At 40.8% G+C, this 72089-nt stretch overlaps 2 protein-coding genes and 1 long non-coding RNA gene across 5 annotated transcripts; 2 read left to right on the forward strand and 1 right to left on the reverse strand.

The window, feature by feature from the left end:
- Positions 1-9173: 9173 nt before the first annotated feature.
- LOC147538058 (uncharacterized) lies at positions 9174-15917 on the reverse strand. The gene is made up of 2 exons (XR_015224970.1): positions 15277-15917; positions 9174-9413 (listed from the first exon to the last, which is right to left on the reverse strand). It is a non-coding gene; the product is annotated as an uncharacterized LOC147538058 (long non-coding RNA).
- Positions 15461-22450, forward strand: LOC147538059 (uncharacterized). Its single transcript, XM_086639457.1, has 2 exons — positions 15461-20978; positions 22135-22450. The coding sequence occupies exon 1, from the start codon at positions 16914-16916 to the stop codon at positions 18468-18470; it is 1557 nt and encodes a 518-aa protein (XP_086495583.1). The 5' UTR covers positions 15461-16913; the 3' UTR covers positions 18471-20978; positions 22135-22450.
- Positions 22451-31766: 9316 nt separating this feature from the next.
- LOC147538060 (alpha/beta-Hydrolases superfamily protein) lies at positions 31767-45553 on the forward strand. Of its 3 annotated transcripts, none has more exons than XM_086642182.1 (3): positions 31767-32381; positions 32521-32975; positions 33693-34440. In XM_086642182.1, the coding sequence occupies exons 1-2, from the start codon at positions 32011-32013 to the stop codon at positions 32948-32950; spliced, it is 801 nt and encodes a 266-aa protein (XP_086498308.1). In that variant the 5' UTR covers positions 31767-32010; the 3' UTR covers positions 32951-32975; positions 33693-34440. The 3 variants fall into 3 exon arrangements, with proteins under 3 accessions (XP_086498308.1, XP_086498310.1, XP_086498309.1); XM_086642184.1 differs by lacking the exon at positions 33693-34440 and adding an exon at positions 45277-45553 and having other exon boundaries at positions 31776-32381; XM_086642183.1 differs by having other exon boundaries at positions 31776-32381; positions 33880-34440.
- The last annotated feature ends 26536 nt before the right edge of the window (positions 45554-72089 follow it).

A 72089-nucleotide genomic window follows, 5' to 3' on the forward strand; every position in this document is an offset into this window, starting at 1 on the left:
CGAGGACGCGTCTGGAAGACGCGTCCCAGACTGCTGGTGGACGCGTCTTCCAGACGCGTCCAGCTACTCTCGGTCGCGTCTTCCAGGCGCGACCAGTAGCTTAACGTCTGGGACGCGTCCATAAGACGCGAACAGACGCGTCTAGTAGCAACCACCAGACGCGTCTTGGAGACGCGTCTGGGGTCCTGGGTTTCTCGGACTAGGTCCGAGACACCGAGACACGTAATGCTGGTCCAGTCCAGCACCAGACACGTCTAGGACGCGTCTGGTGCATGGACTAGCGTCCTGGCTCCGGCCAGGACGAGACCAGGCCTTGATAGGCCTCGGCCAGGACGAGACCAGGCCTTGATAGGCCTCGGCCAGGACATGCCGGCCCTATGGGCCGTGCCGTGTCCGGACCTCGTCCGAGCCCTTTTGTGGGAGTTTTTGCTAAATTTTCTTCCAATTCCAACCAAATAATTCGAAAGTTAATCCGGGCCATCGGCAAAAGCCAAAACGGATTTCTCTTTAAATTGATTTATGAAATCATTAAGAATCGAACCAAGTTTTTTCCGAAATTGACCTGGGCTTTCTCGAGCCCAAAACAGAGTTTTTCTTAAAGTTGATTTTAGAAATCATAAAATATAAAACGAGAACGCACCATTAGTCGAATTCTTCGAATTTAGACTTAAAGGTTCGTAATGTGACATGGGATGTCGACAAAAGTATCTCCCGGATTATCATGCATACTACCTTTAGAAATTCGAAGTACACCACCTTCACCCACAAATTTGTAACCTTTATCATCCACAGTTCCAAAGAGATTAGATTCCTCCTGAAATCTAGAACATGTCTGATGTCTTTTATACTCCTCACAACACCATCGTGCATCTTGATCTGAATAGTACCAATTCCAACCACCTTACAAGGAGCGTCGTTTCCCATTAACACCTTACCGCCATTAATGACTGTGTAAGTGGAGAACCATTCCTTATGAAGACATACATGGAATGTACAACCAGTATCCAAAATCCACCAATCTTCAGCGAAACAGGCATTGATTGCCAGAACCATAGCTTCGTCACAATCTTCATTGATTGCTAAGACACTACCATCATCTTCTTCGATGACTGCTGCCTCTGCTGGCTTCTTTCCAAGCTCATGACAATTCCTTTTGAAGTGCCCCTCCTTCTTACAGTTAAAGCATCTGTACTTCTTTGGTTTTGATTTAAACCGTGAACGACCCTTCCTATCGACCACATGTTGCGACCTTCCCTGATGATGCATAAAATGTCCAGACGTTGACCAATGTCTGAAGAGTCAAAGATCAGAGCAGAAGTCTCTTGGAACAGCTCGGCTTAAGGCAGCAGGACAGCTAAAACCCCTGATGGTCTACCACACATTCCCCTAACTGGGAGGTCGACCAGAAGAAACCAGTTCTGCACAAAACGCCCTTGGCATTGACAGATCAGCCCTGGGATCTCTTAAGGAATAAGGGGGTCTCTACGTAGGTTCGGCCCATATCTTACGCCCAAAACTGGGGAGATATCAGCGCGGCGCAACCTAATGACTTAATTCTGGACTTTCCAAAAAGATCTCAGTCGGCCACATATCTTGAAGTGTTTAAGCCTGATTGGACTCCACGTATCTAAAGGAGGAAACTTTTCCTTTAGAATCTATGACTCCGGCAAGATATCAACGAAGTATCCTTGAACTTAGGAACTTTCACTTATCAAAAGATCCGGGATAGACTCGAAGAGAAACCCTAGATACGCAAAAGGGGAAACTTCTATTACGGTTTGACGGCCACCGCTTCACCACCGCCACTAATCATAGTCGGCCTAACTTTGCCTCTGAAAGGCCCCGCACATCGTCCTTCACAGGGCACGGTCTCTTCCAAACAGACACACACTTTTTCCCCAAAAAGTACGATCTCTTCATGCTAGAAGGATCACCCCAAAAATCAGAGTTATCTCAACTGGACCCCAAAAGGATCGATCAATATCCATTCTTTTACTGCGAAGAGCACCCTGATTGTCTTGAGTGTCGGAGGGGTTTCCGAACCCTCTGCAGATTTTCCCCCCGAGAACAGACGAACAGAAGCAAGGAGTAGGAGCAAGAAGCAAGAAGCGAGGATCTGGATCAAAGGAGCAGAGCAGAGCAGAACAGGAAATATAGACCATTCTTTCAACCCCTTCATAACTGTAAGACTCCCTTTAGAAATTTGAAGTACACCACCTTCACCATCGTGATTCTTGATCTTAAAAGTACCAATTCCAACCACCTTACAAGGAGCGTCGTTTCCCATTAACACCTTACCGCCATTAATGACTGTGTAAGTGGAGAACCATTTCTTATGAAGACATACATGGAATGTACAACCAGTATCCAAAAATCCACCAATCTTCGGCGAAACAGGCATTGATTTCCAGAACCGTAGCTTCGTCACAATCTCCAATGATTGCCAAGACACTACCATCATCTTCTTCGATGACTGCTGCCTTTGCTGGCTTCTTTCCAAGCTCAGGACAATTCCTTTTGAAGTACCCCTCCTTCTTACAGTTAAAGCATTTGTACTTCTTTGGTTTCGATTTAGACCGCGAACGGCCCTACCCATCGACCACATGTAGCGACCTTCCATGATGATGCATAAAATGTCCAGACATTGACCAATATCTGAAGAGTCAAAGATCAGACCAGAAGTCTCCTGGAACAGCTCGGCTTAAGGCGGCAGGACAGCTAAAACCCCTTATGGTCTACCACACATTCCCCTAACTGGGCGGTCGGCCAGAAGAAACCAGTTCTGCACAAAACGCCCTTGGCATGGACAGATCAGCCGTGGGATCTCTAAAGGAATAAGGGGGTCTCTACGTAGGTTCGGCTCGTATTTACGCCTACAACTGGGGAGATATCAGCGCTGTGCAACCTAATGACTTAATCCCGGACTTTCCAAAAAGATCTCAGTCGGCCACATATCTTGAAGTGTTTAAGCCCGATTGGACTCCACGTATCTAAAGGAGGAAACTTCTTCTTTAGAATCTATGACTCAGGCAAGATAACAACGAAGTATCCTTGAACTTAGGAACTTTCACTTATCAAAAGATCCGGAATAGACTCGAAGAGAAACCCTAGATACGCAAAAGAGGTAATTTCTATTACGGTTTGACGGCCACCGCTTCACCACCGCCACTAATCGAAGTCGGCCTAACTTCGCCTCTGAAAGGCCTCCCACATCGTCCTTCACAGGACACGGTCTCTTCCAAACAGACACACACTTTCTCCCCAAAAATTACGATCTCTTCATACTAGAAGGATCATCCCCAAAAACAGAGTTATCTCAACTCGCCCCCAAAGGGATCGATCAATATCCATTCTTTTACTACAAAGAGCACCCTGATTGTCTTGAGCGTCGGAGGGGTTTCCGAACCCTTTGCAGGTTTTCCCCCCGGGAACAGACGAACCGGAGCAAGGAGCAAGAAACAAGGAGCGAGGATCTGGATCAAAGGAGCAGAGCAGAACATGAAATCAGAGCTAAACAGAGGAATCTCTTTTCTCACGACAGAATTGTCCATCATAACGGAGGATGTCACGCATCAACTCCCTTTTCCATGCTGATTTAACCGAGAGCCAATTTTCGACATCAGCAACACTAAGTGCAAATGCAACCATATCTGTCATCCCATACCTTTACGGTGCCCGGATGTCTCTCCTTCCCCTGTTCCTCGCAACGCTGTAATGAACGAGCTCTGGTTCATCTTCCTCAGCTTGCTCATCTACCTGAGGTCGAACCTCTACCGGAGTGTCTATCTCAAACTCCACCTATTCTCCATGATCTTCCTGCTCCACCTGTTTACCAACACCCTCTCAAGCATCTACAGGCGTTACCTTCATAGTTACCATGGCTAACTTATCAAAAGTAACGTCTCTACTTATGATAAACTTCTTCGAGCTCGTTCAAATAGAGTTCTGTTCATAAGCTCCGCCACACCATTCTGCTGTGGTGTCTTTCTGACCGTATAGTGTCTCACAATCCCTTGGTCTACACAGAACCTATTAAACTCGTTTTTGTAAAATTCCATGCCATTGTCAGTCCTCAAGCGTTTGATCGATTTTCTAGACTGCTTCTCGATCAAGGTCTTCCACTGCTTGAACTTGACGAATGCCTCATCTTTGCGTTTCATTATGTAGACTCATACTTTCCTAGAAAAATCATCTATCAAGGTTAACATGTATCTACCCCCACCATGTGAGCTAACCCGAGATGGACCCCAAAGATCTGAATGGATGTAATCCAGAGTTCCTTTGGTATTATGAACCGATGTACTGAACTTTACCCGACATTGCTTTCGGAAGACAAAATGTTCACAAAATTCTAGTTTTCCAAGTTTCTGTCCATAGAGTAAACCTTGCTTGCTTAGTATGGCCATCCCCCTTTCACTCATATGCCCTAACCGCATATGCAATAGCTTGGTAGTCTCAACTTCCTTGTCTGATAATGATACCGCTACAGATCCGGTAACAGTGTTACCCTGTAGCAGATATAGACCATTCTTCTTCAACCCCTTCATAACTGTAAGACTCCCTTTAGAAATTTGAAGTACACGACCTTCACCAACAAATTTGCAACCATTATCATCCATAGTTTCCAACGAGATTAGATTCCTCTTGAAATCTGGAACATGTCTGATGTATTTTATACTCCTCACAACACCATCGTGATTCTTGATCTTAATAGTACCAATTCCAACTACCTTACAAGGAGCGTCGTTTCCCATTAACACCTTACCGCCATAAATGACTGTGTAAGTGAAGAACCATTCCTAATGAGGACATACATGGAATGTACAACCAGTATCCAAAATCCACCAATCTTCAGCGAAACAGGCATTGATTGCCAGAACCAGAGCTTCGTCACAATCTTCAATGATTGCCAAGACACTACCATCAACTTCTTCGATGACTGCTACCTCTGCTGGCTTCTTTCCAAGCTCAGGACACTTCCTTTTGAAGTGCCCCTCCTTCTTACAGTTAAAGCATCTGTACTTCTTTGGTTTCGATTTAGACCGTGAACGACCCTCTCCATCGACCACATGTTGCGACCTTCCCTGATGATGCATAAAATGTCCAGACGTTGACCCATATCTGAAGAGTCAAAGATCAGACCAGAAGTCTCTTGGAACAGCTCGGTTTAAGGCAGCAGGACAGCTAAAACCCCTGATGGTGTACCACACATTCCCCAAACTGGGAGGTCGGCCAGAAGAAGCCAGCTCTGCACAAAACGCCCTTGGCATGGACAGATCAGCCCTGGGATCTCTAAAGGAATAAGAGGGTCTCTACCTAGGTTCGGCCCATATCCTACGCCCAGAATTGGGGAGATATCAGCGCTGCGCAACCTAATGACTTAATCCCGGACTTTCCAGAAAGATCTCAGTCAGCCACATATCTTGAAGTGTTTAAGCCCGATTGGACTCCACGTATCTAAATGAGGAAACTTCTCCTTTAGAATCTATGACTCCGGCAAGATATCAAAGAAGTATCCTTGAACTTAGGAACTTTCACTTATCAAAGATCCGGGATAGACTCGAAGAGAAACCATAGATACGCAAAAGAGGTAACTTCTAATACGGTTTGATGGCCACCGCTTCACCACCGCCACTTATCATAGTCGGTCTAACTTCGCCTCTGAAAGGCCCCCCACATCGTCCTTCACAGGACACGGTCTCTTCCAAACCGACACACACTTTTTCCCCAAAAAATACGATCTCTTCATACTAGAAAGATCACCCCCAAAAACAGAGTTATCTCAACTCTCCCCCAAAAGGATCGATCAATATCCATTCTTTTACAGCAAAGAGCACCTTGATTGTCTTGAGCGTCGGAGGGGTTTTAGAACCCTATGCAAGTTTTCCCCCCGGGCACAGACGAACAGGAGCAAGGAGCAGGAACAAGAAATAAGGAGCGAGGATCTGGATCAAAGGAGCAGAGCAGAGCAGAGGAGAACAGGAAATCAGAGCTAAACAGAGGAATCTCTCCTCTTACGATAGAATATTCCACCATAAAGGAGGTTGTCACGCATCAACTCTCTTTTCAATGCTGATTTAACCGGGAGCCAATTTTCGACATCAGCAACACAAAGTGCAAATACAACCATATCTGTCATCCCATACCTTTCCGGTGCCCGGATGTCTCTCCTTCCCCTGTTCCTCGCAACGCTATAATGAACCAGCTTTGGTTCATCTTCCTTAGCTTGCTCATCTACCGGAGGCCGAACCTCTACCGGAGTGTCTATCTCAAACTCCACCTATTCTCCATGATCTTCTTGCTCCACCCATTTACCAACACCCTCTCAAGCATCTACAGGCGTTACCTTCTGAGTTACCATGGCTAACTCATCAAAAGTAACGTCTCTACTGATGAGAAACTTCTTTGTTCATACGTTCCGCCACACCATTCTGCTGTGGTGTCTTTCTGACCGTATGGTGTCTCAGAATCCCTTGGTCTACACAGAACCTATTAAACTCGTTTCCGCAAAATTCCATGCCATTGTCAGTCCTCAAGCGTTTGATCGATTTTCTAGACTGCTTCTCGATCAAGGTCTTCCACTGCTTGAACTTGATGAATGCCTCATCTTTGCGTTTCAGTATGTAGACTGATACTTTCCTGGAAAAATCATCTATCAAGGTTAACATGTATCTACCCCCACCATGTGAGCTAACCCGATAGGGACCCCAAAGATCTGAATGGATGTAATCCAGAGTTCCTTTGGTATTATGAAACGTTGTACTGAAGTTTACCCGACATTGCTTTCGGAAGACACAATGTTCACAAAATTCCTATTTTCCAACTTTCTGTCCATAGAGTAAACCCTGTTAGCTCAGTATGGCCATCCCCCTTTCACTCATATGCCCTATATGCATATGCCATAGCTTGGTAGTCTCAACTTCCTTGTCTGATGATGATACCGCTAGAGATCCGGTAACAGTGTTACCCAGTAGCAGATATAGACCATTCTTCTTCAACCCCTTCGTAACTATATGACTCCCTTTAGAAAATCGAAGTACACCACCTTCACCAACAAATTTGCATCCATTATCAGCCAGAATTCCCAAAGAGATTAGATTCCTCTTGAAATCTGGAACATGTCTGGTGTCTTTTATACTCTTCACAACACCATCGTGCATCTTGATCTGAATAGTACCAATTCCAACCACCTTACAAGGAGCGTCGTTTCCCATTAACACCTTACCGCCATTAATGACTGTGTAAGTGGAAAACCATTCCTTATGAGGACATACATGGATAGTACAACCAGTATCCAAAATCCACCAATCTTCAGCGAAACAGGCATTGATTGCCAGAACCATAGCTTCGTCACAATCTTCAATGATTGCCAAGACACTACCATCATCTTCTTCGATGACTGCTGCCTCTGCAAGCTTCTTTCCAAGCTCAGGACAATTCCTTTTGAAGTGCCCCTCCTTCTTACAGTTAAAGTATCTGTACTTCTTTGGTTTCGATTTAGACCGTGAACGGCCCTTCCCATCGACCACATGTTGCGACCTTCCCTGATGATGCATAAAATGTCCAGACATTGACCATTCTCTGAAGAGTCAAAGATCAGACCAGAAGTCTCTTGGAACAGCTCGGTTTAAGGCAGCAGGACAGCTAAAACCCCTGATGGTGTACCACACATTCCCCAAACTGGGAGGTCGGCCAGAAGAAACCAGCTCTGCACAAAACGCCCTTGGCATGGACAGATCAGCCCTGGGATCTCTAAAGGAATAAGAGGGTCTCTACGTAGGTTCGACCCATATCCTACGCCCAGAATTGGGGAGATATCAGCGCTGCGCAACCTAATAACTTAATCCCGGACTTTCCAGAAAGATCTCAGTCAGCCACATATCTTGAAGTGTTTAAGCCCGATTGGACTCCACGTATCTAAATGAGGAAACTTCTCCTTTAGAATCTATGACTCCGGCAAGATATCAAAGAAGTATCCTTGAACTTAGGAACTTTCACTTATCAAAGATCCGTGATAGACTCGAAGAGAAACCCTAGATACGCAAAAGAGGTAACTTATATTACGGTTTGGCGACCACCGCTTCACCACCGCCACTAATCATAGTCGGCCTAACTTCGCCTATAAAAGGCCCCCACATCATCCTTCACAGGACACAGTCTCTTCCAAACAGACGCACACTTTCTCCCAAAAAAATAAGATCTCTTCATACTAGAAGGATCACCCCAAAAACAGAGTTATCTCAACTCTCCCCCAAAAGGATCGATCAATATCCATTCTTTTACTCCAAATAGCACCCTGACTGTCTTGAGCGTCGGAGGGGTTTCCGAACCCTTTGCAGGTTTTCCCCCGAGGACGGACGAGTAGGAGCAAGAAACAAGGAGTAGGAGCAAGAAGAAAGGAACGAGGAGCTGGATCAAACAAGCGGAGCAGAGCAGAGCAAAGCAAAGATGAACAGGAAATCAGAGCTAAACATGGGAATATCTCCTCTCACAACTGAATATCCCATCATAACCGAGGTTGTCATGCATCAACTCCCTTTTCCATGTTGATTTAACCGGGAGCCAATTTTCGACATCAGCATTTGGCGCTAGAGAAGGGGATCTCTGATGTGACATGAAAATGTCACATTTGGAGAGCATAACTTAGACTAATTATTCCTTTTCGAGTGTTATCAATAATATTTTATGTGTTTTTCATGTTAGGTACCATATTTGGAATAAAGAACTTAATTCGGAATAAAAGGAGCGAATTATCACTATCATTTCATGTGTCAAAAATGAGAGAAAAAGACTTCAAGCAAATCAAATGACAAGTATAGTCAATGACGAGTCCGACGGTGAAAACGGTATTCAATTTGGAGTTCGGACGGGGAAGATATGAAAGAAAGAAGTCCGAGGGTATTCTAGTCCTTTGTGAGAATTTGAAGATGTAGAGACAAGGATAGAGGCACTCTCTTGGTTTCTAAATCAAAGCCCAAAACCAAGTCCAAGCCCAAGATATATTAAGAGAAGAAGAATTGTGTGGATATTTTATGGGCACCCATTTGTGGTCTAAAGACTTAGTCAAGTTTGACTAAGTCTAGGGTTTGACTCAAGTTAGAGAAAGGGGGGTCAAAAAAGACTATTCATCTTCTTCTTCAATCATCTTCTAGCTTGGGCAAGAGGCAAGAGAGAAAGAGGCAAGGGGGTTTGGTTCTTCATCACCAAGTTCTAGGGTTTCAAGGCAAGAGTTTGAAGAGAGGGAGCTTGAGAGAGAAGGAGAGGTGTCGGCCAAGTTGGCCGGCACCATAGCAAAGTCGCGGAACATGGAAGAAAGGCAGCACGGCCATGGAGAACGCACAAGGCTGCAGCTCCAGCACGCTCCACAGCAGCTCCAGCACGCTGGACAGCAGCAACACGACGACGAGCAGCAGCTGCTTGTCACGGAGTAAAGTTTCGGCCTATACTTTAACACCGTGCGGCACTTGTCTTAGCACAAGTCTAAGCCTTCTCCACTAAAATGCCTAAGTAACCTTGACTTATTAGGCAAGTTCTATCACTATGACTCCAAGAAAAGGAAGCTATCAAAGTATGCACAAACTTGAGAGAAGATGATCTTTGTTGATGAAACTTAAAGATTACAAGAAAGCTCTTGGGCACAACTCCCAAGTCACTTAATCTCTCTCTAACACTTCTTGAATCCTTGCTTGGATGCCTTACAAATGAGGGGTGATCCCCTATTTATACTAGTTCCTACATACAATGGACGGCTAGGATTTACCCACATGTAACACATCTAATGGTGATGGAAATCTCTAGATTACTTGGGCTCCAAGTATCTCTAGGAAATATCTCCTTGCCATCTCTAGAAAACTCCTTGGGTTGGGCCAAAGAGTGCAGAAAATGAGGCATCCAACTATGCACAAAGCTGCCTGGCCCATTCTTGATGTTTGGCTAAGTCTGGCTGCTGTTGTGAGCTTGAATAAGCTACTGTCCGGCCCAAATAGGCTGCTGCCTGGTGCTCCAAAATGGGTCAAAATGAGTGGGCTGTGACATTCTCCCCCACTTAAGCCGCGGACGTCCTCGTCGCGATATCCTCGTGGTACTTGCTGATAAGATCCTTGTGTTGCCACAGGGTGTCTTCATGCTCCCAACTTGCTTCACTATCTGGTAGCCCCTTCCATCGTACTAAGTACTCCTTGTAGATGCGCCCGGCTCTGGAAATCCGCCTATGTGACTCAATGCTTTCTACCTCTTTGTCAAATGAGGTAGTCATAGTGACAGGTGCTCTACTGCTTTGGCCTCTGGTTGCATCTTCTGGATCTGCATGATACGGCTTTAGGCAGCTCACATGAAAGACGGGATGGATTTTGAGATGTGCTGAAAGCTCCAACCTATAAGATGCCTTCCCGACTTTCTTAAGTATAGGGAATGGTCCCTCATACCTCCTGATCAGTCTATTGTGTACCTTCCTAAGGGACTTGAACTGATTTTGATTGAACTTGAGCATTACCAAGTCTCCATCCTGAAACTCCAAAGGACGCCTCTTTTGATCGGCCCATTTCTTCATCTTCTTGGCTGCCTTCTCTAAGTATGACCTGGCAACGTCGAGTTCCTCTTGCCATCCTTTGGCAACTTGATAAGCTGCCGGGCTAGCTCCTCCATACCCACCTGCAACAGTATGGGGAGTAAGTGGCTGCTGGCCTATAGTTAACTCGAAAGGACTATGCCCAGTAGATTCACTCCTCTGCAAGTTATAGCTAAACTGGGCGATGTCCAAGAGCTCCACCCAATTCCTTTGGTTAGCGGTCACAAAATGCCTCAAGTATAACTCCAACAATGCATTGACCCGTTCCGTCTGGCCATCGGTTTGAGGATGGAAGCTCGTAGAAAAGCTCAACTCCGACCCAAGTAGCCTGAATATCTCGGTCCAAAACTTCCCGGTGAACCTTGGGTCTCGGTCGCTTACTATGTTGGCTGGAACACCCCAATACTTCACGACATGCTTGACAAACAACCCTGCTGCCTGCTCTGCTGTGCAATCAACTGGGGCAGCTATGAAAATTGCATATTTTGTGAATCTGTCTACCACAACTAGAATGGAACCCAAACCATCAACTTTTGGTAAGGCAGATATGAAATCCAAGGAAACACTTGCCCACGGTTTTTCTGCAATAGGAAGTGGCTTTAAGAGTCCCGCCGCCTTCTTCTGTTCCACCTTATCTTGTTGACATATAAGGCAGGTTTTCACATATGCATCTATGTCGTCCCTCATCCTGGGCCAATAATATTTAAGCTCGAGCAAGGCCATGGTTCTCCTTTGGCCAGGGTGTCCAGCCCACTTGCTATCATGGCACTCCCTCATGAGTGCTCTCCTGAGATCACCAACCTTTGGCACATAAAGTTGGTTCCTCCGGGTGAAGAGAAGACCATTATACATCATGAATTTCTTGGTCTTCCTCTCTAAGGATGCCTGTATAAGTCCCTTAGCATGGGGATCTTGTTGAAGTCCCTCTCTAATCCGGTCCAAGATGGTAGAGTCCGGCTTACTAACCGCTGCATGGAACTCCATGGATGCAAGTTCGGCTTTCCGGCTTAGTGCATCAGCAACGTTGTTGGTGCGTCCGGGCTTGTACTCCATCTTTATATCAAACTCGGCCAAGAAATCCTGCCATCTGGCTTGCTTGGGACTTAGCTTCTTCTGAGTTAGGAAGTAGCTTGTTGCCACATTATCAGTATAGATGGTGAAGGAAGTCCCCAATAGATAGTGCCTCCAAGTCCTTAGACAATGCACTACGGCTGTCATTTCCTTCTCTTGCACCGTGTACCGCCTCTCTGTGTCATTAAGCTTCCGGCTTTCATAGGCAATGGGATGGCCTTCCCGCATAAGAACACCTCCTATGGCAAAGTCAGAAGCATCAGTATGTACCTCATATGGCAGCAAATGGTTTGGCAACTTAAGAACAGGCTCCTTTATTATTGCATGCTTGAGATCATCAAAGGCTGCTTGGCACTCGTCCGTCCATGACCAAGCATGGTTCTTCTTTAGAAGATCCGTCAAAGGGGCGGCCCTTTTTGAATACCCTTCAATGAATCTCCTGTAGTAGTTCACAAGGCCCAAGAAGGACCTAAGCTGAGTTACTTTGGTTGGTTCCTCCCAACCTTGGATTGCCTGCACCTTCTTGCCATCCATCCAAATCTGCCCATCCCCAATCCAATGTCCAAGAAAGGACACCTTGGTAGAAGCAAATGAGCACTTCTCCCTTTTGACAAAGAGAGAGTTTTCCCTTAAGACTCGGAAGACAGTTCGTAGGTGGTCGATGTGTTCCTCCATAGTCCGGCTATATATAACAATGTCATCGAGATATACTACTACGAACTTGTCTAAGTATGGGTGGAATACCTTGTTCATTAAAGTGCAAAATGTAGCTGGAGCATTTGTTAGACCAAAAGGCATCACAAGGAATTCATAAGCTCCGTACCTGGTGACGCACGTAGTCTTTGGTTCATCTCCTTCGGCTATCCTGACTTGATAGTATCCCGATCTCAAGTCAAGTTTGGAAAAGACCTTGGCGCCTCCCAGTTGATCGAACAGGTCTTCTACTCGTGGGATGGGATATTTATTCTTTACTGTCACCTTGTTTAAAGCCCTATAGTCTATGCAGAGACGAAGGCTTCCATCATGCTTCTTCTGAAACAGGACCGGTGCTCCATAAGGTGACTTCGACGGCTGAATGAACCCTGCATCTGAGAGCTCCTTGAGTTGCTTCCTTAACTCTGCCAACTCAGGTGGGGCCATTCTGTATGGTGCCAATGCAGGTGGTTTGGCCCCGGGTTCCAGCTTAATCTCATGATCCACCTCCCTCCTAGGTGGTAATTGCTTTGGTAACTCAGCGGGCATGACGTCCTTGTACTCTGCAAGGACAACATCAACCTCGAGTGGGACTAAGGCACCAGTCCCTTCATCTTCCTCCTTCAAGGTAGCCAGGAAGGTCTCTTCCCCTTTTGCAAGCCCCCTACTAAGTTGAATAGCAGAAAGAGTACCTTGCTTTGAGGCACTTCTAGTAGCTTGGACCATGCACGGACTCTTTTCATCGTTGATGCTCACCACATTGAGATATGGAATGACTGCAGCTCTGGCGGCTTCCATGAACTCTAGTCCCAACACGATTTTGAAGTCGTCCATCTCAGCTACCATGAAGTCCACTACGCCACCCCATGTGCCAATCTTCAGGGGTACGCTCCGTGCTATGCCGTGTACAGCCTTAGGTGGGGCATTCACTGACTTCATCTTACTCCAGTCTTCTTCGAACTTAAGTTCGAGCCTCTTTGCTTCTTCCGGCCTGATGAAATTGTCTGTGGCTCCGCAATCAACCATGGCTTTAGCCTCCTTCCCGTTCAATGCTATGCTCACGTACATGAGGGACCTTCTCTTCTTTGGCTTGGCAGCTTCTGTCCCCTTTAGAGCATTTAAGCTGAGTGCTCCCATCTGTGGCTCATCCTCTTCTTCCTCCTCGAGATGCTGTTCCGCCTCCTTTGTGAACATGGCATTCACTTTGGTCCGGTTTGGGCATTCGTATGCATAGTGATCCCCCGTGCAGATAAAGCATTTTCTAGGGCGATCTCCTCCGCTCTTCCATCGTGCCTTCCATTCTTTGGGACCTTTGTGATTCTCCTTGGGTGTATCTTTCCTTGACTCCTTCAGTGGTGGCCTCTCTCCCCCACTTTTGCTCAGACTACTCTTTGGTTTGAACTGCTCCGGCCTGCTATACGAGTAGTCTTCTAGCTTCTCCACCGTGCACAAGGCTGTGGGCAGATCTTCGACACCTCTTCTTCGTAGCTCGGTTGCTGCCCATGGCTTGAGGCCATGAAGGAAGTGGTACAGCCTATCCTTCTCGTGCATATCTGGGATATCAAGTATAAGGGTGTTAAATTGTTTCACATAATCAGTGATGGTACCTGTATGCTTGAGGGTCATGAGCTTATCTCTTGCTCGGAATTCTACGTTCTCCAGGAAGAACTGCGCCTTGAACTCCTTCTTGAAGTCCTCCCATGTATCGATCCGACATAGCCCTCTCTCGACTTCCACGGTTTTGCGTCGCCACCACAGCATTGCATCCTCCACGAGGTACATGGCTGCTGCATCCACCATAGCATCCTCGTCTTCAAGATGGAGGGCCTTGAAGTACCTCTCCATGTTCCATAGGAAGTTGTCAACTTCCTTGGCACTCCTTGCTCCACTAAAGCTCATAGGGTCTGGCACCTTGACCCTAGCTCCTCCTTGAGCCGAGCTACTCCCACTATTGGCCACGGCCTTCTCCATCAATAAGTATCGAGTCTTAAAGTCCTCGAACTCGGCAAGCATCTTCTCCGATGCTCTAAGCTTGCTGGCCATCTCCCTTTTCATCACATCCAATGTCGCCTCTACCGACTTCTCCATCCCATCGAAAGCATCTTGCTGGCGTGATAAGATGCCGGTAACATCATTAGCAAATTCCTCTTGCTTCTCTATACGTTCCAGCAGCATGTCTAGCTTCTCTTCAGCTGCAACCAACCTGGCCTCCATGGAAGCTTCCCGATCTCTTGACTTCTCTCGGGCAGCCCTCTTGGCTTTTGGACGTCCCTCCTGTGGAACATTCTCAATTTCACTCGACATAGTTCCGACGTGGCTCTGATACCAACTGTCACGGAGTAAAGTTTCGGCCTATACTTTAACACCGTGCGGCACTTGTCTTAGCACAAGTCTAAGCCTTCTCCACTAAAATGCCTAAGTAACCTTGACTTATTAGGCAAGTTCTATCACTATGACTCCAAGAAAAGGAAGCTATCAAAGTATGCACAAACTTGAGAGAAGATGGTCTTTGTTGATGAAACTTAAAGATTACAAGAAAGCTCTTGGGCACAACTCCCAAGTCACTCAATCTCTCTCTAACACTTCTTGAATCCTTGCTTGGATGCCTTACAAATGAGGGGTGATCCCCTATTTATACTAGTTCCTACATACAATGGACGGCTAGGATTTACCCACATGTAACACATCTAATGGTGATGGAAATCTCTAGATTACTTGGGCTCCAAGTATCTCTAGGAAATATCTCCTTGCCATCTCTAGAAAACTCCTTGGGTTGGGCCAAAGAGTGCACAAAATGAGGCATCCAACTATGCACAAAGCTGCCTGGCCCATTCTTGATGTTTGGCTAAGTCTGGCTGCTGTTGTGAGCTTGAATAAGCTACTGTCCGGCCCAAATAGGCTGCTGCCTGGTGCTCCAAAATGGGTCAAAATGAGTGGGCTGTGACATGCTGCAAGCGTCGAATCTCTCACGGGAGCAGCAGCAGGGCACGCCGGCACAGCAGCTCGGACGTGCACGGGACGCGTGCTGCTGCTCGGACCTGTTCGGGCCGAGACGTGGAGCTCGGATGTATCTATGGTTGGTCGGATTCCATGCTCATTTGGCCGGATTTGATGTTCTAGGGGTTTGGCCGGAATTTTACCTTTCTTTGACCGGATTTTTCGTGTTTTTCCGGCAACTTTCTTGACTCAAAACCATAAGGCTTTTACTCCCCATGTCTTGATCTATCTTCCCATGTAGTTTTATTTGATTTTGGGTTAGAAATTGGTAGAGAGAGAAAGCTAGGGTTTAGCTTTAATGGAGGTTTGTGATAAATGGAGAAGATGATGGTGGTCGCTATGGGGAACCCAGAAATTTGCTAAGGGGAGATCGGCTGCACCTTAAAGACTCATATTTTCCGACGATCTTAGCCTCGAACAACATCGAAAAAGGGGGATTCTCTCATCATCTTCTTTCCATATCTTATTTAATCACCATGTTTAACTAACTTTAGTGTGTCGATTATATGAGATGAAATGTGATGAATTCGTGACTATGTTTAATATGATTTGATGTTTTGATTATAAATTGATGTTCATTTATTTCGATTATCGTTTTGATCGTATTTTCATGTGTCTTGTCAAGCACTTCGCATAGTTAATAGACGAAACGAAGTATTCGATATCGATCGTAGTCTAAGTCATAATTTCATGTGTCTTGTCATGCACTTCACATAGTTAGGCGACTAGACGACACTTTCGATGATTCGGGATTAACCGATTTAGACGTTTATTTGACTAAGTATGATCTCCGGATATACGTAGTACTTAGAGACATCTACTTTAGGAGTCGAATATCGATTATACTTAGGAACATTAGATCGAACTACACGTAGTCGTAGGTTTATCATTATGGATTCCCGGACTTCGACACCTCTCTCGCTTATTTGTTGCCCGAATCGAGTCTTACCGTCTCCCGACTCTTGTTCCTCCGACTCTTCTCTCGAATCTCTCTCGCCCGTTTACTTTCTTCTTTAGTTTAGTTTTACTTGCTTTAATTGTTTTCTTCATTGCTTATTCAATCAAAACCCTCGTTTACCTTTGTTTTTCTCCTTTTAGTCTAAGTTAGCTTTTAATATCTAGACCGAGGGATAAGACCCTTCGATATCCAAATTGCCTTCCTATCCTTGGATCGATCCCGGCTTTGCCGGATTACTACTTGATACCTCCGCTTGGGTGTGTAACCTTTTCGGGTACATCAAGTTTTTGGCGCCGCTGCCGGGGATAGGTTTAGTAGTTAGGATAGCGTTTGTTGTTTTGTTCATTAGTCTTGTGTTAGTTGCTTTCTTAGACGTTTTCTCTTTATTTATTTTTGTAGTTTTTTATCTTCTTTTTAGGTACCGTTTTCGAGAAAAGAGCCAAAAGCGACATAAAGGCGAGGGAAAAGGAAGGAATCGAGAAGCCAAGGAAAAGGCGAACGAAAGGAGAGGAGCACTCGATAGTATCACATTCTATCTCTTCCTTTTTACTTGTGTGTGATTGTTAGTCTATAAGTGTTTGTCCCATTTTGCGATTGTGTGTTAGTATCCTTGAACATTGTGAGATCATGGCAAGTTGGTCATTTGATGAGAATGACCTTATGCGAACCCTTTCCAACACTAGTCGACCATCTACAAGTCATCAGGACTACACAAATTTACATAGGAATGTTCTGACTAGTGATAGGAGTAGGCGAGTTGAGCCTGACCGACCTAAGATAACCATGAGTGAATATCGACGGATGTATGGAATCGGTCAGACTCGTCATGAATATGGTTTTAGGGATTATGGGCATGAGGGTAATCAACCCCGTAAGAGTCTTCGAGACTATCGACAAGAATTTGGGATGACAACACCTTCATGTATGAATTTGTCATTTGATGATAACCGTAGTTCTATTAGTATTGATCGACCACGTCGAAGTCTTCGTGACTATCGACAAGCATATATGAACGGTTCACTTAGTGATGACAATTCCCGACTCGATGATTCCACTCAAAGAGTCGAGTCTATGTATATACATGAAGGTAGTGAAGAAAGGACCTTGGAGACCATTAACCCGGTTTGTGCTATTTGTGCGAGCTTAGACCATTTAACCGAGTATTGTCCCATGATCCGTGTTCCGCGAGAGTCTTCGTCTAGTTATACTCATGTGCCTTATTACAAGGAGATGTCTGAAGACACTCTCCAAGCAATTTTAGAGTACCAAACTAGATTTAATCGAGATATAACAGAGATCACGGAACGGCTTCTCAAAATTGTTGATAGACTTGAGTCAGAGCTTATCGTCGACGAGGAAGGGGTTTGCGCACCCCAAACTCAAGAGGAGACTATGAATGATGGTGAGGGTAATACACCTAACTCTAGTCTTAAGTTAAATGTCGAAGAAGCTCCTGATAGACCCTTAGAGCATGAATTGACCGATGACCCTTGTTGCTCACTCCCCGGACCATCGTCATCTCACCATGATCAGACCTCATTAGGTTTTAATGTTCAGGATGATAGCTCCAGGAACAATTTTGGGGATGACACTATTTTGAGCTTTTCGATTTTTAACACTTGTGAGGAGGCAGTCTTAGATGCCTTGTTAGAAAAGAATGGTGTTGTAACAAACTTTGAGGCTCCAGATGCCTTTAAGGATGTCGATAACATAGTAGTTGAAGAGAAAATGGATAGTTTGGCAGACCATTTACCTAAGGAAACCACGGACCTAGACTTGGTCCCTGAGCCGATTGCCTTACCTTTAGAGTCTGGTTCGACCTTCCACATGATCTTAGACTCGGTTGTTGACCCCTTTTGGGACGCTTCGGACGTCTTTCCTAGTATGTCTAGGGACTTAGTGGATGTTCTATCCACTAAGCTTGAGTTTGACTTTTTGCCTTCGACTGACCTTCCCTCACTTCGCCTATATGTCGATCCTTTTGACGACTTCTTAGTCGTCGCCCCTAGCATTCATGCTAACTTAGTGGACCGTGCATCCACTAAGTTTGGGGATGGCCTCTTTTCGGTTTTCGTCTCACGCGCACTTCTTTGGTTTAATATTTCTGTGAGACGATTACCATGTGTATATAGCTTTCTTTGGGTTGACCCCCAAATCTTCCGTCTTTTGCTATATGATCATTAGCCGATTAAGGTGGCATTTGATGTTTGTGGGTAGCATCTCTGGAAACCCTCCGCGAGACATAACTCGTGCTCTTGTGTGAATCAAAGGCTAATTGCATAGCTCGATGCAATCGTCTATACCCGCGTTAGTGGTAGACTTTATATGGTCATGTCTTCTTTTGTTCTTCATTCTCATTATATTTTTGGATATTTTAGGAGCATTTCTTATATGTTTTACTTCTAAGGCATGGTTTGTTCCAAGTTTGGGGATGGCGCGAGCTTGGCATCAACTTGGAACCTCTTTATACATGAGCCTTGGTAGTATCCATTTTTTTTATCTCCTTCGGTTATGGTAATATCTCTCCACTCTTCTCTTTAAATTGATGTGTCTCTTTATCTTTTGGTGAGTGTATGCTTAGAACATTGAGGACAATGTTAGTTTTAAGTTTGGGGATGCGGGATATGACCATAACCAATGCATGACCATGGGTTTCAAAGACAAAAGGGTTCAAATTAGCCAAATTTTGAAAATTTTTGAACATTTTGAGTAGATTTGCATGTGATTATAGTGATAGTTTTAAGAATGTTGATGGATATGTGTCGAGTTGATGAGTTTTGTGATTGCTAATGGTCTTTGCATGAAAGTCGAGTCCTTGAGTGTTTGTGTTATGCTATGGGAGTAACATCTTAGTGAAGAAGAAACATCTCTAAGAAACCTAGAGTAGTCATTAGTGGAGACTTAACCCATGTGAGAGCTCAAAGCCTAAATTGTCCTTCGAGTCTACTCTTCCGCGCTAACTCCGAGTAGAATGAAGAGCTACTCAACCTCGTAACTTATAAAAGAGCTCATTTGATCTCGTGTGCTCAACTTCCTTAGCCACTAGGAGTGACATTAGGATAGCGAACTAACCTTGCCCTTGCAGTCCATGAAACCCGATAAGAATGCCAACTAGAGGGAGGCGGATACTCCATCACCATCCATCATCTTATATCCCGAGAATGAAGACATGAGAAGAAAGAATGAAGAATGTCAAGAGCAAGTATGAAATGAAAAGTTGATTGCAAGAATAGAGTTATGTGTGTTGTATTTTGTTTTGGTTGATTGTATTTGTGTTATGAAAAAGAAAAAAAAAAAAAAAAAAAAAAAAAAAAAAGAATGAAAAAAAAAGGTGAAAAAAAAAGAAGAAAGAGAAATGAAATAAAGTGGTTTATGTGTATGTTTGAGCATGTTAGCTCTTTTGTGTGAGTGATGTGATTGTATATATGTGTGTTTGTGTTTGTGTTTATGTTCATGAATAAGTATTCGAAGCAAGAAACGAATGTGGAAGTGCTCAAGAGGTTCTATCATGAAGAGTTCGACATTCTCGGGAATCCTCCATCGTCATCCATCTCTAGTATCCGTTAACCTTTGGAAGGCATTCTTAGAGGGTAGAATGGGTGAGAAGGGCGAGTGAGCTTCCCCACTCTACTTAGTGGCTAATTCCTTTTCGAAGATCATTCGTTCCAAAATGTTGTCCTCACTCCTTTTTATGTGTTGAGTCCATGTTAGTGATCACACTCACACATACGAGCGAACCATTCTTGAGTGATTTCATATTTGGAGTGTATGTCCGTGAGGCCGAAGTCGAGGCGAAATGTACTAAACTTAGGAATCAAAGTTTTGTGACTTCGGAACATAGATGTTGCTCATTATGGTATGACACTAGCACTTTAGGGTAAGATCATTAGTGAAGGGGCCTTTAGCTTTTACAAGTACGTATTTACTTGATTCATTATGTGTTGACATGCTTAAACCCTTTACTATGTGAACTATGCTTATCTATGATTTGGATGTTGGACCCTTGTGTCTCATGAGACTCGATGTTTGTGGGTATCATCTATGGAAACCCTCACGAGACAAAACTCGTCCTCTAGGGGTAACCTAGAGGTTTAAAGGCTTGTTGCATACGCTAAATGCAACCGGGATGCCTTCGAAAGTGAGTTAGGCTTTTATTTTGTTTTATTTGCTCGAAGACTAGCAAAGTTTAAGTTTGGGGATCTTGATGTGACATGAAAATGTCACATTTGGAGAGCATAACTTAGACTAATTATTCCTTTTCGAGTGTTATCAATAATATTTTATGTGTTTTTCATGTTAGGTACCATATTTGGAATAAAGAACTTAATTCGGAATAAAAGGAGCGAATTATCACTATCATTTCATGTGTCGAAAATGAGAGAAAAAGACTTCAAGCAAATCAAATGACAAGTATAGTCAATGACGAGTCCGACGGTGAAAACGGTATTCAATTTGGAGTTCGGACGGGGAAGATATGAAAGAAAGAAGTCCGAGGGTATTCTAGTCCTTTGTGAGAATTTGAAGATGTAGAGACAAGGATAGAGGCACTCTATTGGTTTCTAAATCAAAGCCCAAAACCAAGTCCAAGCCCAAGATATATTAAGAGAAGAAGAATTATGTGGATATTTTATGGGCACCCATTTGTGGTCTAAAGACTTAGTCAAGTTTGACTAAGTCTAGGGTTTCACTCAAGTTAGAGAAAGGGGGGTCAAAAAAGACTATTCATCTTCTTCTTCAATCATCTTCTAGCTTGGGCAAGAGGCAAGAGAGAAAGAGGCAAGGGGGTTTGGTTCTTCATCACCAAGTTCTAGGGTTTCAAGGCAAGAGTTTGAAGAGAGGGAGCTTGAGAGAGAAGGAGAGGTGCCGGCCAAGTTGGCCGGCACCATAGCAAAGTCGCGGAACATGGAAGCAAGGCAGCACGGCCATGGAGAACGCACAAGGCTGCAGCTCCAGCATGCTCCACAGCAGCTCCAACACGCTGGACAGCAGCTCCAGCACGCTGGACAGCAGCAACACGACGACGAGCAGCAGCTGCTGCAAGCGTCGGATCTCTCACGGGAGCAGCAGCAGGGCACGCCGGCACAACAGCTAGGACGTGCACGGGACGCGTGCTGCTGCTCGGACCTGTTCGGGCCAAGACGTGGAGCTCGGATGTATCTATGGTTGGTCGGATTCCATGCTCATTTGGCCGGATTTGATACTCTAGGGGTTTGGCCGGAATTTTACCTTTCTTTGACCGGATTTTTCGTGTTTTTCCGGCAACTTTCTTGACTCAAAACCATAGGGCTTTTACTCCCCATGTCTTGATCTATCTTCCCATGTAGTTTGATTTGATTTTGGGTTAGAAATTGGTAGAGAGAGAAAGCTAGGGTTTAGCTTTAATGGAGGTTTGTGATAAATGGAGAAGATGATGGTGGTCGCTATGGGGAACCCAGAAATTTACTAAGGGGAGATCGGCTGCACCTTAAGGACTCATATTTTCCGACGATCTTAGCCTCGAACCACATCGAAAAAGGGGGATTCTCTCATCATCTTCTTTCCATATCTTATTTAATCACCATGTTTAACTAACTTTAGTGTGTCGATTATATGAGATGAAATGTGATGAATTCGTGACTATGTTTAATATGATTTGATGTTTTGATTATAAATTGATGTTCATTTATTTCGATTATCGTTTTGATCGTATTTTCATGTGTCTTGTCAAGCACTTCGCATAGTTAATAGACGAAACGAAGTATTCGATATCGATCGTAGTCTAAGTCATAATTTCATGTGTCTTGTCATGCACTTCACATTGTTAGGCGACTAGACGACACTTTCGATGACTCGGGATTAACCGATTTAGACGTTTGTTTGACTAAGTATGATCTCCGGATATACGTAGTACTTAGAGACATCTACTTTAGGAGTCGAATATCGATTATACTTAGGAACATTAGATCGAACTACACGTAGTCGTAGGTTTATCATTATGGATTTCTGGACTTCGACACCTCTCTCGCTTATTTGTTGCCCGAATCGAGTCTTACCGTCTCCCGACTCTTGTTCCTCCGACTCTTTTCTCGAATCTCTCTCGCCCGTTTACTTTCTTGTTTAGTTTAGTTTTACTTGCTTTAATTGTTTTCTTCATTGCTTATTCAATCAAAACCCTCGTTTACCTTTGTTTTTCTCCTTTTAGTCTAAGTTAGCTTTTAATATCTAGACCGAGGGATAAGACCCTTCGATATCCAAATTGCCTTCCTATCCTTGGATCGATCCCGGCTTTGCCGGATTACTACTTGATACCTCCGCTTGGGTGTGTAACCTTTTCGGGTGCATCAATCTCTCCAGCAAATCATCAGAATCGGTAACCCGAACCTCATTCAAGTATCTTTTCAGAACTAATCCTTTTCCTAAAACAAACATGCTAGCTTCCAACCGAACGCCCAATGGAGATCGGGAAAGGTTTCTCAACGTCATGATGCTTACGGCTGCCCTCGAACGACTCAAGGCCGAAAGAAGACAACAAGAGGAGAAAATAGCAAGGCTTCAAAGGGACTTGAGCATCGCAGCATCAACGCTCAAATCCTTTCTCACGGTGAAATCCAGAGGAATGGACGGACCAATGGGCCCACGAATCCCGGGATTAGGAACATATTCGGGGGCAGAAGACTCGCGGGAATTTCTCAATACATACGCCGCAACAATGAGCCTCCAATACGACCGACACGAATGACTGGTGTGCATACTTTGCCACCGTATTGCGAGGACCGGCTAAAGAATGGTATCAGTCTCTAACACCGGAGTCCATAAAAAAATTTGCGGAGCTCACCCATAAATCCCTCGATACTTTTGGAGAGCCCCCCGATAAGGAAAAGACTGACTTAAACCAGGGAGGTCAGATTGGCAGTCAAACAACACGAGAGCCGACAATCGCCGCAAGAGCAATCAAGCGCTTGTTAGCGCTGGCAAAAGAGCTTAGCGATATATCTCAAACTCTAGCAAAAGAGTTTGTGGAAGCAGAAACGGAGTCCGAATCCGAGGACGAGGAGAGTGTCAATGTCTAGCCGGCGGGCCAACTCGCTGAGAGGATAGGAGCAACAAACGACGACGGAAAAATTCAGAGATTATGATGATAATAGATGAGGTTACGCCTCGGCTAATATTCATTAATGATAACCTAAGAGGAGTAATAATGCCTCACGAGGACCCCCTAGTAATAACAGCGCTGGTTGCTAATAGGAAAATAGGGCGTATCCTAATCGACACTGGAAACTCCAGAGAGATCATAAGCCGGACGTGCCTCCAGAAACTCCAGGTGAAAGCACATCACACCGAGATTTATGATCATTACTTAACAGGTTTCGGCGAAGATCAAGTACAAGCTAGGGGGAAGGTTACTTTGCCCATACTCATCGGAGAAGGAGCGAGCAGCTGATCACTAATGATAGAGTTCGTGATGATCGACGAGCGACACGCGTACAACATTATTCTAAGAAGGAACTTCTTGAAAGAGTCACGGGCTGTGGTCTCACTAAACCACTTAACCTTAAAGTTCCCGATTCCAGGAACAGACCTAGTGGGAACAGTGAAAGGAGATCAAGCGGCCGTCGGGGAATGCTACGCATGCAGTTTCAGCTCGGCATTGTAGACGATCAGCAGCGGTTCCCTCTCCCACCATCACTATGGGGGTCGCCAACCTTAACTGCACAAAGAACATGCAGGACTAGCATCGTCAAGGTTAATATCACCCAAATTATCCCAGTATAATTAATTACTATTTCAGCCATTAGGCAAGAAAAAATAGCACTACTAAGCTATCTATTTTACCTATATATATATTTTAGCCCTTAGGCAGAAAAAGCAGTATTGGTAGGCTACATATTTTACCTATATATATATATATATATATATATATATATACTATTTTAGCCCTTAGGCCAAAAAAGAAGCGCTACTCTTTATATATTTTATCTAATAAAATAGTTTTTTTTAGTAAAAGATGCCATGAAAGGAGGAGTCCTATTTAAAACTCATCTCGCTCTGAATCGAGCAGGTAGCCCTGATAGCGAAAGCCACGACCAAGGGACCTAAAGGCAGCCTTGGTAGGTGAGAGCAGCGACCAAGGGCCCTAACTTAAACAACCCTGCTAGCGAAAGCCACGACTAGGGACAGGACAGCCTTTGTAGCTACGGCAACGACTGAGGGCCCTAAGGAGCAGTCCTAGTCAAACTAAACTTGGCTCGAGTAAAAATGACCCTTCACCAAGGTCCCAAGGAGAAGTCTTAGTTACACTGATCAGCTCATGCTGGCAAAGGAGGTAGCTCCGGTAGCTACGGCTGCGATACGAGGCCTCACAAGGAGAAGTCCTAGCTAAACTTAACTCTTTACTCGAGTGAAACGTGGTCCCTGAGGATCACCAAGGAGAATTCTTAGTTAAAACTACCGCCCCGATGAAGGTGACCGGGGGTATAAGGAGAAGTCCTTGCGAAACTATTCATGCTTAATGAGGAAGACAACCCTGGTAGGTAAGGCAACGACCAGGGGCACGGGAGGAGTCCCGAAAAAAACTAGTCGAGCTCAAGCCGACGAAACCAGCTCTGATAGCGAAAGCCACGATCAGAGGTCTAAGGAGAAGTCTTAGCGAAATTAGTCGAGCTCAAGCCGACGAAACTAGCTCTGGTAGCTAAAGTCACGACCAGAGGTCCAAAGAGAAGTCATAGCGAAACTAGCCGAGCTCAAACTGGCGATATCAGCTCTGATAGCGAAAGCCGCAATCAGAGGTCTAAGGGGCAGTCCTGGTTAAACCAGTTCTGCAAGTCCATCCCCGATAAAGGCAACCAGAAACAAAGCTGAAAGTTGTGTGATTATTCAAAATCCTTCTTAAACAGGGCTAACTCGGGTTCTATTTTGCAGAAGGAAATAGTAAGCTTAGGGCATGCTTGACTAAGTCTAAAAATATTTCTTTTTCAGGAACGATCATGTGGAGCATGCTTCGTAAGCCTAGGAAATTGCATTAGTAAGTTAGGATGGACTAACCATATCCTATTTGGGAGATTCTTATATGTGCAGCCACAGGGTATAAAAGCAAATCAAAATCATTAAGATCGAATCAAAAGTCACTGTAGCAGGACCACCATCCGAACAGTAGAAGAAAAATACTCAGAAAATAAGGGGAAAACAAGGACAGTTATGATTCATCGCTAGAGCGAAGGAGATCGGGACGACCATCAGGACCAGAGCGACTATTAGGATTAAAGCGACCATCAGGACCAGGGACGGAGAAAGTAGACTCCCCATCAAAATCATCACCCACATTGACCACGGAGTTAGTAACCTCCTGGTCCCACTCATCCTCGTTGAAAGGAAAGTGTTCCTCCAACCCTCGGTCAGCAACAACAACATCAACGGACAGAGCAACTCGTTCTCGATCAAGGTGGCGCAGGGGAGTCGTTTCTTTAGGAACGTAAAAGCGACGAGTTGCATCCTAGGAAACAGGAACCGTAGTTTTACGTTGCCGTCTCATGATAGCCGAGAACTCATCTCCCTCCCTAAAAGTTGCCACCGCCCTTCGACGGGTCATGTCGGTCATCTCGAAGATATTCTTGTAGGAAGCTTGAAGAACAGCCTTATCTCTATCCCTCTGCTGAATCAAAGTAGCCTCTTTCTCCTGAAAAGCTTGAAGCCTCTCTTCCAGACTGGCGACACGAGCATCAGATTGAGAGGACCGAAGTTCAGCGCTGGCCTTGGGTTGCTCTGCCTCCAGTTTCCATAAATCTCGTTCAGCAGAGGCGATCTTTACGTCGTTAGCTAAGATCTCAGCTTCAGCCTTGTAAGACAAGGCATCCTTCTCAGCCTTCGTTAGCTGAGATTCTAGGTGCTCAATCGAGGACAACTGAGATGCGACATTACAACTGGCCTGATAATTCTGAAAAGGATAAAGGAACACGCAAAATTGACAAAAAAAGGGTAAAGAAGAAAAGAAGGCAGAAAAGTAGTGTCAGAAGTACCTCGCTCTGAAAATAGGAATAAAGACTATCGATCAAGGAGGCCGAAGAATGGATGCTCGCCCTAGTCTTGGAAGCGATAGCACCACGACTAATCAAAAGAGGAACCGAAGGAGAAGAACTGGCATCCACTAGAGGAGAAACTTGACCGACGGATTCTCGAATAACAATACCGGTTGCACTCCCTTTGACTATTGTTTTAGCACGAGACTTTTCAACGCCAGAAGAAGACGGCATATCATCAGCCCTACTACGTTTCCCCAAGAAAGCTGAAAAGGAAAGAGGAAAGCAAGAAAATCAAATGTATAAAAGGAGAAAAGAAAAAAGACATCTTCAACCAGGACTTACTAGGCACAGAAGGGAGTTTCTTTTGCTGATAAAGAACCTGCAGATCGGCAACGTTCTCAGGAACAAGACCATCTTTGTCTCTTACTAAAGCATTTAAAGCCAATAGACACCTTGTGTCTCCTTCATCAGGAACAAGAGTTGGACGAGTATAGGTAGGATCAGGCGAACTAAAGTCACAAGGGAGGGATGAACAAAAGAAAAACTTATCCTTGTAAACCTTCGGAATGTTCGGAGTAAAGAAAAATGGACCAACACGAGAAGAAAAATAATGCCAGCATTTGTCACTGGATTTGAGGGAGAAAGTCTTGTCAAAAGCAAACAAACTCGCCTTCTCACCAAGATGAAGACAAAGGAAGTAGAATGCCATGATGGTCATAACGACGTTGGGATTCATCTGGAAGAGTCGCAATCCATAGTAGTTCCCAAATCAACAAGAAAAACAGGGAAAGGAACCACCAACCCAAGATTGAAGAAAACCTCGTATACGCCAACACGACAATCATCGTAAAGATAGATCTTGTCCTCAGACGAAGCCAAGAGAAGTTTCACGGAAGCATGAATCACGTGATCCTTTCGAAGAGTATCAAGATCACCTTGAGTCATCTGACTCGAGAAGCGTTGTTGACCGGCGAAATCCGCAGCAGGAGAAGAAGTTGTCATTTTCTTGAAGAGGATTGGAAAGATTATGACTCAAGAGAAGGAGCACTAACCATATGGAGAAAGAAGAAGGAAAAAATATGAACCAAACCCGAAGGTTTAAATAAACACAGCTCGAGGCTGCAAAACTAACGCGCGCTGAGCCGTTAAGATGGAGACACATGGCGGTAATTTGTTGGCGAAAAGAAACCCTAAACGTCCCCTCGACTACTAGGCAAGGTCGTCAAGAACTCACATTACTCGGTAAACGGCGGAGCAATTAAGAGCTCTAGGGAGAGTTTCCAACCCCCACTCATAGGAAACCACGCGTCCACAATAGTTGTAGTACGCCACGACCCAAAAGATCAACGCTGAAAACGCGTGATCAGAGAATCAAATCCATGACGTCACAGAATCACGCATCGGAAAGAATTAATTACTTGTGCATAAGACGAAACGTGTCTTGGAAGCACAAACCACACGTCAATACCGGAACACGGCTAGGACAACTCTGGTAAAAATAATGCTTAGTTGAAGAAAATCATTAATCAATCAGCTCTGGAATATCGACAGAAAGACAGAACTCCAGCAAAATAGCCCTGGTCCAGGTAAGGCTCGAAGAGCTTCGCGATATAGCTCTGGGGCAGGAAATGCCCTCGACTTTCGGCCTTCAAAGTAAAACACACAAGTTACTTCTACTTCTTAGTCTCTTTACTTTCAACTAAGGACTGGCGGGACTCATGATGATGCATAAAATGTCCAGATGTTGACCAACGTCTGAAGAGTCAAAGATCAGACCAGAAGTCTCTAGGAACAGCTCGGCTTAAGGAAGCAAGACAGCTAAAACCCCTTATGGTGTACCACACATTCCCCTAACTGGGAGGTCGGCCAGAAGAAACCAGCTCTGCACGAAACGCCCTTGGCATGGACTGATCAGCCCTGGGATCTCTATAGGAATAAGGGGGGTCTTTACAGGTTCGACCCATATCTTACGCCCAGAACTGGGGAGATATCAGCACTGCGCAATCTAATGACTTAATCCCGGACTTTCCAGAAAGATCTCAGTCGGTCACACATCCTGAAGTGTTTAAGCCCGATTGGACTCCACGTATCTAAAGGAAGAAACTTCTCCTTTAGAATCTATCACTCCGGCAAGATATCAACGAACTATCCTTGAACTTAGGAACTTTCACTTATCAAAGATCCGGGATAGACTCGAAGAGAAACCCTAGATACGCAAAAGAGGGAACTTCTATTACGGTTTGACGGCCACCGCCTCACCACAGCCACTAATCATAGTCGGCATAACTTCGCCTATAGAAGGCCCCCCACATCGTCCTTCACAGGACACGGTCTCTTCCAAACAGACACACACTTTCTCCCCAAAAAATACGATCTCTTCATACTAGAAGGATCACCCCCAAAAACAGAATTATCTCAACTCTCCCCCAAAAGGATCGATCAATATCCATTCTTTTACTGCAAAGAGCACCCTGACTGTCTTGAGCGTCGGAGAGGTTTTCGAACCCTTTGCAGGTTTTCCCCCTGGGAACGGACGAACATGAGCAAGGAGCAAGGAGCAGGAGAAAGAAGCAAAGAACGAGGAGCTGGATCAAAGAAGCGGAGCAGAGCAGAGCAGAGTAGAGCAAAGCAGAACAGGAAACCAGAGCTAAACAGAGGTATCTCTCCTCTCAAAACAGAATATCCCATCATAACGGAGGCTGTCATGCATCAACTCCCTTTTCCATGATGGTTTAACCGGGAGCCAATTTTCGATGGTGGCAGGCATGCAAGCAATAATACTATCTTATCTTCTTCTTCGAATTTGACATCTATATTTTCCAAATCTAAGAATACTCGGTTGAGTTTATTCATATGGTCTTTCAACGATTCTCCTTCTTTAGATACAAACGATTAATTAGGGATTTCGTCATATACCTTGTCTCCAGCTTACTCCATAGCCCATCGGTTGTAGTTTCCGTCGCTACTTCCCGCAAATCCTCATTGCTCAAACAGAGTAGAATCTGATCATGAGATCTTCCTTTTCTGCTTCTGAAAGTGAACAGCGAGTGCAGTTCCCATTCAACATCTTCAGTAGACCCTGTTGAACTAATACTGCTCGCATCTTAATCTTCCAAAGATTAAAATCGTTACTTCTATCGAACTTCTCTATCTCGTACTTCGCCATCACAGAAACCTCAATAACCAGGCTCTAATACTAGTTTGTTGTGCCAATCGGGGTTACTTTGAACAATACGAGTAATCCAAGACAAGCAATTAGAATAGTAAAGAACAATCAAGAAACAGAACACAGAGATTTACGTGGTTCGGTTGATGAGACCTACTCCACGGCAACAACGGCGCGATGATTTCCACTATGATAGGCAAACAAGTTTACACAAGAGATTTCGTGAGATTGGGCTTCCTGATATTCCTTAGGGTTTAGTTTATATAGGCAATAACCCCTAATCCCACCGCCTCATCGACTCTCTACAATCGACTTTCTCTACAACCGACATTATGCACGGATAAACACTAATCACCGACATAAGCCTAGCTTTCGCATTCCAGCTCTGTCTAGGAGTCCAGCTCTGCCTCACAGCCTTGCTTCGCATACTAGCTCTGTCTCAGCAATTAGCTCCGCTAACGGGTTGGCAGGGTCGTAAACCGGGTTCGATACCAATCCATATTCGAGTAACTTCTAATAGTTTCCCCTTGATGTGGTCGACCAGAGCAGCCCATTATGGGCTTGCTCTGCCCGGCCCACATCTCACTAAGGGCCGGCCAGGGATCTCCCTCTAAGGGAATCCCTTGGTTGCCCTTAAAAGTAGATTTTGCACTTTTCAGACTTCTTGTTCAAGCCCGATTCTTTCTATCTTTTGGCACTACCAGATTGGATCATATCCATCTATAGGCAAGCTCCCATGAGTCAACTCTCTCCGATCAAGCTATCACTCTTTGGTGTAACCCGTTGTAGGATCCGGTCTAAGTTAGCCGCAGATTACCGAAGTGATCCGACGATCGTAAGCGGCTTCTAGATAAGCATTACGACCCCTAATTGGACCAGACTAGATGATCTTCTGGATGAAGTCATCATCATCCTAACTGAAAAATTATACGCATTGCCAACTTGGTCGAAGGACACTCCTTCGGAAGGACATCTCCTTCAGACCGAAGGACTATTTCCTTCATAATATTCAAGTGTTTGAAGAGTCGTCCCCTTATTAAATCAAAGTGAAGTAAACGAAAAATATTTGACTCGCATTGGACCCAAAAATAGTTGTCCATATAAGAAAATGGAATGTTCACGTATTGGTCACCTATTATTATTTATACCTTTAATAACTCAGATTCAATAACCATGAATTCCACTCCTTCTACGGATCGAACCTAGAACTCCCGGGGTTTTAGATTTATTGTCAACACTATCAACCACTTGAATAACCAAACGCTGACTTTGTAAAAGATATTACTAGTGTTAATATTACTATAAGCCACGTGATGTGTCGAAATGAAACCATCCATAACTTCCCAAAAGGATCATATCAATCTTTTTTTTGGTTGAACTAGACATTCATTAATTAATGAAAATGTTATTACAATATTTATCAACTAAAATACAAGAAACATTCCACCTCTTGCTTAAATTCTTTTTCCTCGCCCATTTCGCTAATTTGTCTGCATTCGAGTTGAATTCTCTTTTGGTGTAATTGAATTTAATCATCTGGAAAACTTTCCTTTCCTGCATTTCTGAATTTTCTTGATGTGGATGAGTGATTGCCATTGCACTGCGTGCTTATTATTCTGAAGGTGTTTGATGAGATTGATGTTGTCACTTTCTATGATGATAGATGTAAGATTTCTTTCTATTGCCCATTCTATTCCGAGAAGGATTGCCATAGTCTCGCTTTCTTCACTATTTCTTGCTCTAGCTGATTTCACCTGAGCTTCGATAAATTTCGATTCTGCATTATGAGCAATTAAGCTAATTCCCATATAATTCCCATATTAGATTTTATATTCATAAACGATGCATCTACGTTAATTTTGATAAAATTATTTGAAGGGGGTTGCCATTTATCATTCTTTTTTATATTGTTTTTCTCCGGTTTTTTGTTGATTCTCGGAAAGTTTTCAATCATTTTGATGATTTTATTAAGATCATTGATTTCGTGTTGAAAGCAGTGGTCGCATCTAGCTTTCCATAAAATCCAGAGAATACTCGAAAAGTAAATATTCTCCTTCGTATAACAGAGGTGAGCATTTTCTTCCCACGAAAAAAACTTATATGAAACTTACCCAAACCAGCTAAGATTTAACTTATTTCACATACACTTTATTGAAAAAAAATCAAATAGTTCGATTAGGGTTTGGAAAAGACAACGGATAATATTATCCTTTGGGGTCATTTAGGGTTTGTGGGGCCTGAGGACAACAAGATGAATCTTCATATTGGATAATGAAAAGCCAAAAAGCCTTTAATATATGATAGGTCTTTCAAAGCTACTTTTTTTTTATGGCAACAATATAAAACAATCTCACTCTCCCCTTATCACAAAAAACACCAACCCACCTACCAAAAACCATCCATATCTCACATTTATACTATAGAAAACTATACCCGGAAAAGGAAAAAAGAAAAAGCAATATCCTTTCTTTCTTCCTCTTCTCCCCTTTCTTCATCTTCTCCCCTTTCTTTCTTTGTGCTCTAAGCCGGAGTTTTCATCTTCTTATCAAATCATTCCGAAATAATGGGAAACAATTTGCTTGAAGCTCTCAATGTTAGAGTAATCGGAAACGGCGAAAGGGTGGTAGTCTTTGCCCACGGTTTCGGCACAGATCAATCCGCTTGGCAGAAAATTCTACCCTATTTTGTTCCTAATTTTCGGATTATACTTTATGATCTTGTTTGCGCAGGTAGTGTTAATCCAGATTACTTTGATTTTCGTCGATATACTACTCTTGATGCCTATGTCGACGATGTTCTTCATATTCTTGATGCCCTTGGTGTCTCCAAATGTGCCTTCGTTGGTCACTCCGTGTCCGCTATGATAGCAATTCTCGCATCCATTCGTCGCCCTGAACTCTTCACCAAACTAGTCCTTCTTGGTGCCTCACCAAGGTAAAGTTTAACTAGTTATCTTTAAGGTTTTATCTAACCCATCTCTAATAACTACAGCTTTAAATTTGTGGAACGGGACGCTTTTATTATGTTAACATCACAATTTTTCATGTTAATTACTAAAGATTTGATTGATTAGGTTTTTAAATGACAAGGATTACCACGGTGGATTTGAACGAGGAGAAATTGAGAAAGTATTTACGGCTATGGAAGCAAATTACTCAGCCTGGGTTAGTGGATTTGCACCATTAGCCGTTGGAGCGGATGTACCAGCTGCTGTTCGGGAATTTAGTCGAACGTTATTTAACATGAGACCTGATATATCGCTTTTTGTATGTCGAACCGTTTTTAATAGTGATTTGAGAGGAATCTTAGGCTTAGTAAAAGTACCATGTTGTATAATACAAAGTGCAAGAGATGTATCGGTACCCGTAGAGGTGGCGATGTATTTAAAAACTCATTTGGGTGGTCGGAATACGATCGAAATATTGCAAACAGAAGGGCATTTACCTCATTTAAGTGCTCCGGCGATGCTTATACCTGTTCTCCGGCGAGCTTTATCACGGTGAGCTAGGATTATTTTTTGGTGATGAGGTATGTGGACAAAACTAATACAATAATGCTTTGATGTTGACACATGGAGAATAAAATAGTGGACAATAAGTCCTCAAAATTTCCGGTATTATCTTATAATAAATAAGAAACAAGAAATGGAATAAATATCTAGACAAAAAAGAGTACATATCCACTTTTTTTTTTTTTTTGTTGAACTGAGTACATATCCACTTGATAGTCACCTGATGTATTTGTCATGAATTTTATTTTTGCTAACATTTTATATTGGATGAAATGAAAAATGAAAAATGAAAAATGAAAAATGAAAAATGAAAAATGAAAAATGAAAAAAAGGAAACAATTGTCCATATTGTTTTTCTTTTGCTGTGGAAAGGAGAACTTCATTTAATAACAATTAGTATTATAGCAATCCATGTTAGATATTAAAAATGAAACATTAATTCGTTGGGGAAAACAGCGACGCACAATGGCGCAACGGAATAAAGTTTACCCTCATTTGTGTTGGCGTATAAGAAAAATATATAGAACAAAGACAACAATAATTTGAAGAACAGAAAGTAAATAAGCAAACGATTTTAACGTGGAAAATCTGCTCAATATCGTAAGTAAAAATCACAGGATCGTAGTCTACTCAAAATCCACTATATCAAATAATTGATTTACAAACTAAATCCTCCCTATTCTTATAAAACAAATCCAGAGACTCAAACTCTAAAGAATTGTTTTGCTCCGCAGCGGAGGGATTTTAAGGGTTGGTGGCGCAACCTCCTAATTCCTCTCCCGGAGCAGTTATTGGCGGTTTTTGTTTGAAACTTTGATTTTATCCCTAGAATTCCTCAAACCGACTCCAAAATTTATTCCTGGTCTTCCGTTTCTATACATTTCTTAGTTAATATTCACTTTAAACTTCATGATTTGACAGAAATAAGTTCCAAATCGACAACTCTCCATCAAAGGTTAGATCTAGTAAAAGAGAATCGATTTTTGCATCAGTGTTGAACGAAGATGAAGATAAAGATGATCTTTAGAAGATTGTGTTTGGGGTTAGATTTAGAACAGGATCAAAGAATTCAAGAGATATTATGAAGTCTGATTCCAAAGATTTAGTATTTTCGTCCTCGGGCCATACAACATCCCTCAGAGATGACGGTGGCTTTTCCGGTTATGACGACAGTTTTCTGGCAATGGTGGCAGTTTTCCGGCAACAATAGCGGTTTTCCGGCGAATGTGACGGGGTTGTTTGATTAGTATTTTCTTTTTTTGTATTATCAGTTGTTTTGTTGACCTTTAGGGTCTTCTCATTTGTGATCTTTAGGATCCTTTCATCTTTTTTCTATCTTTCTTCGTCAGAGTCTAGTCCAAGTTTTTTTCTTATTCACGAGGTACTTTGCATTTATAGGTATGCAACTCTCATGAAGTTGGAAGAGAGAAATAACAATTTGATCCATGTAAACAATGTGATTTTATCACTTATGAATGGAAATCGATTCTCGTGGCTTCAAAAAAAAAACTCAAGAGAATAATACAACTAAAAAATATGCAGTAAGCATCCAAAACCTGAATGAACAAGTCAGGAATACCTCTGAAATAAATATTTCTATGATGCTAAACAAGGCATCTAGAGATCTCTTTATATAATATTTCACAACATAATTATATCTATCAAATTTTCAAAGATTTGTTTCTTATCCTTAATAACAAACATTCAAAATTTAAAATACATTTGAATAAGTCAATATCGAATAGGTCAATGCCCTATCATTCCCCCTCAAGCTCAACCTTCGGATCATGAAGTGAGAGCTTGGTGGAAAGAAATTGATGCCTTTCCTTTGCTAAACCTTTAGTAAATATATCCGCTATTTGAGATTGGGTGGAAATGTATCTTACTTGCAATATTCCTCGATTAACCCTCTCTCGAGCGAAATGATAGCAAGATAAATATGTTTTGTTTGGGAATGTAAAACTAGATTGTGAGAGCGATAGAAGTGGCACTCACATTGTCGCTATGCAATGTAGGAGGACTCTTCATATAAATACCTAGGTCTCGAAGTAAAACTTAACCATGCAATGTCGGCAGTTGTAATAGCCATAGCTCTATACTCTACTAATGTACTGGAGCAAGAGAGATGGTGGGCTGCTTTCTAGAGAACCAAAAAATCAGATGAGAACCAAGATAAACACAAGGCATCGTGAAATAGATCTTCTTGTATCCGGGTCGCCTGCCCAATCAACATTAGAATATGCATTAATTTGGGATTTGAAACCTTGTACTAGACCAACCGATTCAGTACCATAATATAGACCACGACCCAATGTTACTTTTAAATAACGAGGAACCCTTTTAACAGCTGCAAAGTGAACATTAGTGGGAGAGTGCATGTATTGGCAAACTTGATTTACCAAATAACTAATATCTGGTCAAGTTAAAAGACAAATATTGTAAACCGCCAACCAATGATCGATAAAGAGTTGGATCACTACAAGGAGAACCATCATGGATTGATAGTTCCTTTTCAATAGAACATGGTGTTAATACTGATGTGCAGTTGAGTAAATCAAGTTTATTAATTAACTCATGTGTATAACGAGTCCGAGTTAACAATAGACCTAATTTAGAGTGATTTATTTCCATACCAAGGAAGTGATGAAGTTCTCCTAGATTTGTGATAGAAATTTTTTGATGAAGAGAAACGATTAGATGAAAAATTACTGACGAATTTGATCCCATAATTAAGATTTCATCAACATATAATAACAAAATGGTATTTGAACAATGAGTTGTGAAAATAAATAAATAATGGTCTGATCTAGAAGCCACAAAACCAATTTCTCGAATACAACTTGTGAATCAACTAAACCATGCACTCGGTGCTTATTTAAGGCTGTAAAGGGCCTTATTCAACTTGCAAACTTAATCAGGATATCCCATATCAATGAAACCAATAGGTTGATCCGTAAAAACCTTTTTATCGATCAATCCATGCAAAAATGCAGTTTTTAAATCCGACTGATTTATGTTCGATCCAGACGTAACTGCAACATTAAGAACCAAACGAATAGTTACTAGTTTAACAAAAGGTGAAAATGTTTCATCATAATCTATACTTCGTTGTTGATGAAAACCCTTTGTAACTAGTCGCGCCTTATAGCGATTACTGTCCCATCACTCTTTGTTTTAACACGGTACGCCCATTTCTAACCAATAAGATTTCGCAATAAAGCATTAAATTCATTTGTCATTGCCGCTTGCTATCTAGGATCTATTTTTGCTTCATTGTTACAACTCAGTTCATCGAGTAACGACGGTAAGGAAGTAATCAATGCATAAGAAACAAAATTCTTTGACGCTAATAAAGATTTAAAAAGATTGGGTTTCACTATACCATCTTTACCTCGAATTATCATGGGAAGTTATAAACCAATGCTTTGATCAGACAACAATTTATTTAAGGAAGGTGGTGGACTTGGTATACGAGCATCAGGAACAAAATTTAATAATGGAGAAGAAGAAGATGGTAACGATGGGGTTGAAGGAGAACTCGGTAAGCAAGGATTTGAAAGAACTCTAGGTTTTGAAATCAGTACTCTTAGAGTGTTCAGAGGTGTTTCTAAAAAGAACCATTTGGGTCATCTATATTTTGTAAACCAAGAATAGCATATGGAAAAAGGGTTTCATCAAATAAAACATCCCTTGAAATATAAACTCTTGAGGTTTTTGTATCAAGACACTTGTATCCTTTATGTTGGATGTTATAGCCAATAAACATATGGTAACCTTTTGCAATCAAGTTTATTTTTACTTTTTGGTGAAAGAAGTGGGTAGCAATGAGAACCAAAAACACAAAGATATTCTTAATTGGGAACCCGGAGAAACAATGCTAGATTGGGCGATTTATTTTTCAAAAATATGTTAGGCCTCCTATTGATGAGATAAAATATTGTTTCAAATGTTTCTTGCAAAAATGATTAGGGTAGATGACTTTGATGCGAAAAAGCTAAAGCCGTTTCAACAACATGTCTGACTTTTCTCTCAACGATCCCATTTTGTTGTGGAGTGTGAGGACAAGATAGTTGTTGAAGGATACCATGGTTTTGAAAATAATTTTATAGGGAATGAGAAGTGAATTCTCCTCATCCATCACTTTGAAAACACTGCAATTTAGTTTGAAATTGATTTTCAATAAGAGTATGGAAACTATTTAAGCATCCAAAGACTTGAAATTTTGATTTCAGAAAGTAGAGCCAAGTAAACCTTGAAAAATGATCAACGAATGCCAAAGTATATCGATAACCTAATTTTGATATCACCGGAGAAGGGCCTCATAAGTCGGAGTGGACTTTTTAGATTGGTGTTGACGAGTTATGAGTAGACAAATCGTAAGGAAGTCTATGATACTTAGCAATAATAGAATATGAACAAAGTGAATTTGAAACAAAAGAAATAGAAAGTTTGTTATTAGAACTAATTTGAGAAAACACACGAGAATGGGGATGTCCCAATCTCATATGCAAACATTATTTTTTATATTTGTTCCAAAGAAGCAAGAATGAGATTTCCTAAAATAGTTATTGAAAGCTCGAAAGGCAGAGGCATAACATTGATAAAGTCCTCTGTTGTTAACACCTTAAAGCACCCGCTTACCTGTTAGCCGACCCTCCACAAAAAACATATATTTATCAAGTATTACCAGACAATCATCATCTTTGGTCAACTGTTAAATGGAAATCAGATTCTTTACAGTGGAAGGGACATGGAAGACATTTTTCAGTGTAACAATAGAAGATGGAGATCCGAGTGTTGTGTTACCAGTGTTCTTTACTAGCAAAATAAACCCATTTCCAAAAGTTACTTGATCAGATCCATTATATAGATTAACTAGGTGTCCACCGCGCCCTACAGGCACGGTAGATACCTTTTGGCTGACGCCTTCGAGAGAGAACGTCGCGGTCAACTACATTTTAGTGGTACACATATATCGGAGCGGCGCATATACAAAGACATTTATGCCTCGCGATATTCAATTATGTATCAACTAAACCATACTTTCGGTGCATATACCAGAATTCGGTTAACTCATCCTGTTAAACTTATGTAATATATACAGTATATGGTTCTTAATGTATAAAAGTATAACTTCGAATCTGAATCAAAATCCAAGTTACAAGAAATAGCACCAAAGTGGCACCACGCCGCAACCAATGCAATCTATCTGCTAACCAAGTCACTACAGATGATTCCACTTAGGAACCTGCATATTAAGAGCTGGTAGGGGATAAGTAACTCACCGACACGAGTTAATTTGGTAGAGGAGTCCCAAAACAAAACTACGATAAAACCCTTTTCGCAAGTAGAATATTCACACATATAAATATATATTAATCTTAATACTAGCATATAATAGCAGACTTAACTGCCAACCCATGGTATGCTCTCAATAAAAAAAATAGTTACCTAGAGAACTCAATAGTACTTTGGCTAGTACCATCCCATCCCATACCAGCACTAAGTACTAGCATTCTCTCGAGAAAGTGTCTTACCCCTAGGTAGGTAAGCCACTCTCTCACTAGGCGACTCAACAATCATTGAAATGATTACTGATGTGGCATGAAAATGACACATTTAGGTCACTTAACTTTGATAAGTTAATTCTTTCGGGTTTTATTTCTAATTATTTATGTGTTTTTATTGTTAGGTATCATATTTGGAGATAAACATGTAAATCGGAATAAAGGGAGCGAATTGTCATTATCATTTCATGTGCGCAAAACGAGAGAAAAAGATTTCAAGCAAATCAAATGACAAGAGGAGTCAATGACGAGTCCGACGGTGAAAACGGAAGTCGAATCCGAGTTCGGACGGAGAAGATATGAAAGGAAGAAGCCAAGGTCTTTTCTTGAAGGCACTCTCCTCTGTTTCTAGTTGGGAATCAAAGTCAAGCCCACAAAGAAAATAAGAAGAAAGAAAGGAGTAGAGATTTTAGAGGCACCTCTTTAGGGTCCAAGATGAAATGGTCTAAAGACTTAGTCAAACTTTGACTAAGTCTAGGGTTTGACTCAAGTTTGAGAAAGGGGTCAAAGGCTACTATTCATCTTCTTCATCATCTTCTAGCTTGTGACAAAAAGAAAAGAGTTAGAGAGAGAAGGAGGCTAGAGAGGTGTTCTTGAGGAGAGATAAAGGTTAGGGCTTGAGAGATCTTGAAGGAGAGGAGGAGGAGTGCCGGCCAACTTGGCCGGCACCACAAAGAGCTCGGGAAGCGGCACAACATAGCACGGGATCTTCAAGCAGCTGCTGTTCGGAGCTTCAAGTAGCACGAGATGCGAGCTGCAGCTTTGTTCATCTGCACGGGACGCGGCTGCAGCTGGAGACGGCATGGAGTGAGCACGGGACGGCTGTTGCAAGCTTGGGACGGCCATGGATGTCAAAGAACAGCTCGGGACAACAAGAAACTCGGCCGGAAGCAGCTCGGTTCGCTCGGGATGAGCACGGGACGCCTAAGCACGGCTCGGGATAGCTTGATTTGGCCGGATTTGTGCTTTGGCCGGACCTCATCAACCTTGGCCGGACTTTTCCAGGGTTTTCCGGCCACTTCCTTGGCCGGAAACCTTAGGGCTTTTATTCCCCATATTGTTGGCTAGCTACCCATGTGGTTTGATTTGATTTTGGGTTAGAAATTTCTAGAGAGAGAAAGCTAGGGTTAGCTTTAATGGAGGTTGTGTTCTAAATGGAGAAGATGATGGTGATCGCTATGGGGAACCCAGAAAATTGCTAAGGGGAGATCGGCTGCAACTAAAAACTCATATTTTCCGACGATCTTAGCCTCGAACTACATCGAAAAAGGGGGATTCTCTCACCATTTCCTTTCCATTTCTTATTCAATCACCATGTTTAGCTAACTTTAGTTTGTCGATTATATGAGATGAAATGTGATGAATTGGTGATTATGTTTAATATGATTTGATGTTTTGATTATAAATTGATGTTCATTTATATCGATTATCGTTTTGATCGTATTTTCATGTGTCTTGTCAAGCACTTCGCATAGTTAATAGACGAAACGAAGTATTCGATATCGATCGTAGTCTAAGTCATAATTTCATGTGTCTTGTCATGCACTTCACATAGTTAGGCGACTAGACGACACTTTCGATGATTCGGGATTAACCGATTTAGACGTTTATTTGACTAAGTATGATCTCCGGATATACGTAGTACTTAGAGACATCTACTTTAGGAGTCGAATATCGATTATACTTAGGAACATTAGATCGAACTACACGTAGTCGTAGGTTTATCATTATTGGATTCTCGGTTCGACACCTCTCTCACTTATTTGTTGTCCGAATCGAGTCTTACTGTCTCCCGACTCTTGTTCCTTCGACTCTTCTCTCGAATCTTTCTCACCCCTTTACATTAGATTATTTAGTATAGTTTTACTTGTTTTATTTCTCATTGCTTAATCAATCAAACCCCCATTCAACTTTGTTCTTTCCCTTAGTCTAAGTTAGCTTTTAATATCTAGACCGAGGGATAAAACCCTTCGATATCCAAACTACCTTCCTATCCTTGGATCGATCCCGGCTTTGCCGGATTACTACTTGATACCTCCGCTTGGGTGTGCAACCTTTTCGGGTGCATCAATTACCTCATTATAAATATATACACCTAGCTTAACTAGATACGTTTTTGCTTCACAGAATTCGAATAATCAGATCGTCCCTCTAGTATTCGTTTCAGGACGAAAAGTCTATTCTCATCGGGACCCTAGCATGCAACTATATCTAGTGCGGGAAAAGTATTTATTATGTCAAAAGCAAAAAATAATACCTTTTTCTTGTAAGAACATCCTTCACCCACCATCTAAGATGATTCCAAACTCACCTGTTACGCCCTCGACTAAGATATAGCTTTTTAATACATTATTAATCTTATAACACACAAAAGTGTCACAAGAAAGAGTCATATCATAACATGCAGAGGGATCCCAATCACCAAACTAGTCGGGCAGTCCGAGGTGTACAATCCTAGAGGCCCGAGGGTAAGAACAAAACAAGCTTATAGGCCAGTCGAGCGGTCAGAGGTAGCAAATCCCTGAGCCCCGAGGGTGAACCTAATGCAAGAATCCTGGCCAGAGAGTTGAGCACTACAGCCAAGACCCTCATGACTCGTCTCAGTCCCACTTCAGTAATCACATATGGCATACAAATTATGTTTCAAAACCTCGATTATTACAATCCGTTTCAAAAACCATTTCTCTAGAAATCACTTGAAAGACATTTTGCACATACAAAACCATCAAATCAGTAAGCAAAGTTCACGATGGATGTTTTATTGAAATCAGAGTCTAAATCATCAAAACTATCAATAGTCCAAATTAACGATACAAACTTTATTTTAAAACCATTACCGAATTTGGCATAATCAGCGTTATAAACTTAATTAAAATTGACGGTATAAATCATGCAATATGATCATCTATCTGTCTACATATAGTGATGCATGCATATCTCCTAATCCTAGCATGAATCTAGACAATAATATAAAAGAAAAACAAGAGATCTCCCCTACCTAGTGATTTAGGCTTCCTTCCCCATACGCTTTGCTTCGAGCATTTCAACCCCACTCAATTTGACTTCCTTTTTGACAATCTAGGCAAGTATAAAACATAGATTTTTCGAGAATAATCTTAAAATAAAATAAATAACTCTGAAAGAACCATAAGAAAAGAAAGAAAAAATTATACTTGACTCGCATTCACGTCGGAAGAACCCAAGTGACTCTATTTCGTATTAGATTCATTCATGTCCCAATTATGATCTGTTTCGATCATACCATATATAATTAGAAAGATAATTCAATTTCTAACATCTTGTTACTTAGTGCCTCGACCATGTTTAAAGTGTACGGTTCTCGAAATATCAATATACACACAACAACAACTCACTTATTCTAACTGCGCACAGATCGCTAAAACAGTCATAACTTTCTCATCTGAGATCTAAACGACTTGTACCATAACAATCAGGAAATCTGACATCCTTAGCTATGACTTTCATGGTTTAGGGAAGTCCGTCTAAGATCTAAAACAATAGACTGAATGTAACAGACTTTCAAAGCGTAGTTTGGTCAATAATCAAACACAATTAACCTCTTTAACTTGGTTTAAGTTCCAACATTACCTAATTTCGGACAACATAAACCCTAGAATTACATGAGCTAGAAAAATCCCAAATTTCATAAACCTCAAAGCATAGAACTTAGAACAACTAAATTAAATCATAAAAACTATAAATGTTACCTTGATTGAGTATTCTTGATTTGCTTCTTCCTAACTGCTTCTCAAACTTCCTACAAATTCGAGTTCAAACTCAAATCGCGCAAACAATGAGTTATAGAGAGAAATAGTAAATATCTTACCAAAATTCACAAAAGCCATGCTTAGGTCACTTCAAGCTTAAACTCGACAAAGCACGTATTTTCCTTTGAATTCCTAAAAGTTCTTCTCTTTCATCGAATTTCTCTCATACCCTAAGTCTGTTTTGGTTCATACCCTTAACTAGCTGAAACCCCTATTTAGTCCATGCATTAGATCTGATTGCAAAAAGCCCCCTGGTTTCGAACTGATTGCAAGTTTAGTCTTATTTTAACCCGACCCAATTGCCTCAATAGCCCTTCATCCGACCTTATTATTTCATTCATATTATCTGAAAACTTGAGATGTACAGTCTTCTCCCCTTAAAAGAAATTTTGTCCTCGAAGTTAAACTAGACCCTTGCTTTGATCTGTGAAGAGTTCTGGATGTTATCGCATCTCTGCCTCCCTCTTCCATGTTGATTCTTTGATGTTGTTGTGCCTCCGTACAACTCTCACCAACGGGATATCCGTGTTCCTTGGTACCATTAGCTGTTTGTCGTAAATCATAATTGGCATGACCTCATAGGTCGCGTCTTCATCAATCTTTAACTCATCCCTACTAATCACATACGATGGGTCTGGTTGATACTTTCTTAGTTGTGAGACGTGAAACATATTATGATATTTCACTAACTTTGGTGGCAAACATACTCGATATGCTACTACACCAACTCTCTCAAGGATAAAAAAAAGGGCAAATAAATCTTGGCACTAGCTTAGCCTGAAGTCTAAATCTCTTTACTCCTTTCATTAGTGACACCTTTACATACACATGCCATTTACATTGAATTCTAACAGTCGTCGTCATTTGTTGGCATCACAACTTTTCCTACTCTGGGCTAGCAACATTCTTTCATTGATTAACTTCACTTTACCAATTGTCTTCCGGATCAAGTCTGATCTCGAAATGCTTTCTCTCTCACTTCTGTCCAGCCGACAGGGGATCTACCTGGCCGCCTGTATAAAGCTTCGAATTGTGCCATACCAATAGTGCCTGTAGTCTTGTAGATTTGAAATATGAGAGCATCTCAAATTCAAAGACTCAAATTGAAAAGTTTTAACTGCCGCCTACGATTTTTTTATTTATTTTATACTAAAAGCTCTCTACAATACATAACCCAATTTGAGTCTTAAGATGGTGTGGCAGCATTTAATTCTAAGATGTCTCAAGAAAAAACTTACTATGTGAAATTTGTATTAAGGATCCCAATTATCCACGCAACATTAAATAAAAAAGTACCCATCTAATAAACGACACCTAAATCATTTTCATATTTTTAGAGTTTTGGATTAGAGTTTTCTTTTAGTTTTGTATTGGAGATGCTTTAAACCAACATGAGAGTGGTCGATTCACAAACTCCCTTTTCAATTTCGTTGAAGGGGATAATCATTTTCTTATACAATAATATTTAGATTGTGGTCTCCACATTAGAAACACATCTTACTATCTAACTTAGTGTAACACCCACCCCACCACTTTAAGAATAAAAATATTTTCAAAATCCTGCGCGTAATTCATTTCTCCTCTTTTTGGGCAAAAGCTGTATAGTGCTAGAGAGAGATTTTGGTGTTTTAGAGTGAGAGAGAAGGAAGAAGAAGAAGGGTTCAAAATTGGGTGACTTTTTCTCGTTCGTTCTTCGCGTGAGGTTGTTTTGCTTTCGATTTAAGGTAGGTTTCTATCTCCCTATGGCTTGAATAGTCATTCATAGATAAATCTAGACAAATAGAGAATAATATAAACCCTAGATTTTGTATTATTCGAATATAGATTAAGATTCATGAAACAAATACACGTTAGAGGTCGTAGATTAATCACTTCTGTAAAACCAGAATTTTAGGTCACTTTGAATCCCATCTATGTGTTAGATTTTGAAGGAAATCTGCTTAATGGTATAGATGATGAAGCATACAATCTTTATTATCATTCTCATGCTACATTCATGTATGAGTATCTAATTTCGTATGATGATAGGAAAATTCCACAAGTATTACAATAATAATTAGGGCTTAAAACCCCTTTATTTCACAAGATTTAAGCATATAATTCTTGAAATTAGGCATCTCTTGCTAATAAACGAAATCTTTATATATAGATGCACGAATAAGTGATAGAATTCAGAATAATATGAGAATGCATATTGTTTAAGTTATTGGTATACCTAGATCATTATTTACCTTAGTTATTGGTGGACATTATTATGATACATATGTATGTTGTGGTATGATATTATGATGCTTGTGTGATGTGATGGAGTTGGTGGAGGATTATATAAGTTTTGTGGTTTGTCTGACCCTTCGACGGTTTGTTGGGACCGACGAGTTCACATCATAAAGGCGTACTGTGGTACGATCTATCTATGGAGTGTATGGGGTCGGCGCTAACACAAGGGTAGCCTTGTAGACCACATTCTTACACAACAAGGGTTCAGATGAAGGATCTGATTTCCCTGATGGACACTAACTTACGATATCACATTTGATTGCTTGTTAAATTTGTGGGTTCCTTTATTATAATTGTCACAACTTGAATACTAATGTGAACACCTATATATCTGCTATGGAGTTATCTTTTGTCCTGATAGTTCTTAGAGTTGTCTATTAAGGCTTTAGGGATTTCAAAATCTAATGTCATCTGCTTGAGTCGTAGTTAGCCTTCAAAGAAGTTTCGTAACAGTTTACTTTTATTTCAGTAGGTAGTTGTTTGGAGTTACATCTCCTAATTAGTTATTTAAGTTATTTGTTTATTTTGTTTTCTTCCGACTCATGTGTCGATAATTTAAAGACATCGTTCCAGCTTTGAAAGCTTAGTAAAGTTTCGTCATTTGATTTATTAGTTACTTATGAGCTTCATGTTCGATGTTATTTGACTATTTGACGAGTATATCGATTGTGTTAACTGTTTTGCAGAAAAATGCTTTAAGTTTACGTTTTCATGGAGGTTGACGTGGAAATCTGGACTTGAGGCGTTACACTTAGACTTCCAAGATTCAAGATATGAGAGATAGATTTTTCACCAAATAATTCACTTCAAATAAAATTCTTTCAGGTTATTTTTAGATTGGTCCGGTCTCTGAAGTGTAATCAGCTTTCCGCTTGACGCCCATGGCTCTCTTTTGTGTATTTTTATGCAGTAACTAAAAAGTGAAACTTCAACTTTCCAATAGTTCCATTTTTTTTCTTTAAACTCTCTTGTTTCTATTGAAGTCCCTCGTATTTGTCCTCTCTCATTTTTCATATTAATCATCATCTTCTTGTCTTTCTCGTTGTCTTTCTAGTTGGACCCCTATTAATTGAGACGTTCTCAATTTTTTTTAAAAATTAAAATATGGGAAAAACCTTTTTTCTCCTACTCTCTAAAAGGACCTCAAATCATAAAGAAATATGAAAGGAAAAGAAATTGTTGATATGTTCATCTTCTTCACCCTTAAACTTAAAATCCAAACTTCCATATCCTTGATCCTATGAGTTCTTTTTTCCTTCCTTTCTAAATTCATTAGCAAAAGAAGGAAAACAGAACTCATAAAATAAGGGAGAACGGAAATTTGGGTTTTAGGTTTTTAGGTGAAGAAGACGAACATATATGTTGGTGGACGAACAAATCAAAAATCTTTTGAAAATAATAGCTCAAGCAAATCAATTAATTCAAGAAACCCTAAAACGAATAAATGAAAACAAAATGATAGTAATCGATTTTCGACTGAATAGAATTACTCGAGTCTGATCCTACTTCTCTATCCAATAAACTCTAAAAAAATTTCTAAAGAAAAGTAGACATCATCCCTCCATTGAAGTGCTGCCTCCACCTGATTTTGTATGTCTTCCCTCCATTCATTTGTATGGGTTGGAGACGATTGGTTGTGTAGGTGAGAACCTGCTTTTATGATTTTTGGAGTGGAATTTGTATTTCTTCATGGCGTAATCCAATTTAGGATGTCAGCTTGGTTTCGTAGTCTCCTTCGGGTTTTCGCCTGCAAATCTTCCTGAGGCTTGCAATATATTCTGATAGATTCAACAGAGATGTGAAGTCTATTCTTTCAGTCATAATTTCTTCTGCAACAGATTATCAAGGCATGAATAAAAATATGTCGTTTCCGCCTTTTCTTTTTATGTTTTTCGACGAAAGCCTGCACGACCCGTTGACGACTAGGTATTAATTTATGTTTCTAATGTCTCGATTACTTGTGGTGTTTCTGATAGAGAAAGATATTCTCTATATTTAATATTAGGAGTTTCTATATTTTGGAAGATATTCGATGGTTATTTAATATTAGGAGTTTCTATATTTTGGAAGATATTCTATAGTTATTTAATATTAGGAGTTTCCATATTTTAGAGTTTCTAAGTAATTTATGAGTTTCTATATTTCTATATTTCTATATTTCTAAATACTGAGTCCTAGTTGGAGTCTAAATTGTTTGGTTGTAGCCTATATATATGGCTGAGTTCTTAGTAGTTGGGGGATATATATGAATATGAATCTTGAAGTTATTAATAAAGTTTCCTATTAGTATTACGATTATCTTTGGCTGGCTTAGAAAAGGACTTAGGTTCTTATCAATTGGTATCCAGAGCAGACGTTCCTATTATTCGCTTTCGCATTACTTTTGTCTTCGTTACAAACTCGAAGAAAAAAAATGAAGAAGCAATTAGGTGAATTGGCAGAGAAGATGACGGAGATGACGTTAAATCAATCGTTATTGATTGAGAAGATTTGTCGATTGGTCGACAATAGAGAGATTGTGTCTGAAAGAGGTTATCGTTTTAAAGGTGAAAGGTTATATTTACAAGGTTTAACGGATCAGATGTGGAAGGATAGATTTTTCAAGCTGAATAATATTTTGAGTTCTATGACATTGCACAAGATCAAAAGATTCAGTTTGCAATCAATTACTTGGATGAAAAGGCATTGCAATGGTGTCGTTGGGCTAAAAGAGGTAACTATTTTCGTTCATGGGAAGAGTTTGTCGAAGCGGTTGTAGGTCGCTTCGGGAGAACACCGTATGAAGATGCAGGGAACTCACTAGGAAAATTACGAGAAACAGGGTCCTACTATGAATATCAAGAAGAGTTTGAGCGTCTTTCAAATATGGTTAAGGAGTCCGGGAAAGGTAAGGAGAAGACAGAGATAAAAACATCCAAAGTAGAGGAGAAGGAAGCTCGCAGAGAGAACAAAAATATCCCAAAGGAAGACAACATCGATGCCATCCTGATGAATATACAAAACGAAGAATCCATAGAGAAGAAAGTCACATTGATGAAAATGTTCTTAGACCTTCTCCTCGATCAAACTGTTCGATGAAGATCAATCCACTGAAGGAAACAAAACTGATCATATATGGAGGATATTCCGAACAAGTAGTATCTAATAAGAGTAGCTGCTCTGAGACGGGAAGTTCTACATTAAGAAGGGTGTTTTCGAAGTTATCTCCAATGTACTATGGTCCATATAAAATACTGAAAAGAATCGGTCCACTAGCGTATCGTTTGGATTTGCCATAGGGAACTAAAATTCATTATGTTTTTCATTTTTCTGTTTTGAAGAAGGCACTTATCCTCAATATTGCGATTTGTGATGAAATACCAATTGTCAAAGATGAGGGAGACAAGGTGTTAACTATGATCGAGAATATCCTTGAGGGCAAGGATGCTGTCAAGGGAGGAGGAATGATAGAGAAAGATATTCTCTATATTTAATATTAGGAGTTTCTATATTTTGGAAGATATTCTATAATTATTTAATATTAGGAGTTTCTATATTTTGGAAGATATTCTATAATTATTTAATATTAGGAGTTTCCATATTTTAGAGTTTCTAAGTAATTTATGAGTTTCTATATTTCTTTATTTTTAAATATTGAGTCCTAGTTGGAGTCTAAATTGTTTGGTTGTAGCCCATGTATATGACTGAGTTCTTAGTAGTTAGGGGATATGAATATGAATCTTGAAGTTATTAATAAAGTTTTCTATTATTATTACGTTTATCTTTGGATAGCCTAGATGAGGAATTAGGTTCTTATCAGTTTCACTTATCTTTACTTCTCTTAGATTCCAATGCGCAATTCTATAGCATCCCTTCATTCCTGAGTTTCAATGCGTTTTTTAAATGTTTGAACTTAGTAGCTTGTCTTCTCTTGTCGCCTATGTTTTTCTTCCTCCAAGCTCTCGTCGTTCTTCACCCCGTGCTCAGTTCTTCATGAGACTTAAATCTAACCTTTATGATCACGGTCTGCTGACAGGAAAGGAGCGCATCCCCGGTGGCATCAAGGCTTTTTGCTTTTGAGATATTTGTAACCCTTCCTTTTTTGAAGCAATTCAACGAACCCGACACCTATGTTTCTTCATCAAATCAAGAAAGAAGTTCTTAATGACTATCGAGAAGTAGTTTTTAAGTGTGAGGGGACAGTTTCTATTAGTTGCCATAGGTCCTTGCTAGATTAATTACATTGTTCATGTAAAGCACACCTCTGTTCATTTATTGAGGACTCCTTTTCCTCCGAACTTTACAGGCATCTCGTCTTTTTCTCCCATTAGTTTGTGCATATTCCTTCTTTATAATGAAAAAACATTTTTATCTTCTTCGCTTCTTGATTTTAAAATTTCTTTTTTGGATCTTGATGATCTTCAAGAATGCCTTGTTTTCCCCACGCATCCATCACACAAAATTGACACATGAATAAGTTAGTGTACTAAAGAAACGAAGTCCTCCGGGAGAAGTCTGCACTTTCCCTATCTCTGAAAGTCATTATAGTCAGTTAAAACATATAAAAAGTTCATGAATCTCTTGTCTTTGGCATGGTGGGATTTTACCGTGTTGGTTTATCATAGGACGCGAGCTTTCCTTTTTTTTAAACGTGCCTAACCAATAGGGCTTACCATGATGATTTTATTTAAGGTGCCTGCATGTGAAGCAGGGCTTAGTTGTTGAACGTGCCTGCCTGCGAAGCAGGGCTTATTATAGATGTCCACCACAACGCCTGATTTATCAGTACTTGCCACGTCGATTTTATTTAGACTTATTTCCTTTTTGGCCCCCTACTTTATGACTAGCTTCCTTTTTGGCCCCTTGTTTTTCATCAATTGAAATTTGGCCCCCTTTTGCTAAGATCGCTAGTTAACTTTAGTAGTTAATTTTTTTTTTCCATAATTTCCCTTGTCATAAAATAGATTTTGTGAATTCAAAATTGGGCCCCTTTAAAATATAGGTTGATTCCCAAAAAAAATTCAACTTATTTTACACAAACTAGGGGGAAAAATGGAATTTGTTTTGAAAACATTAAAGACTCTCCTCTAACTTCCATGTCATCATCTCTCTGTTCTACATCATCACTCTCTCGCCACCTCATCATCTTTTCCGGCGATGGTCGCCAGCCGGCCAAAATTTCCGGCGACTATCAACTTTTTTTTACTTTTTTTCTCTCTATCTCTCCTTTCTTCTCTCCCTCCCTCTTCTTTCTTCTCTCCCTCCCTCTTCTTTCTTCCCTCTTTCTCCTTTCTTCTCTTCCTCCCTCTCCTTTCTTATCTCCCTACTCCCTCTCTCTCTAAAGCTCCGATGAAGAGGATGAGCTCCTTCCCAGACAAGACCCAGATCTCGTATGATTTCCAGACAAGAGCAGATCTGATCTCGTCTGGTCTGGTTTCATTCGGAAACCAAGGACTCCGGCAAAGGGGCTCCTTCTTTACCCGAAGCTTTAAAGAGAGAGAGTATGGAGAGGAGAAAGGAAAGAGAGGGAAGAAAGAAGAGAGAGAAGAAGAAGAAAAGAGAGAGAAGGAAAAAAATGTTTGATGGTCGTCCAACATTTTGGCCGGTCGACGACCATCGCCGGAGAAGATGATGAGGTGGCGAGAGAGTGATGATGTGAAACAGAGAGGTGATGGGATGGAGGTGAGAGAAGTGTTTTAATGTTTTTAAGACAAATTCCATTTTGGCCCCTTAGTTTGTTTTAAATAAGTTGCAATTTTTTGGGAACCAACCCATATTTAAAAGGGTGCCAAATTTGAATTTGCAAAATCACTTTTATAACTTGGGAAATTATGGAAACAAAAAAAAATAAACTACTAAAGTTAACTGACGGTGTTAACAAAATGGGATCAAATTTGAATTTACGAAAAATAGGGGGCAAAAAGGAAGTTGGTCACGAAGTAGGGGGCAAAAAAAAACTCTTTCATTGAAGGTGCTCGAAGCAGAGCTTATCTCTTCTTTGCTAGGGAGCCTGGCTATGCAGGACTTGTGGTGCCTGACAAGTTGAAAACACCTCGTGTTAAACTAATTGTTCTTTTTGTACCTGTCTTGCTTCGGTCATCACCGTAGACGGTAAGTTATAATTATTTATTTGTTTATTTGATGGTCTGACTATTTTACGACCTTCTCTAATGGGGTTTACTTTTTCTTTGTATGGCCTGGTCATCGCCTATGCAAAAAGGGCTTACTTCTTGCTACATGCGTTTAGCAGGGTTTAATTGTTGCTGCTGATTTTGATTTTTGGCAATCCGATATTAGTCAGAACAAAGATGACTTGATGTCGGAATTCGTCTGCTTGATTGGTTATACTTCGTTGATTCCTCCCATGACCAATCAAGCTCCTCTAGATCCTAGAAATCTAGGGGGAAACCTGCAAGGAGCTCGGAGACATATCTCATGCTCAAGATAGTCAGATTGCTTTTGTAGATAAAAGATTAAGTATAGAATGAACCTTGGAGTTCGATTGTGAACGTTTGTGTGGGTACACTATTCGAGGTGATTTGATACCCTTTCATAGGTTTCAGTCAGTCGATTGACGGTGATAATAAGGTGGTTGAGATCCACCGTCTAGTATTGGGGTTACTCTTTCGTAGTTAGGTTATCGAGAGTTTCGGTTTGGAGTTATCTCTGTCTTAGATATTTAGGAAAATCCTTGTTATAGGATCCTCGATAGCTATCTTTCCGAGTTGATAGATCTTCTAAGAGATGTTTCCTTCTGTGAGACTCTTGAAGCCCAAGTTCGGTAAAATACTTAAGATCCTCGCCAATTGGGATCTTTGATTAGATTTGGGATTAAGTCGGTAAGTGTAAGGCACGTTTTTGCCTTCCCATGTTTTAGGGCTTAAGGTATCGACCTTGCGTACGGGACTTCCCTAACCTTTTCGTAGATCCCAGAGCAAACCTGATTGTATTTGAGTGAGGGCGGGGCTGAAGGCGCCTAAGACAATCCTGCCAACCCCCTAGTTATGGGCTTGAGTAGCAGAAGTCTTTCGGTTTCGACTTGCCTGTTGACTTGACGCGGGTTGACTCGATGGGCTTTTGGTCTTCTCTTGACTCATTGACCTTAGTCAACTGATAATCATTTTTTGGATCATCACGAGGTTAAGCCACTCCTTAGTCGAAAGTAGAGAAACTAAGGATTAGAAGAACTTAGAAGTCTCTTCGCTTAGGTTTTTATTGTGCGTGTAATCCGCACGCGGATTATGATGCTGCAATAAATAACTTCAGCAAATAAATCTTTAAAGTTTCGAACATACCTTAATCATGGTTGTTCGTGAAACCCGATTGTTCACCGTGTGCCTTGATTCTTTTGCCAGCGGTGCTTGTGAGGTTAGCGTTGCAGGGCTCTTTCTCCAGGGTTGTGTCGATGGATTTAGCTCGCCGAACTCGCTTTTGTCGAGCTTGTCGACGTGTTTCTTTGCATGCGTCGTGCATAAATGCCTCTGCCTTGAAAGACGATTTTCATTCCTTTATATCTTGATCTCTGCGTTAGGCTTTTGGTCTTCCGATTGTGATGCAGGGAGATTTTCATGAGATATTCCAAGTATCTTGGATATCTTAAAATCTAGTTATTTTAGTAGTATAATACTTTTGTTCGTAGAGAATTATTATATTTAGCAGTTTTATATTTTTTTTGGAAACCTTTTAGGTTTTAGATTCTAGTATTTTATCTATTTAGAAGTTGTTATTAGAATATGATTAGGTTTAGGAAACTAGTATTTTATTTATTAGAAATTGTTAATTAGAGTCTGTTTAGGTTCAGGAAAACTCTAATGTCTATATAAAGGAGATTCAGTAGTTGTTTTATTCATTCAAGTTGATCAATAAAAATTCAGTATTTTAGTACTACTTCTTATAATTGTGGTTCTATAGTCTTTAGACGGAGTTCTAAGGCTTTTTCTAGGTTTTAAAAGTTTTAGACGGAGTTCTAATTCTTTTACGAAATTTTCCGCTGCATCAGTTGGCATCAAGAGCGAGGATTTGCCTGGTTCGATATCATCTACGCGAAGATCACTTTAGAACACATCGATGGATTTGCCAAAGATGCATCTAAAGTTGGTTGAAAAAAAAAAACAAAAAAAAAAAAAGAAGAAGAATCAGATTATTATTAGTATTCTCTATTTTGTTATCAATCACTCAATATGGAGAATTACTATCATGGTAACAGTTTTTCAGTTCAAGTGTACCCACGTAGAGAGTATAATGAGTATAAGATCAACGAAGAAATACCAATTTTCGATGGGTATTCAACTATTGAAGAGTTTTTCGATTGGCTAGATAAGGTCGAACGACATGTCACTAATAAGTGTGCTACTATTCTCAATGAGCAGATAGTTTAAATCATTGTTTATAGACTTAGAGGGAGTGCTGCAGATTGGTGGGATCAATTACAACTTCTAAGGAAGAGACAAGGAAGGGCTCCAATTCAGAGTTGGCCGTCTATGAAAGAGAACTTGAAGGAGTGGTTCTTACCTCCTGATTATCAACAACACTTGTTAAGGATATACCAAAACTGTAGACAAGGGTTGCGTTCAGTGAATGAGTACTATGAGGAGTTTTCAAAACTGGCTCAAAGAAACATTATGGAGAACATTATAGAATATGAAGATGTTGTAGCAAATCGATTTTTAAGCGGATTAAAATTTAGTTTGCGAGAAAAAGTGGGGATAGTTACAGTATGGACTATTCAGGAGGCGTACAACTTGGCCCTAAAAATTGAAGCTGAGGAACGGGAATATAGGAAGTTTGGATTTCGGAGGGAAAAACAACCTCACTTAACTATTAAAAAGGTAAAAACGACTCCCTTAGAGAATGTTGAACCACCACGAATTATCACCATAGACGATTCAAACAATATTGTTCATGAAGCAAAATCCGATGTTATTGTGTTTAAGGATAAGTCTCCTAAAATCAATTTACACAATAAAATAATTATTTCTGAAGAAATTATACAGAAAATTGAGTTAAAGGAAGTGGTTCAACCAATTGAGTCAAAGGAAGTTGTTCAGGAAATTGAGACAACGGACGTTGTTCAGGAAATTGAGACAAAGGACGTTGTGCAAGAAGCTGAATCAAAGGAAGGTGAAAAACTTCGGAAGTCAGACATTAGTCCAATTGAAGTTCCTTCATACGAAGATCTGTTCTCAGAATTTTGCGAATCTCAAATTGTTTCACATGGATGGACAAGTAATTTTATTCGAAAGTCTACATCGAAGTTCATAATTTTCAATCACTATACTCATGATCTGTACAAGTTTATTTTTGGGGTGAAAAGAGAGCTTGAGTCAAATTACAAATATAGGTAGAAAATATTTTATGGCCTAGTAAAATCGTCAATCAAATCTGAAAGTTTGGTAATTCCTATGCATAGTTCACGAGAAGGATATATCAAGGGAGTGTCAATCAAGATAACATTCAAGTCAATTAGTAAACTCGAGGCGAGTTTCTTTGAAGTAGAGGAGACTGATGCAGGGAGATTTTCATGAGATATTCCAAGTATCTTGGATATCTTAAAATCTAGTTATTTTAGTAGTATAATACTTTTGTTCGTAGAGAATTATTATTTTTAGCAGTTTTATATTTTTTTGGAAACCTTTTAGTTTTTAGATTCTAGTATTTTATCTATTTAGAAGTTGTTATTAGAATATGATTAGGTTTAGGAAACTAGTATTTTATTTATTAGAAATTGTTAATTAGAGTCTGTTTAGGTTTAGGAAAACTCTAATGTTTATATAAAGGAGATTCAGTAGTTGTTTTATTCATTCAAGTTGATCAATAAAAATTCAGTATTTTAGTATTACTTCTTATAATTTTGGTTCTATAGTCTTTAGACGGAGTTCTAAGGCTTTTTCTAGGTTTTAAAAGTTTTAGACGGAGTTCTAATTCTTTTACGGAATTTTCCGCTGCGTCAGATTGTGCGTTTTCTGAGTTTATCTTTTGGCTAACTAGCCACGGTACCTTCTCCGTCAATCGTGGGGCTCGTGTCATTTTTCCATTGGTGCATAGTGTTAGTCGTTTCTTGTCATATTAATGCTCTGTCTGACTCGGCCAGAGATTCGCCGTAGTTTCTTGTACTGTCAATATGACTTAGTTAGTTTTGGATGCACCTTTATTTTTCAACGCTTTTGCCTATGCCTTTGTTCTTCATCTGCCCTCTATAAATAGCTTGGTTGTTATTTGTTTTTCTTCATGGACAACTTTTCCTAGGTTGTTCTTTACCTTTAAAATTTCTCTTCAAGTCTTCAGATTTCTTTGAGTTAGAGATGAGACCTTTATTTTCGGGTTGGGACGGTTTGTTCTTCGATCACTTTTCGTGCAATAAGGATGTTGAAAGGAGTGTTTCGCGCAAAAGGAATGTTGACCCAGTGTATCCTCTTGGTGGCTTCCCTTTACAACACAAGATCAAGTGGTAATGGAGTTCTTTCGTCGATTCCCCTCCCAAGTCCTAAGATGAAGTAAGGATGCTACTGCCTTCTGGTGTAGCATTTTCTTCTTCACACTGTCTCGGATGATCGAGTAGTCATGCATTAGGCCCAGATGCCTTTCTTTTCCTTGGTGAACCACATCCATAGTTATTTTTTTATTCGTTGTTTTTCTCTTCAGATGGGTTGCCTTCCCTTTCCAAGATCTTTGGTAGATGACGGAGATGCCTTCTTTTAGCTGAAGGAACCACCTTCTTTTTCTTAAGCACTTGTCTGCGATCGCTTTAACTTCGTTGCAATTTCTCCTGTAATAGATGTTCGATCCCAATAAATAAATTTCCTTTTTGTTTTCGTTAAGTACTCACTTGATCTCTACTTTTGTTGTGTTTGAACTTCGTCCGGATCCTACAACGGGTTACACAAAGAGTGTCAACTTGATTAGAAGATATGATTAGAGGGATGAGACATATATGCGTGGGTAAGACTCATAAATATGTCCCTAAGGCCTAAAGGAAGTTTGGGTAAAAATAGTTAAGAGTGTCGAATAAGAGTTATTTTGGCCGTGCACCTAAAAGGGCCTTTTGGGCCCATTATAGGGGTTAGCCTAGCTTGACCCACCAGCCAAAGGGGACCGGCCAGATCTGCCCGTTTAGTGCATATCTTGGCCAGCTCAAAGCAAGGAAAGAAGGAAATAGAAACTAGTTTCTATTTCAGACTATTTCCTTAACCTTATTCGAAGAGACTTTTTAGGAAACCTAATTAGGGTTTTACACTAACTTAGGATTCTATATAATGTCTCTTGGGACTTGAATAATGTGTGGAGAATCCTTAAAAAGCTCTCTTATTCTACAACATCAAGTAGAGTAAGAAAATGAGAATTATCCCAACTATCAATCTAGTCAAGGAAGAAGGTGTTCTTCATCTAACCACCATTAGCGTTCTATCTAACAACAAGGTGGGAGATCAAGGTGATTGCTCGGTGTCCCAAGTAGAGGAGCTACAATTGGAGCTCTTGGTCTTCACCAATTGTAGAACCAAAACTAATAAGATTAAACTAAAATACTGAATTTTATTGACGCAGCGGAAAATTCCGAAAAGAATTAGAACTCCGTCTAAAACTTTTAAAACCTAGAAAAAGCCTTTAGATCTCCGTCTTAAGACTTGTAGAACCAAAACTAATAAGATTAAACTAAAATACTGAATTTTATTGATCAACTTGAATGGATTAAACAACTACTGAATCCCCTTTATATAGCGTTAGGAGTTTTCTAAACCTAAACAGACTCTAATTAACAATTTTTAATAAATAAAATACTACTTTCCTAAACCTAATCAACCACTTCTAAATAAATAAAATACTAAAATCTCAAACTCAAAAAGGTTTCATGAAATCATAAAACTATTAAAACTAATAATTCTCTACTAAAATAAGTAGGAAACGACTAAAATAAATCTTCAAAAAAATTTCTCTGCATCAGTCTCCTCCACTTCAAAGAAACTCGCCTCGAGTTTACTAATTGATTGGAAGGTTACTTTGAATGGTAGACCCTTGAGGTTACTTTTTCGTGAATTGTACATGGGAATCACCAAACTTTCAGATTGAACTGAAGACTTCATTAAGTTACAAAAAAAAATTTTGAGTAATTGTGAATGTCATGAACATGGAGATTGAAAATTGTGAACTTTGATGAAGACTTTTGAATAAAATTACTTGTCAATCCACTTGAAACAATTTGAGATTCGCAAAATTCTGAGAACGGATCCTTGTATGAAGGAAATTCAATTGGACTAAAGTCTAACTTGTAAAGATTCTCACCTTCTTTTGAACCAACTTTCTTTGACTCAATTTTCTGAACAACGTCCTTTGTCTCGATCTCCTGAACAACTTCCGTTAACTCAATTTTCTTAACAATTCTCTTTGACTCAATTTCTTGAACAACTTCTTTTATCTCAATTTCCTGAATCAATTCTTCAGAAACAATTTTCTCATTATGTAAATTGATATTAGGAGACTTATCCTTGAACACAATAACGTTGGATTTTGCTTCATGAATAATATTGTTTGAATTGTCTATTATTACAACTTGCGGTGGTTCAACATTCTCTAGAGGAGTTTTTTTAACGATTTTTGTACTAACGTGGGGTTGTTCTATCCTCTGAAATCCAAAGTTTCTATAGTCCCGCTCCTAGGCATCAGCTTTTAAGGCCAAGTTGTATGCGTCTTGAATAGTCCATAAATTAACTAACCTCACCTTTTCTCTCAAACTACATCTCAAGCTAAATTTTAATCCATTCAGAAATCGATCTATTATAACATTATCAGGTTCTATAATGCTTTCCATACTGTTTCTTTGAGCCAATTTTGAGAATTCCTTGTAATATTCCCTCACTGAACGCAACCTTTGTCTACAGTTCTGGTATATTCTGAACAGGTGTTGTTGATAATCAGGGGGTAAGAACTTCTCCCTCAGGTTTCTTTCATAGACGGCCAATTCTGAATTGGAGCCCTTCCTTGTCCCACTCTTTGACGTTGTAACTGATCCTACCAAACAACAACACTTCCTTTGAGTCTACAAGCAATAATCTTTACCATCTGTTCGCCGGGAACAGTATATGACATATCCACTTGTCGCTCGACCTTATGTAGCCAATCAAGGAACTCTTCGAACGACAAATAGCCATTGAAGAGTGGTATCTTTGTTTTGATTTTGTATTCATCATAATCTCTACGCAGGTATATGTGATTAGGATAATAATTACCTGCGTTTTCTTGGTTGACAACATATTGTTGAAGTGGTTGTGTTCTGCCTTCGTTTCCATTAAAAGCTTGGTTGTGGGCGAATCCCTCAACACATTCTCTGTTAATAGGTTCCCTAGGGTTTGTATTGACATTCAGGTTGTTAATCATCTCCTCCACTTAGACTAGTTGATGACTCAAACCGTCAATTTTTTCCCTTATAGCATTGTTACCTCGTTCACTGCCGAGGGTTGTGTTTTTATCCTTGCCTTCTGTCATTAAGCCAGGAGAAACCTTGCTCTTGATGCCAACTGACGCAGCGGGAAATTCTGAAAAGAATTATAACTCCGTCTAAAACTTTTAAAACCTATAAAAAGCCTTTAGATCTCCGTCTTAACACTTGTAGAACCAAAACTAATAAGATTAAACTAAAATACTGAATTTTATTGATCAACTTGAATGGATTAAACAACTACTAAATCCCCTTTATATAGCGTTAGGAGTTTTCTAAACCTAAACAGACTCTAATTAACAATTTCTAATAAATAAAATACTACTTTCCTAAACCTAATCAACCACTTCTAAAGAAATAAAATACTAAAATCTCAAACTCAAAAAGGCTTCCTGAAATCATAAAACTACTAAAACTAATAATTCTCTACTAAAATAAATAGGAAACTACTAAAATAAATTTTCTAAAAAATATCCCTGCATCACAAAAGCGATTGGAAAGGTTTGAGAGAAAACTAGTGATTAAGGTAATCTTTAACTTCTTAATTCATCATTAGCTTATGCATGAGATCCTGGAGATACTAGTGTTAGACATATTAGATGTCTGAGATTCCGCTACCAACACTAGTAGATCCCAAGATCATCATGCATAAGGTGATAATTAACTAAGAGTTTAGGATTACCGTAATCGCTAAATTTTCCATCGAACCTTTCCAATCGAGTGTGAAGACCAAGAGCTCCAACTGTTGTTCCTCTACTCAAGACACCCGAATGAGCAATTTGATCTCCCACCTTGTATCTAGCTAGAACTCTAATGGTGGTTTGATATGTAGAACACCTTCTTTTTTATGACTGGTTAGATAGCTTGGAAATTATTTCTCTTTCTCTCTCTACTTGATGTTGTAGAGGTTGAAAGCTTCTTGAGAAATTTCACACCTTATCCAAGTCCCTAAGAGACATTATATAGAATCCTAGTTAGAGCATCCCTAATAAGGTTTCCTAAAGGCCCCTTTTGAATAAGATTAAGGAAATACTCAAAAATAGAAACTAGTTTTTATTTCTTGGTTTCCTTATTATTGGCCGGCCATATGAGGCCCATCTTGGGCAGATCTGGCCGGCCCCTATTGGGCCTTTTATGCTATCTTTGCCTAAACTTCTTTTTGGCCTATGAGACATGTTTATGGGACTATCCCATGATTATATGTCTCATCCCACTAGTCATATCATCTGATCAAATAGACATTCTTATGTGTAACTTGATGTAGGATCCGGTGGAAGTTAGCCGCGAATTACTTCGTAATTCGACGATCGTAGTTGGTTTCTAGCTAAACACTACGACCCCTAAATCGTCCGGACTTGATGATCTTCTTCATCAATTGTCCTATCCGACAAATTGCTTGCATTGCATCTTTGGTCGAAGGACATCTCCTTCAGACTTCCACTTGAACTTAGAACAAGTGCAATGCTCGATTCTCGAGTCAATTTGTATCCCATTTGATATGCCGCATCTTTCAGACTTTCTTGATCCCGAGCACAACTGACAAAGACAAATGATTAACTTTTAATCTATTTGAGCGTGGCCACGCATTTTCAGTTGCTGCTCATCAAGCGACCTTGAGACAGTTTTCCCGAATATAATTAGGATGACCCAATCCATTCTTGTGCTCCCACTCAGCTTCATGTCTATCATGTCTTTCCCAATATCCGCTTTTATAAGGGTTAATTCCGTTTTGACCACCAATTTGTGACCAACTCACCGTTTTGGCTCCCATAAGTGTCTGCCAGTTCGATTTGGCCCTAAATTCCTGTTTGGTCCCCAAATTTTTTTAGCTTCCTCATTTTACCCTCATGGCAATTCTGTAATTAAATTGTTTTTCTTTTTATTTGTCCACCTCACCTAGTAATTTCCACATCACCTGTGTCCACCTAAGATATCGCCAAAGAAGGTAGCCGTAGAAAGTCGTCGGCCGACATCTTTTTCCAGCGACCTCCATTTTTTTTAAATCTTCTTCTTCTCCAACTACCTCCTCCACCTCCTCTCTCTCTCTCTCTCTCTCTCCCCCATCTTCTCTCTTTCTCTTCTTCTCTTTTCCGGCGAAGGGAGATCCTTCGCCAGAACAGAGAAGAGGGGAGAGAGAGAATAGGGAGAGAGAGAGAGAGAGAAAAGGGGGGAGAGAGTGAAGAGGGGGAAGAGAGATAAAAGAGGAGGATATAGAGATGAATAGAGAGAAAGGAGGTGGAGGAGATAGTTGGAGAAGAAGAAGATTAAAAAAAAATGGTCGCCGGAAAATAATGTCGGCCGACGACTTTCATCTGCTATATCTTAGGTGGACACAGGTGATGTGGAAATTACTAGGTGAGGTGGACAAATAAAAAGATAAATAATTTAATTACAGAATTGCCATGAGGGTAAAATGGGGAAGTTAAAAAAAAATTGGGGCTAAATCGAACTGCCAGACACTTATGGGGGCCAAAACGGTGAGTTGGTCACAAATTGGGGGCCAAAACGAAATTAACCTCTTTTATACTCTCCTTTTACGGCGCGGCGTTCGGCGGAACCAAAGTCGGACATTCCTTACATAAGATGAGTGGAGCACTCATGTTTTGAGGAATCTCTCTAATCTTGTCAATGAGAAACGTATGACGTTCATAACGATTTATGTATTTCTCATTTGAGGATTATCTAGTGTATATTCCTAATAGTACACCAACGTAGTCGATTCGAATACTCCTATTCTTATAGCCCATGAAATAACGCTATCTCGTCGACTTACATGTTAGTCTTCTAGAGTCATTGTTGTCTATGCAATGACCTGGACTAGAGAGATGATAATGAAATATTACAAGTTCACTTAATAGGGTTTCATTCATCAGATCACGTATCTGACAAACCTATTTGGAATGTTTTATGATCTGTGGACTGTTGTTTAAATACTAAACCAAATTTAGACTATTGTGAAATAACTAACTTATTTCTAATAACGAGAGTTTGTAAGCGCCTCTTCCGTAAAACTCCTTTTACACTCTCAATTTACTAGTCAAGGTTATTCTCAGAATATACCTTATGTCTTCGACTTATGTGTGATTTCATACTTTTTCTTAGGTGACGGTTTGGATTACTACTTATGTAGTCCAATTAAACTTTGCCTATCATCGAGGGTCGCTTCCTTCGATTTTCTTTTGATAATTTTTAGTAACCCTTTACTAGAATTAAGGCTTCCATTCTTTCGTTTGCAGAGTCTGCAACAGTTCCAGGCTCGAAACACTTTCAACCAACTTTCCCTCCATGTTTGGAAGTTTGCATTGACATGTTAAACTTTCTTTTCCACTTCGAACTAACTCATCCTAGTAATTTTACAAGCCTTTTAGGATGTTAGTTGTGGTTTAGATTGTCTAATCTGATTCAGATGTTAACATCTCTTAATACTCCAGTATTCGAGATATCTTGGATCAATGCTACATCATGTCCCGCCCGACCGACCTTATGCATATAGCATAACCATCTTCCTAATGCTTGTTTGCTCATCAGGGTCTCACAGACTCTTAGTCTTATCAAGCTATGCGCCATGAGATTTGGGTCGAATATCTTTCTTAGGGTCTTTCGCATTTGGACTTTTAAGAATCCCAAGTTTTCTTGACTTAGTCCTATCATCTTTTGATCTATAATTATAGACCTTTGGTGCCCAATAGCATTTCATCCTTTGTGGTTCTTCATCAACTGATTCCAACCCTACGTTGTTCTCAATTCTGGCATGTACTCTGCATACCGGACCTGGAAATGCGTTACTCCCACTAACCTTCTTGAAATCCTTAGATTCAAGATTTTCTTCATTCTTTCAGGAATCAAACGTCTTTGATTTCTTTTTTGAATCAAAGATTCTAACTCTTGCCTGTTTCACTCTCTTAATGGATCTCCGAAGAATTGCATGTTTGCTAACTACTAAATTCGGCGGCCGTTTCGGTTTTTGACTTCCTTGTGTTAGCATGGATTCAAACTTAGACTGATGTAAGATCTCGTTCGTAGTCTCAGGGTATGAATCCACGATCTTAATCTTCTTTGTCTAGTTTTGGGAAACTCTAATGTTTCCATCCTTCTCAGTTTTTGAAAACTAATTTTCGTCTAATGGTTTCGCTCCATTGACCAAATTATCAAGTTCCAAATCTTGATGAGAAAGGATTTCATAATCTATTAACTCCTAGCCAATAGTAGCTTTGGTTTCCGTCTCTGCGCAACTCTATGCTCTTATCTTTTATCAATAAGATTTCAATCTTTTGAGCTTCTTAGATAAGTAGTAATAACCTTCAGGGCTTATGAGCAACGTGATACTCTCAACACTTGAGATATCTCCTTTTGAGTAACTTTCAACTTCTTGATAGTTCTCGGCGGTAGGTACTTAGATCCCTTCTATTTTACCTTTTCCTCCCATTGTTCTAACAGTTTTGTTGCACTTGGTTGAACCATTTGAATTTTCCTCCCACTTATCCTTCGTAACCAACTATTCTACTCAGAACTAATTATTAGGAGGATACCATCATGAGCAACAAACACTTTGTTCTCTGATTGGTTGTGTGAAGCCCAAGTTTCTTCTAAAGAAATTGCGCCAGATTCGCTAATTTATGCCCCTTTAATCCTTGTACATGGCCTTAGCTTTAAATGGAGTAGGCTAAGTGATAAAACGACCTTTGCTAGAATATATCACAAAATATTCGAAAGACTGGCTTAAGCCCATCATTGATCGAATCATACCTAGGAGTTTTCGATTACTCCCATTAGATTCGCCATCCCTCGGATGTGTTCCATGGAGCGAGTTGGGAAGCTGTTTCTTAACTCCTTTGATGGTTATCAGGTGTTTGGCTTTCTTGCCAAGGTGATTCTTTACTTGTTTTGTACTTTGTTTGAACCTTTCAAACATTCTGACTTTATACTTTACGACTTGTACATTTTCGTACTTCATGAAGTTGTCAAGATACGTGTTGAAGTAGCTTTCGTTCGTTTCTGCAAGTAAACTTATAGGTATGCATAACAAAGTATGAGTCTCAATAGTTTACTAGTGTCTATGCCTTTCTGAAAAGGGCGACTTTGTCGATTGGCCCTTAAGACCTAAGTGAGAATGCTAGAGTTAACGAGTTTGAATCTTTTGAATTTAGCCATTATCAAAATTTCGGTTCTTTAAGAACCTTCTGTTAATTTACCACTTGTTTAAAACATCTGATGTTTCTAGGAGAAAAAAATAATTAGTATTAAGTTCTAACTAGATCAGTGTCTAAAAGAAGACTTCCATCCCTTTCAGCATCCTTAGCAATATTGCTTCTGCTCCCTCTTGGATCTTTTCTCATTTTAGTCAAGTATGTAATTCCCTTGAGCTTCCACTGAGCCACTCATCTGGTCCTAAATACCTGATGAAGAAATACTATGATTCTTGCTTAACTTTGTTAACAAGAATACTGGAACCGGAATTCGTACTTCCATTCCTTTTGTCCTCTAGGTGTTAAGGGTAGTTTCCTTTTAAATGGTCTAGCCATTGTTTTAGAAACATTTACAGTAATGAGGAACACTCCTGATCATGGTTTCGACAACCGCTTTGCGTTCCTTGATTAATTGTTTATCTCTCTTGACTGACCCTTTGCCCTTTTGAATCTCAAATACTCTTTCTTATATTCCTTTCACCAAATCTCAAGAACCTTTTCTTAGATTTGATATTCCCGTGTGTTCTGCTCCGTTGTTCACAACAATTTGAGTGACTCATCTAAAGTCTTATCTATCTTTGTTCTATCAGCATTGAACTGGGTGATAGATAACTCTGTTGTCTTCCCTTAAGATGACTTTCAGATTGCCTTGGAGGTCTCGTACCTCTCCATTCATGACTTCTGTAGGAACTTCTCCCGCAGTTTGTCTTAATGGTCGTGCTAGCATCCATTACTCTTCCAAAGAGAAATGTTCTATGATTCCTTGCCAAAGGCTTTTGACCTTATCCGGTATGAGGCAACATTGGAATTGGGTATTGTACAACGCTTCTTTTATTTCGAAACTGAGAACCATTCTCTGATTCCTTTCTATTCAAGAAAGTTGATCATCAAACTTCTCCTTGTCGAGAAATGAGCGGAAATTAAAGTTCTCTTTCATAATCTTAAAACTACATGAAAGAATTGCGAAGTTTTTTAACCTAGTTATCGTTTTTGGGAAAATTCATTTTTCCCACAGTATTCAATATAAAACCGTCCCTGATTGACTAACGTGATTCCAAAATCCCAGTTCTTCGAAGTTAAGCGGATTAGGGCCCTGCCCTTAACCCCGTCGTCCTTGTTGGGTTTTATACGTTTGTAAGACTACTTGATCCTCTAACTAACGTTGTAAGCGGAATCTCAAACATCATATGTTTAACGCTAGCGACCGGGAGCATATACATGAACTATTAATGAACTAGAAACTGGAATAAGAATACCCCGATTCGCTTTTCCCACGAACTAGATTCCAATGTCTGTATCCCGAAGAAGATGATCGCTCCTCTACTTGAGACACCCGAGTAAGTGACTTGATCTCCCTTCTTTGTTTTCTGCTAGGACTCCATTAAAGGTTAAGTAGAAGAACCATTTTTCTTTTGACTAATTAGATAGATTGGGAGCTTCTCTAAAACCCTCTCTCTCCACTTAGCTTTATATTGTGAGAGAGAAGTTGTTTTCTCTTGAAAAAAATCACACCTTTTCTGTTCTCTGATGACCGTTATATAGAGAAACCCTAATAGGAGTCCCACTCAAATTAGGTTTCAATAGGAGTTCCTGAAAAGATAAACTCATCAGAACTCTTTCTGAGTGGAAATTAGGGTTTCCCCTAATTTACTGTGGCCGGCCACTTAAGCCCATTAATGGGCTTGGCCTGGCCGACCCACTCCCAGACTATGGCCGGTCCTGATCAATCCCTTACCGGGCTTGGTCAATACGCCCCATAAGTGGCCACTTTTTCGGGCTTCTCTTTCGAGCGTGGTTCCTCCTATCTTTTGGCACTATCAGACTGGATCATATCCATCTATAGGCAAGCTCCCACTAGTCAACTCTCTCCGATCAAGCCACCACTATTTAGTGTAACCCGTTGTAGGATTCGACCTATGTTAGATGCGAATCACCGAACTGACCCGACGATCGTAAACGGATTCTAGATAAGCATTACGACCCCTAATTGGACCGGACTAGTCCAGATAAAGTCATCGTTATCCTAACTGACAAATTGAGCGCATTGCCACTTTGGTCGAAGGACGCTCCTTCGAAAGGACATCTCCTATAGACCGCAAGGATATATCAACAAAATAACTTTCGTTTGATTCCTTCTCAAGGAATGAACGAAGGTTGGAAAACTATTTTCTAAGAGGCATATATTTTCTACATTAAAAGAAAAAGCAAAATCCTAAAACTTATTATCATAGCAAAACACAGTTTTGCCACATTATTCAATGAAAACCGTCCCCGGTTGAATAATGCAATTCCAAGACCCCATTTCTTCGAGGTTAAGCGTACCTGCCCTTAACTCCGTCGTCCTGGGTGAGTAAGTCTTTACTGGTCATACGCCTATTACTCTTGGTTGATGAATAAAACGTTTATGTGTCCAATTCATCCTTTGTCTCGAAGTCCAAAACCCTTTTGCTGACACGTTGAGAATAACCATTTAGACATGTAGACCTCTTCATAGGTCAACCCGTATTGTCCCGAGGTAAAAGATGGCATCCTGCGGAGGCAGACCCGCCATTGATGAACAAGGGCTCAACAGGTGTCTTAATCTGGGTAGTTTTTACTAAAAAAAATTTTTAGGGACTTTTACGTTTTTATGTTGGATGCATTACTGTGAACTCTGACGTAATCATCCACGATGTAAAATGTAAACTAGTAAATGGGCGCGAGAAATAAGTCAAGCTGAATTGATCCTAGTATAGTCCTAACCTAAAGATCTAATCTTCATTGGTAACTTCTTGTTTCTCCATAGCTTGCATGGATCTTTATCCTCGCACTTCTATTGCCATACTTTTATCCGCATTCACATTCATATATACAATAATATGATGTTCATAGTATTTTATAGTATGTATAAGAGTCGGTTCTAAGATCGAATCTAGATTCGCTATAGTTAAAATAGCTCTTCGGGAGAAACTATTTGACATCTATATGCCAAACGGGGCACTAAGTTTACTTTCGTAAATTTTGGACTAATGACGCATTTTGGTTTTACCCATAATGATTTCCAAACAAAATTTTAGGAAAAACTCCATTTGGACCCTAGGATGACCCGGGTGAGTTTTCAAAAAATTTGGGTGAAACTGAGAGAAAAATCGGAGAAAAGACCGAAAACTCCCACTCGGATCAAGGCCCATTAAGGCCCGAGTCAAACTCAAAAGACCCAAGTCAAACCTTTGTCAAAGCCCATTGACTAAGTCTCGGGTAAGCCCAAAACCAGTCTTGGCATGGGTCGGACATAGCCCGGACCAGGGATGGCATGTTCCAAATGCGCCAAGTTCTCGGTCCAAGCCGCGTCTTAGCACTAGGCAGGACACGTCCTGGCCAAGACCGTGTCTTCGGCCATCTCAGACGTGAAGTTCGAGATGCCTTAGACAACGTAGTTGCGTCCTAGACGCGTCTGGTCAGCAGCTCGAGGACGCGACTCTAAGTCCGAGAAGACCGAGACCTATCCTAGACCTACACAGACTAGGGTTCCTTGCCCGAAAGATGGGAACTCTTAGTCCAAGGAGGACTAGGATTCCTGGTTGGATAGGCTAAGGACGCTAACTAGACGCAAGCGCGTCCTGGACGCGTCCAGTGCCCGTCCCAGTCGGGTCCTGGACGTGACCGGGCCAACAAGCCCAATGTTTTTAGAAACTTCTAAAAACATCTTCTTCTTCTCTTTTTTTATAACTACTGTTGCACACTTCTGTTTTTGATGATTCGATCACCAAAAACAATGATTTTTAAATCATAATTCAAAAGTCAAAACCCTAAAATCTTCATTTTTGAAAACCCTTTTCGAAAAAAACAAAATCTAAGGTTTCTATGCTTTGAAACTCTTTCGAAACGGTGTTTTGGTTCCGTATAAATCTAATTCAAACTAACCAAAACGTGTCTGAATCTCTATTCAAACTAATATATCTAATAAATCAAGTCTGAATCTAATTCGTTCTAGTCAAAACTAGTTACATGCAAATGGCTCGTAATGCCACTGTTTGGTTTTGTACGTCTGTAAGACTACTTAATCATCTAACTAACGTTGTAAGCGGAATCTCAAACATCATATGTTTAACGCTAGCTACCAGGATCATATGCATGAACTAATTATGAACTAGAAACTGAAAGAAGAATACCTCGATTCGCTTTTCCCACGAACTAGATTCCAATGCCTTTATCCTGAAGAAGATGAGAGCTCCATTTGTCGCTCCTCTACTGAAGAAGATGATAGTTCCATTCTTCTTTTGACTAATTAGATAGATGGGGAGTTTTTTCTCTAAAACCCTATCTCTCAACTTAGCTGTATTAAGTTGTTTTCTCCTGAGAAAAAGCCACACCTTTTCCGTTCTCTAATGACCCTTATATAGAGAAACCCTAATAGGAGTCTCACTAAACTAGGTTTCAATAAGAGTCCTAGAAAAATATAAACTAATCAAGACTCTTTCCGACTGGAAATTAAGGTTTCCCTTAATTTAGTGTGGCCGGCCACTTAAGGCCATTAATGGCCTTGGCCTGGCCGGCCCACTCCCACACTATGGACGACCCTGATCGATCTCTTATCGGGCTTGGTCAGGACATCCCATAAGTGGGTTTTCCTCTTTTTCGGGCTTCTCTTTCGAGCCATATTCTTTCTATCTTTTGGCACTATAAGACTGGATCATATCCATCTATAGGAAAGCTCCCACTAGTCAACTCTCTCCGATCAAGCCACCACTGTTTAGTGTAACCGGTTGTAGGATCTGGCCAATGTTAGCTGCGAATCACCGAAGTGACCCGACGATCATAAGCGGCTTCTAGCTACGCATTACGACCCCTAATTGGACCGGACTAGATGATCTTCCAGATAAAGTCATCGTTATCCTAACTGACAAATTGAGCGCATTGCCACTTTGGTCGAAGAACGCTCCTTCGGAAGGATATCTCCTTCAGCCGGCAAGGATATATCTTTCAGCCTTAGGTGAGCAAACTACTTTATTGATCATACTCTTATAACTCTTGGTTAACAGATTGCATTAATGAATGCCTAATCCATTATTTTGTCTTGAGTATCCAAAACTCTTTTGTTGATCTCATTGAGAAAAACCATTTAGACACGTAGACCTCTTCCATAGGTCTACTCGCATTGTCCCAAGGTAGAGATGGCACCCTGCTGAGGCAGACCCACCATCACGCATCACGAGCAAGGACTCAAAGGGTGTATTAGTCTGGATAAGCATTTTACTCAAAATTACTTTTAGGGACTTTGACGTTTAGTCTGATATGTATCTGATGGGCCTAAAAGGTTACCCTAAAAGGTCCCCACCCGCAAGTATACGGGCGTCAAGTAATAGTTCCGGTAAGACCGATTCGTTCCTCAGAGACTAAGTTAAACTAAATTCTAACCTTAAAACTATTGAGATTTAAAATGTGTTGACCAAAAACTACACCTGGGCCCTCGACGATAAAATGTCCATCGGGACGTCAAGCCCAACCCGGCTCGCTTTTCCTTGTTTGGGCCCAGCCCAGAAGTCTCTTAATGGGTACTCGTCAACTAGACCCTAAAACTCGTGTCAAGGCCCAATCACGTGCAAAGAGTTCCCACGTGCACAAAGGTCCACACGCCCGAATCTCCACACGTCTGGCGCTCGACACGTCTATATCTCCACGTACCACGTGTAAGAGATTATTTAATGAAGAGATACTCTACATGTCAAATATATCAATAATGACAAAGATATCAGACTTGGTCAACGTAACCCCAGCAACGAATATTCCCCCATTATTGACATGCATAACATGGTAACGTCTCACATAAATGTGAGACCATGCACATGCACAATCAGAGTAGTTGCCAGAGAACATGCACAACCGTTGTGCATGTACAGCCAGCGTACACGTCACCATATCCCAGGTATCTTGACATGCATTTACTCCGTAACGGTCAGCCTTTACTCCTCCCAACGGATCACTCCTCAAGCCTATATAAAGAGGAGCACTTTCATTTCTCAGATCATCGAATACAGAGCAAAGCAACCCATACTACTTCTTCTTCTCCACTCGCTCTCTGTCCTTCGATTATTCTTGAGACGTTTGCATACAAGTTCACCTGGTTCTGGTCGTGGACACTACTAGACGCCTCAAGGGTGTTAAAGCTTATCTTTGCTCGACGCTTCCTGCTCGACGCTTCCTGCTCGACGCTTCCGGCTCGACGCTTCCTGCTCGACGCTTCCAGCCGTCTTCGAGGAGATCACAACCTTCTTCTTGCTCGACGCTACTGGTAACATCTACTCTCATACTTCTGATCATTTCACTCCCGTAGATTCGAACTCCGGTCACTCTACGAGCCTAGCCACTCTCTGATTATACATCAACGGTTATACCCTCGACTTTTCATTTATTATTCATTGTAATACTTTGCTGACTTGACCGTCGGAGGGCCCTTGGCAGGCACCATCCCGGTGTCCCCCCAAGCCTTCACGGGTTTGTTTGTGTCTGTTCACACGTTACTGGTGCCCATCAATCAAGAACTCGACGTTTGGAATTCCAGAAGACGTTTCAGCTACCGACCTTCTGACTTCCGACCCGTAGACTTCTCACCGTCTACAGTTTGGCACCCACCGTGGGGCCTCGACAACTAACAACGAAGACAATCAGCCAAATGGAAGAGAACATGACATCTACTCCTCTTGACGTTTCTGCTCAACTTGCTGCACTTACCGCTCAAGTACGAGAAAACTCTGAACGCTTCAAAGCGTTGGAAGAAGAGAACTTGTTGGTTAGAGCAGAGAACCAATTACTCCAGGAAAAAATTACCGAACTTTCTGTGATGACTCCAGGAGGTTCCAGAATTCATACCTCGAGAAATGCCAGACCAGTTCCTACAAGTACAGAAGGAGCAGGCCCCTCGAGTCAAGAAGTTCCTGTAACAGCTGGAGGATCGACTCCAGTCCCTACCGCTACTCCTGTCACACCATTACGTGTCTCCCAGCACACGCATCAAACTCTTCCAACTACTACCCCCTTTTACTCTTCTCTCCCATATACTTTACCTACTATGTATCCTATGACAAACGGATCAACTTAGGTTAATGTATCTTCTGATTCACTTCCGTTTGCGTTTACAGGTACTCCTCTAGAACAGGCAATGGCAAAGAAATTGGCAGAGATGGAAGCACTGATTACACATATTCCAGGAATGCCCACTCCTTTCAAAAAGAGTCTTCCTCACAGTTACGCTGACTCGCCCTTTGTCGATGCTATCGCGTTGGTGGAGATGCCAAAGAAGTTTTCTTTCCCGAACATGAAGATGTATGATGGTAAATCTGACCCAGATGACCACATTGCCTCTTACAAACAGAGGATGTTCACAGCAGCTATTCCAAGAGACTTGCGCGAAGCCTGCATGTGCAAAAGTTTTGGGTCTAGTCTCATCGGACCAGCATTACAGTGGTACACAAACCTCCCAAATAACTCGATTGCATCATTTGCCCAGTTGACGGACACCTTTGTCGAACAATTCGCCAGTAGCAAAAAGTTGGAAAAACTTTCTGGTGACTTGTACCGAGTCCACCAAAGAAGAGGAGAACCTCTACGTGACTACGTGGGAAGATTTAACAGGGAGAAAGTATCTATCCCATATTGTAACCAGGAAACTGCTGTAGACGCCTTCAGAAAAGGTCTTCTACCAGATGGAGAGCTTTACAAAGAACTCATAAAGTTCAACTGCACCACAATGGAAGACGTGTTAGCAAGGGCGTGGGTAGAAATTCGTTGGGAAGAAGACGAAGCCCACCGAAACAGGTCATACTCGTATGAAGGAAGAAACAGTGATCGACGTTCTAGACAGTCCGACAGAAGGACCGATCGTCGACATGCAGAACCATATCCAACATCCAGAGGACCCTTGTCCCGAGAGAACAGGAAACCATTCAGCACCCCCTCTGGGCGTCCAAGTGATAAGAATCAAGCGCCTGTTCGCTCCAAAATTCCAAAATACAATCTTAACATTGAACCTGTCGAAGTAGTCGCTGTAATGAAAGGAATGGGCAATGTAGTAAGATGGGCCGCCAAGACGAAAACTCCTAGTGATAAGAAAGACAATACCAAGTGGTGTGAGTTCCACGCTGACCACGGGGACATGACCGCTGATTGCATAGCCCTTCGACTAGAAGTAGCTGAACTCTTGAAGAGAGGTCACCTCACTGACCTGTTGACAGATAAAGGGAAAAACACTATAGCCCAAAGAGATGCTCATCCAAAGGAACCTGAGGAACCAACTCCAACAAAAACATGTTTGGTTATCACAGGAGGATCAGAAGTAAGCGGAGTCAGTCATTCAGCCGCCAAAAGAAGTGCACGTGTAGCGGCCAACCCAGACGCTCACTCATCTAAAACATCTTCACCTGTCTTCACCGACCAAGTTCTCAGCTTCCCAGACAATGAAGCATCAGGGCTCGTCAACCCTCATCATGACGCTCTCGTTATCTCACTTACTATTTCTAATGTTCTTGTTAAAAGAATACTTGTCGATAATGGTTCATCTACTAACGTGTTGTTTTTACATGCATTGCGAGGAATGGGACTGGAAGAAACGAGTGTATGTCGCCGACCCACCATTCTCATCGGTTTCAGTGGCGAGTAAAAGTACACTCTCGGCGAAATTTCTTTACCTGTTTTTGCAGGTGGAATCAACATGAGTACAACCTTCGTAGTACTCGACAGTCCCTCTGCCTACAACATCATACTTGGACGTCCTTGGATCCATAACATGAGGGCGGTTCCATCAACCTTCCACCAAGTTATAAGATTCCCTACTTCGTGGGGGGTGCGTGAAGTCAAAGGCGAACAGAGCACGTCTCGAAACTGCTACAAAAACACCTTGAAGACGCCCAAAGCTCCCTTATAGCAATTA

The sequence above is a fragment of the Eschscholzia californica genome, unplaced genomic scaffold (assembly GCF_041429995.1).
Source record: "Eschscholzia californica isolate CP2 unplaced genomic scaffold, dmEscCali1.0.p SCAF_5, whole genome shotgun sequence".
NCBI lineage: Eukaryota > Viridiplantae > Streptophyta > Magnoliopsida > Ranunculales > Papaveraceae > Eschscholzia > Eschscholzia californica.

Excerpts from the sequence above, each read along its gene's own strand:
- LOC147538059 (XM_086639457.1), top strand. The coding sequence starts at position 16,914 with ATGGCAAGTTGGTCATTTGATGAGAATGACCTTATGCGAACCCTTTCC.
- LOC147538060 (XM_086642182.1), top strand. The coding sequence starts at position 32,011 with ATGGGAAACAATTTGCTTGAAGCTCTCAATGTTAGAGTAATCGGAAAC. Across the intron at positions 32,382-32,520 it reads CTTCTTGGTGCCTCACCAAG|GTTTTTAAATGACAAGGATT; the intron begins GTAAAGTTTAAC and ends TTGATTGATTAG.